At 57.8% G+C, this 68,411-nt stretch overlaps 3 protein-coding genes across 5 annotated transcripts; 1 reads left to right on the top strand and 2 right to left on the bottom strand.

The window, feature by feature from the left end:
* Positions 1-7,182: 7,182 nt before the first annotated feature.
* LOC119851557 (cytochrome P450 11B, mitochondrial-like) lies at positions 7,183-16,983 on the bottom strand. 2 transcript variants are annotated; one of them, XM_043509870.1, is made up of 9 exons: positions 16,700-16,983; positions 15,012-15,149; positions 14,249-14,448; positions 12,640-12,843; positions 11,635-11,789; positions 10,214-10,380; positions 9,606-9,684; positions 8,450-8,641; positions 7,183-7,855 (listed from the first exon to the last, which is right to left on the bottom strand). In XM_043509870.1, exons 1-9 carry the CDS (start codon positions 16,951-16,953, stop codon positions 7,742-7,744), a joined length of 1,503 nt encoding a protein of 500 aa, XP_043365805.1. In that variant the 5' UTR covers positions 16,954-16,983; the 3' UTR covers positions 7,183-7,741. The 2 variants fall into 2 exon arrangements, with proteins under 2 accessions (XP_043365805.1, XP_038247513.1); XM_038391585.2 differs by having other exon boundaries at positions 14,994-15,149.
* Positions 16,984-17,016: 33 nt separating this feature from the next.
* LOC119852203 (basic proline-rich protein-like) lies at positions 17,017-27,377 on the top strand. The gene is made up of 3 exons (XM_038393284.1): positions 17,017-18,522; positions 25,370-25,433; positions 27,172-27,377. The coding sequence occupies exons 1-3, from the start codon at positions 17,017-17,019 to the stop codon at positions 27,375-27,377; spliced, it is 1,776 nt and encodes a 591-aa protein (XP_038249212.1).
* Positions 27,378-50,899: 23,522 nt separating this feature from the next.
* On the bottom strand, positions 50,900-54,063 carry SCRT1 (scratch family transcriptional repressor 1). 2 transcript variants are annotated; one of them, XM_038391213.2, is made up of 2 exons: positions 53,022-54,063; positions 50,900-51,688 (listed from the first exon to the last, which is right to left on the bottom strand). In XM_038391213.2, exons 1-2 carry the CDS (start codon positions 53,134-53,136, stop codon positions 50,964-50,966), a joined length of 840 nt encoding a protein of 279 aa, XP_038247141.1. In that variant the 5' UTR covers positions 53,137-54,063; the 3' UTR covers positions 50,900-50,963. The 2 variants fall into 2 exon arrangements, with proteins under 2 accessions (XP_038247141.1, XP_038247140.1); XM_038391212.2 differs by having other exon boundaries at positions 50,900-51,691.
* Between the last annotated feature and the right edge of the window lie 14,348 nt (positions 54,064-68,411).

Genomic DNA, 68,411 nt, shown 5'->3' on the forward strand with positions numbered 1-68,411 from the left:
TTCAAAATAAATACATACTAGCCAATTATATGCAGAGAGCAAGTTACCACTAAAATACCTTTTTTAAAATCAGCATTTCCCAGCACTATCCTGCACGTCTGTCCCACTAAGGCCTGGTTTATATTACAAATGCTGTGCCGGGATTGCTCTGCTGAAGATCAGGTGCCAGCTCATGCCAAGGTCCCATGTGTCAACTCAACACTGACAAATACATCTCTGGAACCAGGCTGGCCCACCTGCCTGTTAGAACTGTTCAAGCAGGTGTCAGGAGTCCACAAATGTGCTTTGTGTTTAGCCTTTATGGATTGATATGGCCGTGAAAAAAGCTAATGCAGTCATGGGATGCATTAGGCGGGGTATTTCCAGTAGAGATAAGCTGGTGTTAGTACCCTTATACAAGGCACTGGTTAGACCTCATCTGGAATACTGTGTGCAGTTCTAGTTTCCCATGTTTAAGAAGGATGAATTCAAACTGGAACAGGTACAGAGAAGGGCTTCTAGGATGATCCGAGGAATGGAAAATCTGTTTTATGAAAGGAGACTCAATGAGCTTGGCTTGTTTAGCCTAAGCAAAAGGAGGCTGAGAGGAGATATGACTGCTCTCTATAAATATATCAGAGGGATAAATACCATGGAGGGAGAAGAATTATTTAAGCTCAGTTCAATGTGAACACAAGAACAAATGGATATAAACTGGCCATCAGGAAGTTTAGATTTGAAATTAGATGAAGGTTTCAAACCATCAGAGCAGTGAAGTTCTGGAACAGCCTTCCCAGGGGAAGCAGTGGGGGCAAAAGACATATCTGGCTTCAAGACAAAGCTTGATAAGTTTATGGAGGGGATGGTAGGATGGGCGAGCCTAATTTTGGCAATTAATTGATCTTCGACTACTAGCGGTAGATATGCCCAATGGCCTGTGATGGGCTGTTAGATGGGGTGGGATCTGAGTTACTACAGAGAATTCTTTCCTGGGTGTCTGGCTGGTGAGTCTTGCCCACATGCTTAAGGTTTAGCTGATCGCCATATTTGGGATCAGGAAGGAATTTTCCCCCAGGGCAGATTGGCAGAGGCCCTGGGGGTTTTTCGCCTTCCTCTGCAGCGTGGGGCATGGGTCACTTGCTGGAGGAGTCTCTGAACCTTGAAGTCTATAAAACACGATTTGAGGACTTCAGTAGTTCAGACATAAGTTAGGGGTTTGTTACAGGCGTGGGTGGGTGAGATTCTGTGGCCTGAGTTGTGCAGGGGGTCAGACTAGACGATCATAATGGTCCCTTCTGACTTTAAAGTCTATGAGTTGCTGCCGGCATTAATCTCACTTCTAACCTCTGTATCCCCTATTGCAAGGGAATAATTGAGCGTGTGAGCCTCTGTGACCATGCAACTCACCAGGCAGGAGAGAGACATTAAGCAGTGTGAAGTGCTGGCTCCAGAGGAAGTCATTACGTCCTGCCCCACAGGGCTGGCCCATGGACACCAGACGGACTAGTGTGAAACATTAGAGAGGACAAAAGCCTTTGCTGCTCTGCTCTTCCTCCACCCCCATGAAGCTGAGTCATGCAAGTGGATTCCTCCCATCAGCTGACTTCACAGCTCAGAGCACATGGTGGGTGGGGAATAAATACCCCTGACAGGGAGAAACAGGATCTCATTGCTGCTTGGAATCAGGCAGGGTGGGGGGCAGGTTTCTAGGCATAAGCAAGAGATCCCCAGTGCTCAGCCTGGGTTAGACCTAAAGGACATATGGAGCTTGCATGTGAAGCTTGCAAGCTTCTATTCCCTTTCGAAACCTACAATTGTAGCTCATTTGTGTATGTATATTTGCCTGCCTTAACCTTGTCAATAACTCTCATGTTTCCCTTGCCTTCATAAATCTGTGTGTAGTTTATTATAGGACTGGCTACAAGCATTGGCTTTGGTGTGAGAACTAAAGCGCAGGTGACCTGGGGTGAGTGACGGGTCCTTTGGGACAGGGAGTAACCTGACTATTGCCGTATCCTTGGGGTAAGGGCCCAGCTATCACACAGGCAGCTCCCCTGGGTGGCAGAACAGATGGGGGCACCCAAGGGGCCTGTCTGTGACTCCCAGTTAGGCTGTTGTAGGGTCTGAGGAGCTCACACCTGGTAACTGGTTGGTGAAATCGAATAGAGGGCTCACAGCCAATGGGGGATTGGTGCCGGGTTCCCAGCACTCTACCCTGAAGCTGGCACGCACGCTCTGGGGTCACGGCAGGCAGCCCCTGCTCGCCCGACGTTAGCTCTGCAGACAGATGCACTCTTCTGTTGGCATAGTTGTGTCTATACTGGGGGCTTTCCCAGCATGGCTATGGCAGCCAGGGAGCGTGGTTATTCCCACCCCCGCCGCTGACATGCCATGCTGACAAAACATTGTAATGTAGACCCAGCCCAAACGCAGGGGAAGAACTATGCACTCTCACCTATCACTAGGTGGTAACTGGTAGCCACAGGGAGGTAGCCATTCACTTATGCTGAAAGAGAAGCAAGAGCTGTAGGCAGGGGCCAGAGGGCTGGTGATGGTGAGTCCTCCGGGAGGATGTTTTGTTCTGTTTCTTGCATTTGCTCAGGAAGTCAACGTAGCTGGTAAGTTTTGCTTCCTTTTTCTTCACTTTGAGGAATTTCCATTCAGACAGCAAAATCCAGGATCTCCCCTGGTTCTAGCATTATACTTGTAGCTGTGTTGGGCCCAGGATATTAATATGCTAATATCCTGGGACTGACAAAGCTACAACACCACTGCAAAAAGCAAGAGTGCTAGTCATAAAGTGGGGCCGGGAGAGAGTGGGAGCCCTGCTTGTCCAGCAGAAAACTGAACCAGCTGGGGAAAGTAGCATGTGAACACCACACGGTCATTGGGAAGCACTATTTTCTAAGTCTCGCCTCAAGCAAGGGCAGGATTTTGCTAGATTCCTAAGCATGAGCCCTATTAACATAGTCCCTCCGCTAGGCTAGTTTTAATTTATTTTTAATTTCAGGCTTGAATAAATGTTATATCGATACTGTATCTGCTTTGTCAGCTCAAGAAGCATTATTCATAACATGGTAAAGGAAACCAGTACATTGCAATCCTGTCCTTCAGCGCCCAGCAGGAGAAAAAGACCAAGAATTTAGGCTGCCCTGCAGCCTGGTGAACCTCCCTCTACCATGAGTCCCATTCAGCAAACCAGCTCAGCCAGCCAGGCCCAGGGCTGTGATCATTGTTAAAAAAAAGAAAAAGCCACAGGGAAGGGGAACCACAAGTGTCTGGAGAGTCACAAGCGGAGCCCTGATAAGGAAATTCAGAGCAACCCTGAAATATACACACTAATCTGAAAGAGGTTCCAGAAAGCAGAGATCTGACCACATCCAGCTGCACAAAGTATTGTATTATTTGGATCTGATTACAAGACTTCAGTGTTGGAAGCGGGGAAAGAGAACTCCTGGGTACATTCACTTTATTTTCGATGGCGTCCAAGAAAGGCTGCTTAGAGTTGCATGGCCTAACGATGAAAGGAAACTCCATTTGTGCAGTTGTATGTATCAGCTACAGTCTCAGAGCACATCCTACTGAATTCACGTTTTCCTATTGTTGTTTCACATGTGCAAACTCTACCATAGACAGACCAAACCAATCAAGAGAGACTTTCAGATGATGAGCTCTTATCATAATGTACTAATTTCGTCATGTCTTTTGGATATTGGAGGCTCAACTGTGGTCATTTCTCCAAATGTTAATCTTTAATCAGCAGAATATTGGCCACTTATCTTCAGACTTTATTACTTTGCATGCAAAATAGCAGTTTAAGGGCCTTTATTGTTTTACTCTGCAGTTCCAACAGGTTGTATAATAAAAATAGTTGCATTCCAGGTGATAACTTCAACTGTTCTCTATTATGTTCCCTGTGCACTTGTAGACAGATGCTCACTCATTAGTTGGCCATGTCCAGACATGTCTCCCCTTGTCTGTTAGAAGATCTATGCACTACAGTCCTGCACTATTGCTAACTGAACTAGTTTGCATTGCATTGGGGTCACTATCAGCTGTGATCACAACAGCCATACTAGTTCATATTCCGCCCCACACAGACAGAGTCAATACCAACCCTGCCTAAGGCTGCAACTCAACCGATATAAAGGGATAATGGAGGACAAGATATCAAGTCAGTTATCCATGTACATTAAGTCACTTGCTTATGTAAACATCATTGCATTCACGCAGTTCAAATATTTACCTAAAATACTGGTGGCACAACCTGGATAACAGGTCATATTATGAATTATTTATAGATTTATGTAAAGATACTGCCCTGAGTTATTTTGCCAAGTAGCATTTGCTAAGGACCAGTGATACCTACTAACCCTGCTATTCAAAACACCAAACCACACTTGTTTGTGCAGGCCAGGAGCTCTCGGTTTGACTTTGGGGGTTGTCTACACAGGGAGTTATTCAGGAACTGCTCTTCTCAAACAATGCCCTGTAGACAACTCTTAGGCAGCTTTCCCAGGCCCTGTAATACACTACACCTCACTAAAAGAAAAGGAGGACTTGTGGCACCTTAGAGACTAACCAATTTATTTGAGCATAAGCTTCTGTGAGCTACAGCTCACACACCTCACTAAGTCTTCCTATTCTTAAGGGCCTCCTTACCCGGGGAATAGGGAACTGGAAGCATTCCATGTTCTAGTGGTGCATAGACAAGGGCCAGTGTACCTATTTTGTTATAGCACTTATTTATTCAGTTATTATAAAGTTATTATTCAGTCTTAAGCAAAATCGCTAAGAAACAGCAACCTCCTGAATTCCAGGGCAGTATAGTTTCTACATCAAATCACCTATCAACACATGTAAGAGGTACAATGAAATCTAACCCCTAGGGTAGAGTATTCAGATAAGGGGAAATACATTTGGCAGAGTAAGGCCTGGTCTACACTAGCAATTTACAGCAGTATTGCTATGCCTATTGGGTAGGAAAAATCCACACTCCAGAGAGATGTAGCTATACTGACCCAACCCCTGGTGTAGACAGTGCTAGGTGGATGGAAAAATTCTTCCATCAACCTAGCTACCAGCAATCAGGGAGGTGGATTAACTCCGCCGATGGGAGAATCCTTCCATGAGCCTAGGCAGTGTCTACGCTGAATTCCTACAGAGGTGCAGCTCCAGCATTACTCTACGCTAACCACCTACATTTTACCAGAGAACCCTTTGTGGTCAACTACTTTAGAAAAAGATTGTTCAGAGAAGCAACTTGAAATCTGCCTTTACCATGCCTTATGTATTTGTACTTTTTTTTTTAACTGTTAACTCCTACAGCCAGCCAGCCATTGGTGCATTACGATTAATACTAGGTGGAAGAACGAAGAATATTTTCTAGTTAGAACTTGTGTTAACCCCCAACCAGGAAGGACGTGTATTGCAAGTGATCCTGTTTTAGTCTAATGACTCCGTCTCCCACTCCATTTCAGTTTACTGACATGGCACGGCTGAATCTCATTTTAACAAACACCAGTTCTTAAAAAACAGTTCTCTGGGGCCTGACGTCACTAGAGGTCATCTATGTGTGGCTCAGTGAAAAGCCAGCACCATAGATCTTTGCAGTTAGAAAAGAAACCCAAACCCAGAATAATTATTTCTATACATCCGTTAAGCCATGGTTGCCAAATTCACACACCTCGGCCTTCGTCAAAATGGATGAACAGTTTAACAAAGGGAGAAAATACTTATTTATATTACAGCCTCATGATAGCAGACAACAGTCTGGGGCAGGCAGAAGAGGAGAAGAGACGCTGCAGCCCACCAGGGCGAGGGCTGCCACCTGCTCTACAGCAGAGGTCCCTAACCTGTGGGCAAGCCCCCGGGGGTTGCAGAGAAATGTTTGGGGGTGGGGGGTGCAGCGGGGCCTGGCCAGCCCCCATGGGGGGTGGGGAGAGAGCACCACCCAGCCCCGCTCCAGCGCCAACCCCAGCCGTGGCTCCTGGCTGTGGCTCCATTCCTGGCCCCAGCTGCTGCCCCAGCCTCGGTCCCCTCCCCCCTGTCCATACCCCCACCCCCAGGAGCGGTGACGCAGGGGCAGTCGGGGTGAGGGGCCCCCTGCTCTACAGCCCAGAGTGTTCGCACTGAGATGGGGAAGCAGAAACGGAGGCTGGGCCCTGCTCAGAGGCAGCTGCTGTGCTCCTGCGTGGGGACCGCCAGCCCCCGGCGATCGAAAACCATGAGTCTGACCCACAAAAGTCATGAGATTGGCCCAAAAAATCATGATTTAAAAAAAATAATCCCGTGATGTTTTGGGTCTGTCTTTTGCCTTTTTAACGCCCCTCCGCTGGGCAGCAGGTGAGAATTCTGGGTTGAAATGTCAAACTTCACTGCACACACTGCTCCAACCGTCTCTCCCTGCTGGAGACTTCCTCACCCCTGAGCTGGGGGCAGCCAGCCCCTTCCTAGCACTGTCTTCTCTTCCCTGCCTCCTGCTGCCCTGGGGCTCTTCTGTGGGTGGGTCTCAGCAACCCCACATCCACCCCCGCCAGGCCCCTCTCTCTGCTAGAGGGTCACGCCACAGCAGGTCTCATGGCAGGTCAGGTCTGTGTCCTCAACCCCGCTGTTCTCGCCTGGAGCTCTGCCAACTTGCCTAGCCCTGAAAGTCCTGGGTGCGAATGAGCTTTTCATGGCATCATGACAGCACCTCCTGCAGGCAGCAAAATCCTGGGACTCAAGATCAGTTATTGAGAGCCGCTGATGCTGTAACATGGTCTTCCCCTGGCTGCTCGGAGGGGACACCCCTTCCCCCCACATGCAGGCTGGGGGAGCTGCTATCTGATCCCCTCCATTTCCCACCCCATCACTGTCCTCCCACCCCACCCCACCTCCCCTGCACCTCCCCCTGCCCCCACCTCCCCTGCAGCCCCCAGCATCCCTCCCACCCCACCCCACCTCCTCTGCCCCCCACCTCCCCTGCATCCTCCAGCCTCCCACTTGCATCCAACATCCCTTGCACCCCATAAATCTGCATCTTCCTCCCCTCACTTTCCCCATCCCCCTTTCCCAGGGTCTCTGCTGCTCCTCACAGTCCCTGCCACATTGCCTATGGCACAGCTTCACCTCATACAGAAGCATGGAAGATGGCAGCCCTCTTTATTAAGGGCAGCCTCCCTCCCACATCCTGCTGGACTAGAGGGAGATGGTGGCCATCTCGCTGGCTTCAGACCCATTGATATGAAGTGGGAGATGGCCCCTTATTTGAATAAGAGAAATTTGGGAGCTGGCACCTCTGCCCCCTCCTCTCCCAACACAGCCTGCCTCCTTCTCCTGCCCCGTCACCTGGCTTTATGGTTCCATGCTGCTGGTGGGGTCTCCTGCCAGCGCTGTGTCTCTCCCAGGGAAGGAGACCCCTTTCCCCTGTCAGCAGATGGGCAAAGGAGGACTAGATGCCCTTAGGACAGAGATGGCTGAACTGTGGCCCCTGGCCACCCTCCTCCCACATTATGTAGCCCATAGAGACTACAAATCCCAGCGTGTGGCCGGGATCCAGGGGCAGGCCTACAGGCTCTCTGGTCTGCACCTACTTCTCTGTTACAAGGTGGGGTGGCTGTTCTCTGTACCAGGCTGCCCCGGCACGTTCGGGAGGTGGGGGGCTGCCAGCTAGATGCCCTGCCTGGGAGAGGGGTCCCGCTTTCCCCCACTGCTGGATTCCTCCTTCCCTCCCCCACGCCCAGGGTGCGGAAGGAGCAGGCGGGGAGCCGGGGCGAGGGGCTCAGTCGATGGGCCGAAACGTGAGCAGAGGCGGCTTCTCCGGCATGAGGATGAAGCCGAAGACGGTTTGAATATCTGCCTTGGACACGGTGTCGATCCGGAAGTTCCTCAGGACCTGAAAGGAGATGGGCAGCTGGTGACACGCCGGAGCAGCTTGGGCTGGGATCCTGAGCCTGAGCCACAGCAGGGGCAGGCTGGGCTGGTATGTGTGGGGATGGGAGCCCCAGACGCTGCAGGCCGTGGGGCTGGGATGGGGTCGTGCAGGGGCATTTACTGGCTTGTTTCTCCTGACGGTGTCTGAAAAGGCTACATGGCCTGCTCAGTCCAGGGCAGATGGAACAAGAAGAAGCCAAGCTCCTAAATAACCTGACTTCTGAGGGATGAGGAGCAGCACAGTGGGGAGCCCTGGAATAGGTAAGGGGGCTGCGAGTCAGGACTGAGGTACATAGCGCGGAGCTGAGGGGAGCCCGGGGCTGGGAAACCAGGGGACAGCAGGCTGGGGTTGAGGGACGGTGGCCAAACTGTGTGGGAAGGTCACAGGGTCTTACAAATACTTTCTCGTTTTCCTGAAGTACCAACAAACAAGTTGAGTTGTGTGAAGTTTGGCCAACGTACAGTGAGAGGCCCCTGACCTCGGGCCAGCCCCAGGCCGCCTGGCTCTGTGGCTCTCAGCCCTGGCACCTCTCCCCATAGCTGCTCCCCAACTCACGTGCATGAGGAACAGCATCATTTCGGTCTCTGCCAAGCGGCGGCCGATGCATTGCCGGGCCCCGAAGCCAAAGGCCAGGGCCTTGAAGCTGTTATCCTCCTTGCTCAGCCAGCGCAGGGGGTCGTAGCGTTCTGGGTTGCTGAACACCTCGGGGCTCCGGCCCATGGCATATAGCCCCACCTGGCACAGGGTCTGCGGGGCAGCAGAGGGGAGAGGTACGGACCTGGGTGGCCACTAGGCTCCACCAATCAGATGTAAGCTCACTTGCATAAGGAGAGCTGATTGGTTTATACCTCCATCATTTCAACAGCTGCTGCTTTGTCAAACAGCAGTCACGGGGTGACGTCTCCCCGCAGCCCGCGCTGGCGCAGACCATGGGTCCTTGAGGTCATGAGGCCTTTGGGGTTGGAGTTCTTTAATTTCCCTGCAACGTATCAGTAAAACCCAAAAATGAGGGCAGCGGGGAGAGTGGGAGGGTAACTCGCCATGTGGCTGTTGTGGGTGCTTCCCCTCCCTGCCCGTCACTCCCCCACTGGGCAGGGAAGGTGGATGGTGCTGTACTGATGGGTGGGGACCAGGAGGGGAACAGAAAGCTGCACCCCAAGAGTACTGGCTTCCCTGGCAGAGAGAGCCCCCCGCTGACCCTGCCACCCCTTCAGCTTGGCCCCGTCCACTTCCCCTGTGAAATATTACTCAAGTCCCGAAAAAGTCAAAATTTAGGTTAAAAAAATTGGCAAAACATGAATTGTGGTTTTATCAAAATCGAGGATTTTTTGTGGCAAATCAGGAAATGCTGATGCTGAAGGGCTCCGTCCCTGCCGTACCCCATCACGCGGCAGTTCTGGTGCCCTGCTTCCTGTAGCGGCTGGTACCTGCGGCATCAGGGGGCAGAGTGAGAAGCCCATCATGTGCTGGGGCAGTTGTGCAGTGCTGTGGATGGGGCATGGGGTGTGATGCTCCCTTCTAGGCCCCCAACGCTCTTCTAAGCAAGGAGTAGGAGTTCCCGCTTTGTGATCTGCATGGGCGTCCGAGCAGCCAGCCTGACCCCCGGGCCAGTGAGCGTCCCCACTTCCTGAGAGGGGGGACAGCAGTGATGGGAAGAGGGCACCTCCCGGCTGCAGAGAATGGGGGTGGGGGCAGAGGAGCAGGGACTCACCCCAGCTGGCACGCAGTAGTTCTGGAGCACCACGTCTTTGGTTGGGTAGCGCTGCACCGTTATGCCCACAGGGTAGAGCCTGCCAACAGAGCCGCACCGTCAGCTGCCTGTCCCCTGCGCCCCCCTCGTCGCCATCTAGACAGCTGGCCTGACACTGCTCAGGGCAAATGACCCCTCGGGGGAGCCCCGTGTCACTTCCGCTGCCCTTCATTCACCCACTACTGCTGCTGCTGAGCTTTGAACCCCACGGACCCAGCGTTCCCTGCTTCCAGCTGCCCTCCACAGCCTGGATCATCCCCCAGCCATCTGTGCCCCGCAGTGTCTGCCCCTGACCTGCCCATGCCTTCTCACCGCCTCATGCCTGGCCAGACCCCACTGCTGCAGGGACCACTTGGCCGGGCTGGTCCCCCAAGTCCTGCGCCCGGAGAGCCATGTCCCCAGCACTCCCTGGACGGAGGCACAGGTGGGCGTTTCAGCCCCAGCCCCAGTGCCTGGCATGATGGAGAAGTTGCCCTTGGAGTCTTGGGCAGCAGAGGCCACCCTCCTTTCCCCCGCCCCTCCAGGGGCAGCTCCCCATGGGCCCCGGAGGCTGCGCCCTTGGCCCTCACCTCAGGGTCTCCTTGAGGGCGCTTTTGAGCAGGGGCATGGAGTTCAGCACCTTGGAGAGCTCCCTTGGGCCCTTAGACTCGGCCTCCATGATCTCCTGGCGAATGGCCGTCTGGACGCTGGGGTTGCGGGCCAGCTCAAAGAGGGTGAAGAGCAGCGGCATGGCGGTCTGGGCCAGAGGGGACAGTCAGAGCCGGCCCACCCCCGTGCCTCACCTGGAGGCGCAGCGAGCTGGGCACAACCACAGGGGCGTCTCACTGGCCGGTGCCAGGGGCCCATGCGGGAGGGGCCCAGTTGCCTTGGCCAACCCACTGTTATCAGCTACTGAAACATCCCCAGCCTTGTTGGTCTCAGTAGTGTTCTCTGAGATGCAGCCTCAACCTTCCTCGGCTCTGTCCCCCTGCCCCATTCTCTGCACTCCAGGCCTGTTCCCCCCGAATCAGCCTGCTCCCTCCATGGGCTTCAACCCCCTTGGTCACAACAGACCCATTCATGTAGGTGCTTCCCTCTGGCCCCTCCAGCTCTTCCCTGAGCATTCTCCAGCCTGGCTACCTCCTTGGAGGATGCAGGTGCCCTGAGTTGGAGGGGACCTCGCAGAGCCCCACCAAGGGGAGCTCTCTGCCTACACAACTCCCCAACATACTGTGCCACTTTGCTGAATCAGGGTCTGTTTGCTTCCCCCTTGGTCCCTCAGCTGTTCCTGCTCCCTCGCACTGGGAGTCTGGTTCACTCCCCACCCATGAATATTAGCTGCGGGTCTCTGGCCTGAGCCTAGTATTGTTCTCCAAGCCGGTCTCTGGTTTATCCAGGGCCCCCAGGAGCATTTCTCGGTCCTGCGGATTTAGTCACTGCGGGGCTGCTTAGCAGGCTGCTCGGGAGGTCTCGAGCAGGCCCAACCCAGGGCTGAGTCCTGCCATGCCCATCTCAATGCGGCCCTGGCAGCGCCCTCACCAAGCTAACTGGGAAGGACATCAGTGCCATTCTCTCCCACGAGGAGAGCTCCCATACCTGAGTGGGGGTGAAGCCAACAGGGCCCCATGGGGATTGAACTGGGAGCTACAGGGAGCACTAGAGACCCAGAGGAATCAATAAGGAACAAGTTCCTGTCCACAGGTAGGTCAGGAACCCCATAGAGTCCTGTGGCAGGGAGAGAATTCCCCATTCAGTTCCACAGGGACCTTTCCCATCAGGATCCCAGGCTGGCCCCTGGCTTTCCCAAGCGGGTGCCCCATAGCTCAGGGGCAGCTGGCTGCAGCTGTGAGCAGAGACACCCCAGGAGCTCTGAGCCACGGCCCAGGCCAGCAAAGGCCCAGCGCTCTGGGAGGATGGGCAGGGCTGCCCACGATCCCGAGCCACGTCGCTGCCAGGGAGCTGGCCTGGGGCTGCAGCCAGCCTGCCAGAGGGGAGGGTGCCAGGTACTCACCGTGTCCACGCCACCTGCTGTGAACTCAGTGATGTTGGCCTTGATGGAGTCCAGCGGCAGCTCCGCCTGCATGAGCAGCTCTGCCATGATCCCCGAGTACTTCCGGGGCTGCCCCAGGCAGAACTCCTGGTAGATGTTCTGGATACACTTATCAGCTGGGGGAGGAGCACGGGACAGTGAGTGACTCCCCCCAGCCGGGGACGCGCAGCCAAGGTCACAATCCCCCCTCAGCCCCAGGGCAGGAAACAAACCAGAGCCCCAGGTGCCAGGGGAGCAGAACATGCAGGGACCATCCTCTGGAGCCTCAGAAACCCTGAGGAAAATGAGGCCTTCTCCACTTTAGAGAAGAGAAACTGAGAGGGCAAGTGTCCAGAATCCCACAACTGCAAAGCTCCAGAGAGAACCCAGGAGTCCTGGCTCCCAGCACCCCTCCAACCATCTCCCAGAGCCAGGAATGGAACCCAGGAGTCCTGGCTCCCAGCGCCCGCCCCCAACCATCTCCCAGAGCCAGGAATGGAACCCAGAAGCCCTGGCTCAAACTCTGAGGGGAGCAAGGGGCCATAGGGAGTTTGCTAGAGGCAGTGACATGCAAGCCCCACGGTGCTCCTGCAGCTGCGGGACAGCCTGACTCAGAGGCCTGCTTGGAGACCGTCTTGCAGTTGTTTTGCTGCTGGGAGCTGGTTATGTCTCAGGTGGGCAGACCCCAGGCAGACCCGCAAGGAAGATCCTGCATGCTGCAGGGAGCGCTGCGGGGGATTCTTTCATCACCCCAACATTGTGCACAGTGCCCCAGCCTGGCCCTGTGGGGGGACAGGGCTTTGTGGCCTGGGGTGTGAGCTCATTGCTAAGAGGCGACACTGTACCGCGTGTGGCTCTCGGGGAGGGGCTGGGCGTCCCTAGGAGAGCAGCCCCTGCTGCGGGGCCCTGAGGCCTCTTGCAGGAGACCCCGCAGGGCAGGGATGCCCCACTCCTTCGTACAGCGATGCCCCCCTCCCCCCAGCTCACCATGCTTGAAGATGGTGTCCCAGGCCTCGATGTGGTCCCTCCACAGCTTGGTGTTGACCCAGCGCATGAGGCCCGGAGGGATGAAGAGCAGCGGCAAGGTGGTCCGCAGCATGGTCTCCACAGCGCTGATGAACCTCTGCGACTCCGCATTGGGGCTTTCCTCCAGGAGCCCCAGCCGCTCCCCGTACAGGGCGTAGCTGCTTGCTGGCCAGAGGGGAGGGGAACCATGAATGGATCTAATTGCAGCTCCCCTCGATCAGCATCTCCATGTACAGATCGGGAGCTGGGGGCAACCTGCCCCCATGCACACAGCACGGCAGAGCCAGGAATCGAACCCAGGTGTCCTGGATTGGTGGTTAAGCACTAGGCCATCCCCTCCTTCCCCTGATTGTCCCTTGGCACCCCTCCTGTCACGGAGTCCCCGGGCGATGCTCTGGAACTGCTCCCTACGAAGCCAGGCAGGACTCTGGGGAAGTCTCCTCTCTGGGAGCAGCCTGTCTGCAGGACACACAGCTCACCCGGCTTCCCCCTTCCTGGGTCTGACTTCGGAGCATCCAGCATCCTCTGCCCCTCCGTGCGCTTCCCACAGCCAGACCATCCAGGCAGGGTCCTGGGGAAGCCAGAGGGTCCTGCCCCCCCAACTCCGCAGTCAGACGTGACTCTCAGCCAGCCAGTAAAACAGAAGGTTTATTAGATGACAGGAACATGGTCTAAACCAGAGTTTGTAGGTGCAGAGAACAGGACCCCTCAGCTGGGTCCATTTTGGGAGGCAGTGAGCCAGACAACCCCATCTGCACTTCACTCCGTGTCCCCAGCCAGCCCCAAACTGAAACTCTCTCCAGCCCCCCCTCCTCTGGGCTTTGTCCCTTTCCCGGGCCAGGAGGGCACCTGATTCCTTTGTTCTCCAACCCTTTAGCTCTCACCTTGCAGGGGGGAAGGGCCCAGGCCATCAGTGGCCAGGAAACAGGGTGTCGGCCATTCTCTGTGTCCAGACCTCTGCACACACCTGCCCTCTAGGGCTCTGCAATGATCATACACCCTTATCCCCCCACCTGGATACTTAAGAACTCCCTAGGGGAAACTGAGGCACCCCCACAATATTCAGAGGAAACATTAAGAACACTCCTGCTTTGTCACACCTCCACACCAAAACCATGTCTGAGAGCTGCGACCACAAGGCTCCGGGGGGGCTAATCTGCCCTGGTTCACAAGGGGGCCATGGACAGTTGTGTCCGTCTGGCTGGGATATGGGAGGCAGGCAGGAGGCCAGCCTGCACAGATCTGCAGGGCCATGGCTGGGGCAGAGGAGAGCTCACGCCGACCTTTGCCTGGTGCGGGGGCAGTTTGCTTGGGGTCCCTGGGCCTGGCTTATCTAAATGGAGTAGGACGTGGGTACGCAGAGCTCCTGGATGTGGTGCACTGGACGCAGCTTCACCCTCACCAGCGAGCCTGGACCCCGGGACAAGCCAGGCAGAGCCCGGCAGGGGGCACCAGTGGCAACCCCACAGGGGCAGGGCTTTGCATTTCCCACATTGGCCACAGGGCCTTCCTCTGATGCCATGACGACCAGGGCCATGGTGCGAGGACCTGGAGCCCCTCTCGCACCTACCCTCCAGGGTGAAGCGGAACAGGTCACTGTAGAGGTCGATGGTGAGCGAGCGGCGCGTGTTCTTGCTGATGCGCCGGTGCATGAGGGTGACAAAGTCCTGGGCCACAGCGTTGAGGAAGGGCAGGAATTTCCGGGTGCCCGCAGGGCTGATCACCTCCTTGTTCAGGATCAGGCGGTCCGAGCGCCACTCCTCCCCATTTCTGGGGGCAGGAGAGCTGGTGAGTGACACTGCCCTCTGCTGGGGGCATCAGAACTGCCCGGGGTGTGTGTCATCAGCCCTGCACTGCCCTCAGCCTCAGGAGATTCCCCTTCAGCTCCAGGGGCAGAAAGGGCTGGGTGTGAGTGCTGAGTGCCTGGCCCCCACCATCTGCAGCAAAGGGGCACCCCCCATGGGAGCACAGTTAGACATGCCACCTGGCTCCAGGGAGCAGAGCGTCCCTGTGTGGCTGTGGCCAGTCACTCGCTCAGTTCTCACCTTAGCAGATCCTAGCTACCAGGCGATGCCCAGGGGGATGAAAGCTCCCCTGGGCCCAGCCTCCCCCTCCCCTCCCGCTGTCCCCAGCCTCCCCCAGGCCTCTCACTCCCTCTCCTCTCCCCCTGCCCCAGGCCTTGCCCCTGCCCTCCTCCCTGTCCTGCATTTCATGCCCTGCCCACCCCCCCCTCCCCATCTCCCTTCCCTCTGCCTTGCCTCCCATTCCCCCCCCACCCCACCCCACCTCCCGCCCAGCCAAGCAGCAACCCTTACAGCAGGAAGATGCCGCACTTGTGGTTGCGGAGCTGGCGGTGGGCGATCCAGGACTCGATGCCCATGCGCCGTGGGAAGATGCCCTCCGACTGGAAGAGCTGGGCCGCATCTCGGGGCAGCAGCACGTTGACGCAGTTGTAGGTGCCCACGGTCTCCCTGTGCGAAAGAGCCCAGCCTCAGCCCTGGCAGCAGGTGCTCCAAGGTCGGACCAGCCTGGGCCCCAGCTGCCCCACCCCCGTGAGCAGGGCCCTGGGGAGAAGAGAGGGTCATGCAGCCTCTCCTGGGGACCGAGGGGCGTGGAGCTGGGCACAGAGTCCTGGGCAGCTCTCCCCAGAGCCAGCCAGGGAGAATTCAGGGCAGCAGGCCTTCAGGATTGAAAATCCAGCCATTGGGGATTCCCACCCCTCTCCCAGCTGCTGGTCCTGTCCCCGCCCCCGTGGGCACCGGGGGGGGTTCACTCCCCAAGAGCTGGCACCTGCAGCTAACTCCGTTGCCAGGCCCAGAACCAGTCGCAGTCCGAGGCCCAGTGTGGGTTCCCCTGTGCTCCGGATCCATCGCTCCAGACGCAGCCCTGCTCCAGCAAGTCCCTCTCCCTCTAGGAGACCATTACGCTCCCCCATGGCCAGGCACTGGGTGGGCACCAGGCTGTGCTGGGATATGGTCTGGGTGGGGGGCCTCCCAAAGGGTAACCAAGCGGAGCAAGTTACTATTCCCCAAGGCTCCCTGGTGCCAGCAGCTGCTGAGCTGGGCTTGGTCCTGCTGCTTCTCCTGGTAATGTAGCCTCTACATGCAGAGCCCGCGGGCAAGTGCCATAGAGACAATCCTCTGCCAGCCCCTAGCACTTCCCATCCCATCACCCACCCACTCCTTGCCTCTTCCCAAGCTACGGGCATATCGCACAGGGCAAAGGATTCTCGGCTCTGCTGGGTGCTCTGGTGTGGAAGCTGGGGCCAGTGCTCTCAGCCTCCTGACGGCCACCAGTTCTGGCCCTGAAGCATGAGAGCTGGTTGTCCCCACTCTCGCCAGAGACAGATGGTTGTGGATTTGTCCTTTACAAAATATCCAGCCTGGGTGTCTGACTCTGATCTCCTGCTGCAGGGAGTTCCAGGCGTTGGCCCTGCTGGGCATGTCATGCCAGTGGCTCCGAACAGAACAGGGGCTGGCCCCTCTGGAGGGAAGTGCTGGGAGCCCCCATCCCTGGGGACACCTCAGCCCGAGGGGGGTGGGGAACCCAGGAAAGCCGGCTGTAGGCAAATGCAGCCCCGAACCTGGGGCACAGGTCGGCGGATGGAGCTTCGCCATCTCCAATGCCACGGAGCAGTCAGGCGCCTCCCACCCCAGAGCGAGCCGGGCTCACACAGCGCGGCTCTGTCCCCTCTAGCGGGACCGGTCCAGCAGCTGCCGGGTCGGATCCTTTGGCTCTGGGAGCAGCTCGGCCCGGGCAGGGCACCCTAGAAACCCCAGCAATGGCCTGATCCAGCGGGGCCGGCAGCTCCCCACGATGGGGGCTCACCCCCACACTCGCCTGACCAGCCAGCCTGGGGGCCCTGCCTGGGCGGGCCCAGTTCCCCCTTCAAGAAGGGAGGCGGCTGCTTGGGGCGGGATAAACCCGCGATCCCTGAACAGCCGCCCGGGTGAGCCCAGCCCCCGGGGCACGGCGAAGCCGGAGAACCCAGGAGTCCGGCGGCCCGCCGGGCGGGCCGCACCTGTAGATGGGCCCGTAGCGCTGGAAGTTGCGCTGCATGACCAGGTGGAAGCGCTGGAAGCTGTTACTCCGCCAGAAGCGGAACAGGTTGAGCCAGGCGTTCCGGCCGCTGCGGGGGATGGCTTCGTAGGGCAGCGGCCGGGCGGCGGCCGGGGCCGGGACCGGGGCCGTGGAGCTGCGGGCGGCCCCCGACGGGAGGCAGCGGGAGAGGGGGCGCTGGGCGGGCCGCTTCCAGAGCTGGCTCGGGGGGCCCATGGCCGAGCGCACGGAGGGGTCCGCGGGGCTCGCTGCGCAGCCGGCGCCGGGCTCGCCCCTTAAATGCCCTGCGACGGGCCCGCCCCGCCCCGCAAGGACACGGCGACGCCGAGCGCCAGGAACAGGCTGTGCCCGGCCCGGCCCGGTCCGGCCCCCCCGGTCCCTCCTCGCCCGGCATCCCCCGGACCCTGCCCGTCCCCCGCGTCCCTCCTCACCCGGCATCCCCCGGACCCTGCCCGTCCCCCGCGTCCCTCCTCACCCGGCATCCCCCGGACCCTGCCCGTCCCCCCCATCCCTCCTCGCCCGGCATCCCCCGGACCCTGCCCGTCCCCCCCCGTCCCTCCTCGCCCGGCATCCCCCGGACCCTGCCCGTCCCCCCCCGTCCCTCCTCGCCCGGCATCCCCCGGACCCTGCCCGTCCCCCGCGTCCCTCCTCACCCGGCATCCCCCGGACCCTGCCCGTCCCCCCCCGTCCCTCCTCGCCCGGCATCCCCCGGACCCTGCCCGTCCCCCGCGTCCCTCCTCACCCGGCATCCCCCGGACCCTGCCCGTCCCCCCCATCCCTCCTCACACGGCATCCCCCAGACCCTGCCCGTCCCCCCCGTCCCTCCTCGCCCGGCATCCCCCGGACCCTGCCCGTCCCCCCCCGTCCCTCCTCGCCCGGCATCCCCCGTCCCTCCTCGCCCGGCATCCCCCGGACCCTGCCCGCCCCCCCCATCCCTCCTCGCCCGGCATCCCCCGGACCCTGCCCATCCCCCCCCCCGTCCCTCCTCGCCCGGCATCCCCCGGTCCCTCCTCGCCCGGCATCCCCCGTCCCTCCTCGCCCGGCATCCCCCGGACCCTGCCCCGCCCCCCCCATCCCTCCTCGCCCGGCATCCCCCGGACCCTGCCCGTCCCCCCCCGTCCCTCCTCGCCCGGCATCCCCCGTCCCTCCTCGCCCAGCATCCCCCGGACCCTGCAAGGTTCCCCCCATCCTCCTCGCCGGCATCCCCCGGACCTGCCCGTCCCCCCCGTCTCCTCCTCGCCGCATCCCCGTACTCCTCGCCTCGGCATCCCCCGGACCCTGCCCGTCCCCCCCGTCCTCCTCGCCGGCATCCCCGGTCCCTCCTCGCCCGGCATCCCCCGGACCCTGCCCGCCCCCCCCATCCCTCCTCGCCCGGCATCCCCCGGACCCTGCCCATCCCCCCCCCGTCCCTCCTCGCCCGGCATCCCCCGGTCCCTCCTCGCCCGGCATCCCCCGGACCCTGCCCGCCCCCCCATCCCTCCTCGCCCGGCATCCCCCGGTCCCTCCTCGCCCGGCATCCCCCGGACCCTGCCCGTCCCCCCCCCGTCCCTCCTCGCCCGGCATCCCCCGTCCCTCCTCGCCCAGCATCCCCCGGACCCTGCCCGTCCCCCCCGTCCCTCCTCACCCGGCATCCCCCGGACCCTGCCCGTCCCCCCCCGTCCCTCCTCGCCCGGCATCCCCCGGACCCTGCCCGTCCCCCCCCGTCCCTCCTCGCCCGGCATCCCCCGTCCCTCCTCGCCCAGCATCCCCCGGACCCTGCCCGTCCCCCCCGTCCCTCCTCACCCGGCATCCCCCGGACCCTGCCCGTCCCCCCCATCCCTCCTCACACGGCATCCCCCGGACCCTACCCGTCCCCCCCCGTCCCTCCTCGCCCGGCATCCCCCGGTCCCTCCTCGCCCGGCATCCCCCGGACCCTGCCCGCCCCCCCCATCCCTCCTCGCCCGGCATCCCCCGGACCCTGCCCGTCCCCCCCCCGTCCCTCCTCGCCCGGCATCCCCCGTCCCTCCTCGCCCAGCATCCCCCGGACCCTGCCCGTCCCCCCCATCCCTCCTCGCACGGCATCCCCCGGACCCTGCCCGTCCCCTCCGTCCCTCCTCGCCCGGCATCCCCTGGACCCTGCCCGTCCCCCCCATCCCTCCTCGCACGGCATCCCCCGGACCCTGCCCGTCCCCCCCGTCCCTCCTCGCCCGGCATCCCCTGGACCCTGCCCGTCCCCCCCATCCCTCCTCGCACGGCATCCCCCGGACTCTGCCCGTCCCCCCCGTCCCTCCTCGCCCGGCATCCCCCGTCCCTCCTCTCCCAGCATCCCCCAGACCCTGCCCGTCCCCCCCATCCCTCCTCACCCGGCATCCCCCAGACCCTGCCCGTCCCCCCCATCCCTCCTCGCCCGCCATCCCCCGGACCCTGCCCGTCCCCCCCGTCCCTCCTTGCCCGGCATCCCCCGTCCCTCCTCGCCCGGCATCCCCCGGACCCTGCCCGTCCCCCCCATCCCTCCTCACCCGGCATCCCCCAGACCCTGCCCATCCCCCCATCCCTCCTCGCCCGGCATCCCCCTGACCCTGCTCGTCCCCCGCGTCCCTCCTCACCCGGCATCCCCCGGACCCTGCCCATCCCCCCCGTCCCTCCTCGCCCGGCATCCCCCGGACCCTGCCCGTCCCCCCGTCCCTCCTCGCCCTGCATCCCCCGTCCCTCCTTGCCCGGCACCTCCCGGACCCTGCCCGTCCCCCCCGGTCCCTCCTCGCCCGGCATCCCCCGGACCCTGCCCGTCCCCCCCCGTCCCTCCTTGCCCAGCATCCCCCGGCCCTGCCTCTCCCCCACACCACATCCTCTGTGACCCCAGGGGACATCTAGCCAGGGTTAGGTTACACAGGGTGAAAACAGCTGTGCCTTATTTCTGCTCACACTCCACCCCAGCTGGAGCACCCCCCCTTCTCTGGCCCGGCATGCCCCTTGTTCTATGTGTGGGCCTGGGGGTGACAGGGAGAATCCCAGACTGGCCCCCTGGAGCCTCCTCTGCTGTCCCCCCCCATGGATTTGGCCACCCATCTCCTCAGGGTCCAGCTTTTGGTTCAGTGCCTCAGGGACCGGTCAGGCTGGGATGTGTCCCCCTGTGGGCCTCAGGGCCTGGCTCATAGTGGGCCACGAAATGGTCTTTCCTAGAGTTCAGTTATCAGGGGAAGATTAGAAACTTGAGCCAGAGACTTCCCTCCTTCGCCCTGATCTGCTCTCCTCTGCTCCCAGCCCCTGCTGCAGGCTTTTCCCTGCTGCTGCAATGTGTGGGGGCCGCATTCACACTGTGTTCCCAAGAGCAATACTAGAGTAGCAGGGGGACTCTGCTGGGAGTGAGGAGGCCAGGGGCGGGTTAGCAGGGACTGCAGGTCAGGTTAAGTGGCACCGGCAGAGTGCGTGTGTGGGGGGAGGGACAGAGGTGTCAAGCTGCCTACAAAAAGAAAAGGAGGACTTGTGGCACCTTAGAGACTAACATTTATTAGAGCATAAGCTTTTGTGAGCTGTAGCTCATGAAAGCTTATGCTCAAATAAATTTGTTAGTCTCTAAGGTGCCACAAGTCCTCCTTTTCTTTTTGAGAATACAGACTAACACGGCTGCTACTCTAAAAGCTGCCTACAGTGACTCAAAAGCATTGGTACCAGCCTCAGGGCAGGCTGTTAGGAGCCAGGGAGCAAACCCCCCATTGGCTGTGAGTTCTGCATTCGATTTCACCAACCAGCTATCGGGTGAGCTCCTCAGGCCCTACAACAGCCTAACCGGGAGTCACAGACAGGCTCCTTGGGAGCCCCCATCTGACCTGCCACCCAAGGGAGCTGCCTGTGTGATAGCTGGGCCTTTACCCCAAGGATACAGCAATAGTCAGGTTACTCCCTGTCCCAAAAGACCCGTCACTTACCCCAGGTCAATTGCATCTTAGCTCTCACAGGAAAGCCCATGCTTGTAGCCAGTCCTATAATAAACTGTCTAAAGCTTTATTAACCAGGAAAAGGAAACAAGAGAGTTATTGACAAAGTTAAAGCAGGGAACCACAGATACAAACAGGAGTTACATTCTTAAGTTTCAAAATGTAATAGAAGCTTCTATAAGAAGAAAGAGGTCTTCACGTCCTTTAGGGCTGACCCAGGCTGAGCACTGGGGATCTCTTGCTTCTGTCTAGAAAACCTTGCTCCACAAAGTCCAAGCAGAGTAGAGAGAACTATTTCCTTCTGCCTGGGGGTTTATCCCCCTGCCTCCATGTGCTCTGAGCCACAAACTCAGTTGATGGGAAGAAACCAGGTGCATGACTCAGCTTCATGGGGGGCACAGCAGGTGTCGATGGGCCTTTCCTGTGCGGCAGGACGTACGTAACACCTTCCACTGGAGCCAGCACTTCACACTGGTTAATAGAAAAGGAGTACTTGTGGCACCTTAGAGACTAACAAATTTATTTGAGCATAAGCTTTCGTGAGCTACAGCTCACTTCATCGGATGCATTCAGTGGAAAATACCATGGGGAGATTTATATACACACAGAACATGAAACAATGGGTGTTACCATATGAAGTGAGCTGTAGCTCACGAAAGCTTATGCTCAAATAAATTTGTTAGTCTCTAAGGTGCCACAAGTCCTCCTTTTCTTTAAACCAAAGGAAATATTTCTTCACACAACACACAGTCAGTGTGTGGAACTCATTAACAGCGGATGTTGTGAGGCCAAAAATATAACAGGGTTCAAAAAAGAATTAGATAACTTCCTGGAGGATAGGTCCATTGGTGGCCAGGATGGGCAGGGATGCAACCTCATGCTCTGGGTGTCCCTAAACCTCTGACAGTCAGAAGCTGGGAATGGGCAACAGGATGGATCACTTGATGATTCCCTGCTCTGTTCATTCCCTCTACGACACCTGGTATTGGCTACTGTTGGAAGACAGGATACTGGGCTAGATGGGCTTGGTGAGGTAGGGGTGTGGGGAGGAGGGAGCTGAGGGCTGGGATAGCCAGGGCTGCAGGTCAGGGTTGAGGGGCCCCAGCAGAGCTCTGTGTGTGTGTCTGGGGGGGAAGGGGGGGCTGGGATAGCCGGGGCTGCAGGTCAGGGTTGAGGGGCCCCAGCAGAGCTCTGTGTGTGTGTCTGGGGGGGAAGGGGGGGCTGGGATAGCCAGGGCTGCAGGTCAGGGTTGAGGGGCCCCAGCAGAGCTCTGTGTGTGTGTCTTGGGGGAGGGAAGGGGGGGCTGGGATAGCCGGGGCTGCAGTTCGGGGTTGAGGGGCCCCAGCAGAGCTCTGTGTGTGTGTCTGGGGGGGAAGGGGGGGCTGGGATAGCCGGGGCTGCAGGTCAGGGTTGAGGGGCCCCAGCAGAGCTCTGTGTGTGTGTCTGCGGGGGAAGGGGGGGCTGGGATAGCCGGGGCTGCAGGTCAGGGTTGAGGGGCCCCAGCAGAGCTCTGTGTGTGTGTCTGGGGGGGAAGGGGGGGGCTGGGATAGCCGGGGCTGCAGTTCGGGGTTGAGGGGCCCCAGCAGAGCTCTGTGTGTGTGTCTGCGGGGGAAGGGGGGGCTGGGATAGCCAGGGCTGCAGGTCAGGGTTGAGGGGCCCCAGCAGAGCTCTGTGTGTGTGTCTTGGGGGAGGGAAGGGGGGGCTGGGATAGCCGGGGCTGCAGTTCAGGATTGAGGGGCCCCAGCAGAGCTCTGTGTGTGTGTCTGGGGGGGAAGGGTGGGCTGGGATAGCCGGGGCTGCAGTTCGGGGTTGAGGGGCCCCAGCAGAGCTCTGTGTGTGTGTCTGGGGGGGGAAGAGGGGGCTGGGATAGCCAGGGCTGCAGGTCAGGGTTGAGGGGCCCCAGCAGAGCTCTGTGTGTGTGTCTGGGGGGGAAGGGGGGGCTGGGATAGCCGGGGCTGCAGTTCGGGGTTGAGGGGCCCCAGCAGAGCTCTGTGTGTGTGTCTGGGGGGGAAGGGGGGGCTGGGATAGCCGGGGCTGCAGTTCGGGGTTCAGGGGCCCCAGCAGAGCTCTGTGTGTGTGTCTTGGGGGAGGGAAGGGGGGGCTGGGATAGCCGGGGCTGCAGTTCGGGGTTGAGGGGCCCCAGCAGAGCTCTGTGTGTGTGTCTGGGGGGGAAGGGGGGGCTGGGATAGCCGGGGCTGCGGGTCGGGGTTGAGGGGCCCCAGCAGAGCTCTGTGTGTGTGTCTGGGGGGGAAGGGGGGGCTGGGATAGCCGGGGCTGCAGGTCAGGGTTGAGGAGCCCCAGCAGAGCTCTGTGTGTGTGTCTTGGGGGAGGGAAGGGGGGGGCTGGGATAGCCGGGGCTGCAGTTCGGGATTGAGGGGCCCCAGCAGAGCTCTGTGTGTGTGTCTGGGGGGGAAGGGGGGGCTGGGATAGCCGGGGCTGCAGTTCGGGGTTGAGGGGCCCCAGCAGAGCTCTGTGTGTGTGTCTGGGGGGGAAGAGGGGGCTGGGATAGCCGGGGCTGCAGTTCGGGGTTGAGGGGCCCCAGCAGAGCTCTGTGTGTGTGTCTGGGGGGGAAGGGGGGGCTGGGATAGCCGGGGCTGCAGTTCGGGGTTGAGGGGCCCCAGCAGAGCTCTGTGTGTGTGTCTGGGGGGGAAGGGGGGGCTGGGATAGCCGGGGCTGCGGGTCGGGGTTGAGGGGCCCCAGCAGAGCTCTGTGTGTGTGTCTGGGGGGGAAAGGGGGGGCTGGGATAGCCAGGGCTGCAGGTCAGGGTTGAGGAGCCCCAGCAGAGCTCTGTGTGTGTGTCTGGGGGGGAAGGGGGGCCTGGGATAGCCGGGGCTGCAAGTCGGGGTTGAGGGGCCCCAGCAGAGCTCTGTGTGTGTGTCTGGGGGGGAAGGGGGGGCTGGGATAGCCGGGGCTGCGGGTCGGGGTTGAGGGGCCCCAGCAGAGCTCTGTGTGTGTGTCTGGGGGGGAAGGGGGGGCTGGGATAGCCGGGGCTGCGGGTCAGGGTTGAGGGGCCCCAGCAGAGCTCTGTGTGTGTGTCTGGGGGGGAAGGGGGGGCTGGGATAGCCGGGGCTGCGGGTCGGGGTTGAGGGGCCCCAGCAGAGCTCTGTGTGTGTGTCTGGGGGGGAAGGGGGGGCTGGGATAGCCGGGGCTGCGGGTCGGGGTTGAGGGGCCCCAGCAGAGCTCTGTGTGTGTGTCTGGGGGGGAAGGGGGGGCTGGGATAGCCGGGGCTGCAGGTCGGGGTTGAGGGGCCCCAGCAGAGCTCTGTGTGTGTGTCTGGGGGGGAAGGGGGGGCTGGGATAGCCGGGGCTGCGGGTCGGGGTTGAGGGGCCCCAGCAGAGCTCTGTGTGTGTGTCTGGGGGGGAAGGGGGGGCTGGGATAGCCGGGGCTGCGGGTCGGGGTTGAGGGGCCCCAGCAGAGCTCTGTGTGTGTGTCTGGGGGGAAAGGGGGGGCTGGGATAGCCGGGGCTGCAGGTCGGGGTTGAGGGGCCCCAGCAGAGCTCTGTGTGTGTGTCTTGGGGGAGGGAAGGGGGGGCTGGGATAGCCGGGGCTGCAGTTCGGGATTGAGGGGCCCCAGCAGAGCTCTGTGTGTGTGTCTGGGGGGGAAGGGGGGGCTGGGATAGCCGGGGCTGCAGGTCGGGGTTGAGGGGCCCCAGCAGAGCTCTGTGTGTGTGTCTGGGGGGGAAGGGGGGGCTGGGATAGCCGGGGCTGCGGGTCGGGGATGAGGGGCCCCAGCAGAGCTCTGTGTGTGTGTCTGGGGGGGAGGGGGGGCTGGGATAGCCGGGGCTGCGGGTCGGGGTTGAGGGGCCCCAGCAGAGCTGTGTGTGTGTGTCTGGGGGGGAAGGGGGGGCTGGGATAGCCGGGGCTGCGGGTCGGGGTTGAGGGGCCCCAGCAGAGCTCTGTGTGTGTGTCTGGGGGGGAAGGGGGGGCTGGGATAGCCGGGGCTGCGGGTCGGGGTTGAGGGGCCCCAGCAGAGCTCTGTGTGTGTGTCTGGGGGGGAAGGGGGGGCTGGGATAGCCGGGGCTGCGGGTCGGGGTTGAGGGGCCCCAGCAGAGCTGTGTGTGTGTGTCTGGGGGGGAAGGGGGGGCTGGGATAGCCGGGGCTGCAGTTCGGGATTGAGGGGCCCCAGCAGAGCTCTGTGTGTGTGTCTGGGGGGGAGGGGGGGGCTGGGATAGCCGGGGCTGCGGGTCGGGGTTGAGGGGCCCCAGCAGAGCTGTGTGTGTGTGTCTGGGGGGGAAGGGGGGGCTGGGATAGCCGGGGCTGCGGGTCGGGGTTGAGGGGCCCCAGCAGAGCTGTGTGTGAAGCTTGCACAGCCCCTCCTGCGCTTTGCCTAGCTCTAAGCCCTGCTATTAATCCCTCATTTTCTTGAGTGCTAAAAATACCCTGCAGGCCGGGCAGAGCAGGGAAAGCGCAAGGTCTTGGGAACGGCTCCCTCTGATCTATTCATAGCGCAGACCAACCCCCCCCCCCCCCCGTTCCTCTCCACAGCAGGGTCAGGAGAAAGGGCAGCTGCCAGGTGGTCTCCCTGCCAGCCAGGCTGGTGACGCCCAGAGGGCCCAGTGCTGCCCTGGTGGGGAATCAGGCCACAGGGAGAATGTGAGCGGAGCAGTTCATTGCGCATTAGCCTCCTGGTGGGAGGGGTCCCCCCTTTGGCCTGGGGGGTGCTCCCAGGCAGGGTCTGCAGGAGCCATCGTATCACAGGTTCTCTGTTGTCTCATACAGAGGGATCTGCCTGCTCCCCCCAACACGGCCGTGGCCTGGCAGCCTCTGACAGCAGGAGAAGCTGGTACAGGAGCCGTGGGGCCTGACCTGGCCTGAGCAAGAAGCAGCCCCGGGCACCAGCACAGCAGAACCCTTGTCCTTCAGGGGTTCCCGACTGAGAGACGAATTCATTGCATGTGGACGCTGCACCCCTGGATGGGAGCATCCACTGAGGCACAGCGGGGGGGATCAAACCAGGAACTCCAGCAGCGCCGCCAGCCCCACCTACAGGACTGGCCCCCCCAGGGAAAGCCAGTAGCTGCCTGCTCCGGTGCCGGGGGCACTACGATGCACAGCATGGGGCCGTGCCCCACCCCCAACAGGCATCCTGGGTGCTGAGACTCTGGGGCAAGGTTAACACTGGCCTGGCCTGGGCTGCCCCCAGCCTGGCTCCCTAGCCTGGGTTCCAGCTCCGCTGGATCCAGTGTGTGTAGAGTGGGAGCGCAGCTCTGTCCCCCCAAAACACCCATCCCTCCGTCCTTCCAAGGCACCCTGTCATGGAGCATGGGGGAGTCCAGGGCCTGCACCCCTCTTCCTGGGACTCACTGTGACTCTCAGCCAGCCAGTAAAACGGAAGGTTTATTGGACAATAGGAACACAGTCTAAACAGAGCTTGTGGGTACAACCAGGACCCCTCAGTCAAGTCCTTCTTGGGGGCAGGGAGCTTAGACCCCAGCCCTGGGGTTCCCTGCGTTCCACCATCCAGCACTAAACTGAAACTAAAACCCCCCCAGCAGGCTCCCTCCTGCAGCCTTTTGTCCACGTTCCCAGGGCAGAGGTGTTACCTCCCCCCCCCCCGGGTCAGGTTACAGGCTCTCAGGTCTCCCATTCGCAGGGAGTGAAACTCCCCTGCCACATTCCCAGGTCAAAACTCCCCCCTCCCTGCTGCGTCACACACCCATCCCTCCGTCCTCCCAATGCACCCTTCCCTCTGTCCCCCAATGCACCCGTCCCTCTGTCTCCCCAATGCACCCGTCCCTCTGTCCCCCAATGCCCCCATCCCTCCATCTCCCCAAGGCACCCATCCCTCCATCCCCCAAAATGCAGCAGTCTCTCTATCCAGGACTCAGAGTAGCAGCCGTGTTAGTCTGTATTCGCAAAAAGAAAAGGAGTACTTGTGGCACCTTAGAGACTAACAAATTTATTTGAGCATAAGCTTTCGTGAGCTACAGCTCACTTCATCGGATGCATTTTCCCCACTGTTGGCCGTTTGCAGGCAAGTCCCGGTGAATGGCCCTGCTCCCGGCTGCTCGCAGGCCAAGGGAACTCCCCAGCTTCACTGTCCCCCCAGAGACTGTAAAGGGCGGGGGTGGTACCCCAAGTGCTTGCTCCAGACTCAGTCGATGAGCTGGTAAGAGCGCGTGTCACTGCAGGTCACAGAGCTGGTGTGCGTAGCCATGAATTGGATCATCCCGGTACAGGAGCAATCCTCCCCTGGCATTGCATGGGACCATGGCTTTTTCACCCTGGCATATGGGGGGATGAGCCTGGGGCGGTCCTGTGCCCGCCAGTCCCCAGCTCCCACCTGGCCTTTGAGGCTGTTGGCTGCTGGTGTCAATTACAATGGCCTCCAGGCAGCTTGAACGAAGCCAGGGGACCAGCCTGGCACAAGCCCGCCCGGGGGCTCCCTGGCCCTGAGCTGCGCTGTGTGCTCCTGGTATTGCCAAGGTCCTGCTGCGACAGAGGTGGGAGCCAGGTTCTCAGCAGGGATTTCCCAGTGGCTTTGGCCACAGGGTCTCACCCTCGCCTGTCCCTCTGAGCAGGGCCAGCTCTACAAGTTTTGCCGTCCCAAGCAGTGAAAAGAACTGCTGCCATGGACGGCGACAGGAAGAAGCTGCCGTCGATTTGCCGCCACAGCCGGAGGAACTGCCGCCCCTTTCTCACTGCCACCCCACGCACCCGCTTGGAACGCTGGGGCCTGGAGCCGGCCCTGCCACGGAGCGGGAGTCGAGGACTCCTGACAGCATGAGAAAGGTGTTTTAGGGGAGATTGCGGTGGGAGGCCAGGAGCCAGACCTCTGCATCGTGCAGGGCCCAGCCAGGGTGCCTCCAGTCCCCCCTTGCCTGTCTGCTGTGGCCTCAGCAGCGGCTCTTCCCCAACAGCAGGAGGCGGCGGGGTACTCTCCTTCCCCAGCTCGGGGATGCTCAGCGTGGTGGAGGGGAGGCAGAGGGTAATCGGACTGACGGGCACCTTGCAATCTGCCAGACCAGGACACAAATATTTAACCCCCAGAAAGCTGGAGATCCCCGCTCCCTGGCTTATGGGCCTGTCATAAATATAAAGGGAAGGGTAAACACCTTTACATCCCACTTGGCCAGAGGAAAAACCCTTTCACCTGTAAAGGGTTAAGAAGCTAGGATAACCTCGCTGGCACCTGACCACAATGACCAATGAGGAGACAAGATACTTTCAAAGCTGGAGGGGGGAGAAACAAAGGGTCTGGGTCTGTCTGGGTGACGCTTTTGCCGGGGACAGAACAGAAATGGAGTCTTAGAACTTAGTAAGTAATGTAGCTAGAGATGCGTTAGATTCTGTTTTGTTTAAATGGCTGATAAAATAAGTTGTGCTGAATGGAATGGATATTCCTGTTTTTGTGTCTTTTTGTAACTTAAGGTTTTGCCAAGAGGGATTCTCTATGTTTTGAATCTGATCACCCTGTAAGGTATTAACCATCCTGATTTTACAGAGGTGATTCTTTTACTTTTTCTTCAATTAAAATTCTTCTTTTAAGAACCTGATTGATTTTTCATTGTTCTTAAGATCCAAGGGTTTGGGTCTGTGTTCACCTATGCTAATTGGTGAGGATTTTTATCAAGCCCGCCCCAGGAAAGGGGGTGTAGGGTTTGGGAGGATTTTGGGAGGAAAGAGGTTTCCAAGCAGGCTCTTTCCCTGTTATATATTTGTTAGACGCTTGGTGGCGGCAGAAATAAAGTCCAGGGGCGAAAGGTAAAATAGTTTGTACCTTGGGGAAGTTTTAACCTAAGCTGGTAAAAATAAGCTTAGGGGGTTTTCATGCAGGTCCCCACATCTGTACCCTAGAGTTCAGAGTGGGGAAGGAACCTTGACAGGGCCATTGAGTCCTAGACTTAGGGGGGAAAGAGGCCTTTAAATAGCCCCTGGCTTGGGCTGGCTTCAGCCCCATACTAGGCCAATATAATACACAGCCCACTGCTGGGGCAGATGCGCGTTGTGCCGTGTATCTCCCAAAGGCCACAGAGAGCTCCCTGGTGAGGGCAGAGGGTGCGAACGGGTCCTGGGTCCAAGCACAGCGGGATGCTGGCTGTGGGAGCCGCCATGGGGGCCGGCAGCATCAATCAGGTCCTGGCGTCATGGAGCACTCAGATGTTTCAAGGCCCTGTCAGAGACGCAGCCAAGGAAAACAGGTTGTGGCTGCGAGGGACAATGCCCTGAGATAAGGGCTGTAAAAATACCAGGCCGTGGGGGGGACAGTGGCAGGCTGCCAGGCCTGGCTGGTGCCTGGGGTGGGATGGATCCGTTCAGCCAGACCTTGGGCACCCATGTCACCTCCACAGGCAGGCCAAGAAACAAACCCTGCTGTGATGGAAATACCATGTGGCCTGCATGGCTGCTTCCACTAGCCACGGTGCCAGGTTGGCCAGCACCCTCTGCCAGCCAGATGCCATATGGGCACGGAATCCAATATGGAAGCCGGGATGGGGAGGAGCATGGGCAGGGGGCAGGTGCACAGTGCAATGGACTTAGTTCTCCCGTGGGGAGAGAACATAAGACAGAATCTGTAAAAACAGTTCAATTCAGAGTTTAATATCTGGCAGACTGCTTACATCAGAACAAAAGAACGGCCCTACTAGGACAGACCAAAGATCCATCTAGCCCAGTATCCTGACTTCCGACAGTGGCCAGTGCCAGGTGCCCTAGAGGGGACCCTCCCTGGCTCCCACCAACCCACCAATCCCTCCGTCCCCCCAGTGCACCCATCACTCCATTCCCCCAACACATCTGTCCCTGTGTCTCCCCAACACCTCCATCCCTCCCTCCATCCCCCCAACTCACTCATCCCTCCATCCCCCCAACTCACTCGTCCATCCATCCCCCCAGTGCACCCCTCCCTCTGACCCCCCCAACAAACCCAGCCCTCTGTCACTCCAACACACCCATCCCTTGGTCCCCCAGTGCACCTATCTGTGAGGTTATGGAGAGGGAAAACATGACAATGCTGCACCCACAAAGCAGCACATAGCTGGTGAGTCACCATTACAGGTGCAGCCTGGGGTGTGCGGCATAGCATGGGGGTGTTTTCCACAGCCTGTGGGTGTGTGGTACCTCTTGGGGGGTACCTGGGAAAGCCTGTGGGTGCTTGGTACAGCCTGTGTGTGTGTGGTACAGCCTGTAGGTGCATGGTACAGCCTGAGTGTGTCTGGTACCTCCTGGGGGGTGTTATACAGCCTGTGAGTGTGTGGTACCTCCAGGAGGTGTTTGGCACAGTCTGAGATGCTGGTACCGCCTGAAGGTGCTGGTACAGGCTGGGAGTGTGTGGTACAGGCTGGGGTGCCTTGTACAGTCTGAGGATGTCTAGTACAGCCTAGGAGGGTGGGGGTGGCGCAGCCTGTGGTTGTCTGGTACAGCCTGAGAGTGTGTAGTACAGCCTGGTGGTGCCTGTTTGTGGGGGCCACTGTTATATATTTGTACAAAGGTTGTCGTGTGAGGTGTCTATGAAAAGACTATGGTTTGCAGGTTATGATTATGCTGTCTCTATGTGTGTATCATTTTTGTAGTTGAAGTTATGAATGTTGGCTATGTACTTGTGTCTCAATGTTTTTGATTTGTTGGGCAGGGCTACACTTGCAGATGTAGAGTGCTTTGAGTTAAACCAGCCTTGGGAGAGCGAAGTAGGGAAAGCGCTGCAGTCTGTCCACACTGGCAGCTTCAAGGGTACTGGCGGGGTTGCATTTGCAGCACTTCCAGCACATTGGGAGTGGTGCATTATGGGCAGCTATCCCAGCATGCAAGTGGCTGCAATGTGCTTTTCAAACGATGGGGTGGGGTGAAACAGGGAGTGTGTTGTGTGTATGTAGGGGGAGAGAGAGTGGGTTTTGGGGGGAGCTGAGAGCATGTCAGCATGCTGTCTTGTAAGTTCAGACAGCAGCAGACCCCCCCCTCGCCCCTCCCCACCCCTCTCCCTCACACAGCATTCCACAGTAAGGGTTGCTTTGTCTCGGAGCAGATATGCAGCCAGCTGTCAGAAAACGGAGCTTTCAAAGGGCATATCCACATTCCTACAGTGATTCAAAAACAATGAAAAGAGTGGCCACTTGAGTTGAGGGGATTATGGGAAGTTTCTGGAGGCTGATCAGAGCGCAGTAATGCAACACCTCGTTCACACTGATGCCCCAGCGTTTCAGCTCAGGTGCACCAAGTGTTAATCTTCTCGCTGAGGTGGAGAGGCAGGAGCACCCTAGCCGTGGAGTCAGAGCGCTCTACGTGCCTTGCCAGTGTGGATGGGTAGTGAGCTAGGGCACCTGGGGCTGCTTTAATGTGCTCTAACTCACAAATGTAGCCAAGCCCTAAGTAGCATTAGTGAAGCATTTGGCCAGCTTCTTGAGAAAGGATTTTGCAGATTAAGTGCCCAATCAAGAAACACTTAACTGACAATGGACCGTGGGAGACTCCAATCCACATATGAGAAGTCTTCCTGGGATGTTCAAGGCAGCATGTGGGCAATGGCTGCCACTTGCAAACTGAGTCATGCATGGACATGTGACTTGCGCAGGTGGCTACAAATTCCATCTTGTTGCTGTGATTTTGCACAGGAGAACAAAGGGATTTCCGTCCACAAGAGAGAGAATATAAAAGGCCCTGGGAACCCCTCCATTTTGTCTTAAATCCTGCTTCTTACCTCTGGAGGGACCTTGCTACAAACTGAAGCTCTGAACAAAGGACTGAATGACCCATCCAAGCGGTGGATGTACTCCAGAGACTTGATTTGAACCTGCAGCTTATTCCATCACTGCTACAAGCCTGAGCCAAGAACTTTGACATTACTGTATGTAATTGATTCCATTTAACCAATTTTAACTCTTATCTTTCTTTCTTTTTTATGAATAAACCTTTGATTTTAGATTCTAAAGGATTGGCAACAGCGCGATTTGTGGGTAAGATCTAACTGGTATATTGACCTGGGTCTGGGGCTTGGTCCTTGGGGATCGGGAGAAACTTTTTTCTTTTACTGGGGTATTGGTTTTCATAACTATTCGCCCCCATAAGGACTGGTGCTGGTGGTGATACTGGGAAACTAGAGTGTCTGAGGGAATTGCTTGTGTCACTTGTGGTTAGCCTGTGGGGTAAAACCGAAGTCCTCTCTGTTTGGCTCGTTTGGTGTGCCTTCATAATAAAGGACATGCAGTTTTGGGCTGTGACTGCTCTGCTCTAAGCAATTTGTCCTGAATTGATACTCTCAGTTGTGTCCTGCCAGAGGCTGCTTCGTTACACTGGGACAGCCTGGGGGTGTCTGGGACAGCCTGGGGGTACGTATTACGGTCTGCAGGTGCATAGTACAGCCTGAGGTTGTGTAATACGGCCTGGGGGTGCCTGGTATGGCCTGGGGGTGCCTGAGACGGCCTGCAGTGTCTAGGGGGATCTGTGCGCTCAGGCCAAGTGACGCAGGCAGGCGCCAAGCCTGGTGGGGGTGGCATTTCAGGTGACCAGGCATCACGCAGAATCAAAGCGGGACCCCCAGGTGGTGACTGATGGCCAGACCCCATGACTGCTTCCCCCTCCACTGTCACCTCTCTGCCAGCCCCCAGCAGCAGGCTGGTGGCACTACTGGCTCTGGATAAGAATGCAATGTTCACTGGGCATCAGCAGCATTTCTCCAGCCTCAGCGCCCAAGGCATCTCGTCGCCACCCACAGTCAGGACACAGCTGCCCCCTCTCCCCCCCGCCCAGATCTGGCCCCTGGAGACCTGTGACCATGTCCTCTCATTCTCCTTTGTACCTGTCATTCCCCTGGCCCTCAGCTCCAGCCTGAAATCTGGTCACCACCAGATTGTGGTGAGTTATAAGCAACACATGTGATGTAATTCTTCTGCTTTGTTCTGCGCTGATACAGCCTCAGCTGGAGGATTGTGTCCAGTTCTGGGCGCCATGTTTCAGGAAAGATGTGGACAAATTGAAGAAAATCCAGAGAAGAGCAACAAAAATGATGAAAGGTCTAGAAAACATGAGCTATGAAGGATGATTGAAAACACTGGGTTTGTTTAGTCTGGAGAAGAGAAGACTGAGAGCGGACATGATAAGAGAAGATGGTATGATGGGATAACATGATTTTGGCAATTAATTGATCTTTAAATATTCATGGTAAATAGGCCCAATGGCCTGTAATAGGCTGTTAGATGGGGTGGGATCTGAGTTACTACAGAGAATTCTTTCCTTGGTGTCTGGCTGGTGAGTCTTGCTCAGGGTTCAGCTGATCACCATATTTGGAGTCTGGAAGGAATTTTCCTCCAGGGCAGATTGGAAGAGGCCCTGGGGTTTTTTCACTTTCCTCTGCAGCGTGGGGCACGGGTCACTTGCTGGAGGATTCTCTGCTCTTTGAAGTCTTTAAACCACGATTTGAGGACTTCAGTAGCTCAGACATAGGTGAGGTTTTTTGCAGAAGTGGGTGGGTGAGATTCTCTGGCCTGTGTTGTGCAGCAGGTCAGACTAGACGATCATAATGGTTCCTTCTGACCTTAATATCTATGAATCTAAGAGTTTTCTTGTACAGAAAAGGTTGTTACAAGGAGGAGGGAGATAAATTGTTCTCGTTAACCTTGGAGGCTAGGACAAGAAGCAATGGGCTTAAATTGCAGCAAGGGAGGTTTAGGTTGGACATTAGGAAAAACTTCCTATCAGGGAGTTAAACCCTGGAATAAATTGCCTAGGGAGGTTGTGGAATCTCCATCATGGGGGATTTTTAAGAGCAGGTTAGACAAACCTCTGTCAGGGATGGCTAGATAATAAGAACGGCCAGACTGGGTCAGACCAAAGGTCCATCTAGCCCAGTGTCCTGTCTTCCAACAGCGGCCAGTGCCAGGTGCCCCGGAGGGAATGAACAGAACAGGGACTCATCAAGCGATCCATCCCATCGCCCATTCCCAGCTTCTGGCAAACAGAGGCTAGGGTCACCATCCCCGCCCATCCTGGCTAATAGCCATTGATGGCCCTATCCTCTATGAACTTATCAAGTTGTGTTTTTTTTTTTTTTGTGAGACTTGCTCCTGCTCTGCAAGACGAGCTCATGGCATTGCTGGGGGCTCCCCAAGGCACTTCCAGCTTTTGCCCTGCTCCCCCAGCCTCTACTAGATCTGTCCTTGCTGCTGTGTGTGGGAGCATGAGCTCAGGTGTGTGTCCATGAGTCTGGTAGTGTGTGGTGGGTGTGCTGACAAGGCTAGGTGTGCCCACAGACTTGTGTCTGTTATGTGTGCGCATGCATGGTGTCTGCACACTATGTCTGTGTGTATGACCTCTGTGTGTGTGTGCGTGTGTGTGTGTGCACATGCTCTGTGTGTGTGCACTGTGTGTGTGCATGCATCGTCTATATGTGAAGTGTGCTCTGTGTGTGTGTGTGTGTGTGTGATTGTGTGATTGTGTGTGCGTATATACACACACACACACACACACACGTCTTGTCTGGGTCAGACCGTTGCTGTATTGACACCTCCCGCCCCCCCCAGGGCCGAGCAGCCCCCGCGCGGCAGCGGGAGCCCCCAAACCCCGCAGTCACCCGGGGCGCTGCCGCGGACACTGGCCCCACCTGGCGGCCGGCTCTGAAATTGCAGCTCGACACTAACGACCTTGACAAGCCCCAGGACGGCCGGCGAGGGGCAGGGGAAGGGGCCGGGCGAGCCGGGGCTCGAGGGGGTTGGACCGGCCGGAGCGTGCGGGGGAGCTCGCCCCACACAGCTCCAAATGCCCCTCAGTCCCCAGCTGCAGCCCCCTGCTAGCCCAGTCCTGGGCCCCCCCCACAGCTCTGCCAGTGCCCCTCACTCCTGCCCCACAGCCCCCTGCTAGCCCAGTCCTGGGCTCCCCCCACAGCTCTGCCGGTGCCCCTCACTCCCGCCCCACAGTCCCCTGCTAGCCTAGCCCTGGGCTCCCCCCACAGCTCTGCCGGTGCCCCTCACTCCCGCCCCACAGCCCCCTGCTAGCCTAGCCCTGGGCTCCCCGCACAGCTCTGCCGGTGCCCCTCACTCCCACCCCACAGCCCCCTGCTAGCCTAGCACTGGGCTCCCCCCACAGCTCTGCCGGTGCCTCTCACTCCTGCCCCACAGCCCCCTGCTAGCCTAGTCCCGGGCTCCCCCCACAGCTCTGCTTGTGCCCGTCACTCCCGCCCCACAGCCCCTGCTAGCCTAGCCCCCGGCTCCCACTACCACCAGCTCTGCCGGTGCCCCTCAGCCCTGACCCACAGCCCCCTGCTCGCCTAGCCCTGGTTTCCCCTCACCCCCAGCTCTGCCAGTGCTCCTCAGCCCTGACCCACAGCTCCCTGCTCCCCCCACCCCCAGCTCTGCAGTGCCCTTGGTTCCCCGACACACTGCACAGGCTACGCAAGCTATTCAGAGCTTTCTCCACCTGCCCTGAGCTCATCTCTAGCCCTCAGCTCTGCGAGCTTGGCCCTCTCTGCCCTAGAAACACATCTGAGCCCAAGTCACTGCTGGGGGAGACAGGCCTATGGGACTTTGTGCTTTAGCTGGGTTATGGAACGTGATCCAGGTGCTGTCTACACTACAAGCTGCAACTGTGTTGTGACCAGCGCCCCTGACGCAGCTGTATCTGCAGAGCAGATGCGGCCATTGTCCAGTTTGTAATGAGGAGGGACTTCAAGCCCTTGTGGGGTCCTGTTGGCCTCCCTCCCCCTTGCTTGGGCATGCACACACACACACGTACATGCCCACATGGCCATGTTCACACGCATGTGTGCAGACACACATAAATGCTCACACCAGCTGCCAATATTCACGTGGTAAATAAGCACCCTGACTTTCACAATAAGCCAAAAATCAAGCGAATCCCATTTCAAAACAAGGCCAAAACAAGCCAATCCCTAAGAACCCCAATACTCTATGTGACTAGATCCCCCCGACCTGCAATCTGGGACTGGGGTGGGCCCGCTGTGCACCCCTGGCTCTCCTGCCCCTTGCCCCTGCATGCCGGAGCCAATCAAAAATAAAGAAGCAACAAGCTACAACAAGCAGCAAGCTACAAGCCAAGCAAGCTACAAGTCAAAAAGCAACTCACAAGCCAATTAAGGCAAAAACAAGCCCAATTCCTGCGTTTTTTCCACGGGTTTGGCATGTCTAGCTCACACACATGTAAACACACACACGCACACTCTCTCTCTCTCCCACCTGGCCCTCCCCCCCTGCCCTGGGCCTGCATGGAATGAAATGTAAAGAACAATCCAACAAGGAGGCGCCTTTCACGCCAGGTCGCTGGTTCTGCTCCGGCCCAGTGATGGCAGCTGCTGGAAATCGTCGCTGTTTGAGTTGTTCATTGGCCCCTGTGTGGGGAGGTTCTCTGGCCAGGTCCCAGGGGACAGATGTCATTGTGTGTCCCCCCCATCCCCGGCCATTCAGGAGCCCCCTGGCTGCCGGGGGCAGTTGGGGGACAAGGGCTGAATAGGTCTGAGCAGCAGAACTCCCCACTAGACACTCTCCCACCCCTGCAGGCAGAGTGTGTGTGTGTGTGTGTGAGAGTACATGTGTGTGTCCTGCACACACCCCTATGGACACAGTCTGCGGGGTGGCCAGCCAGCACCATGCAGGTTAAAACACCTGATGGGAGGCACCCGCGTGTGTCCCTGCAGAGCCCGGCTGGCCCGAGAGGCAGCCAGGAGATTACGGGTAATGGGGCCTAAGCTGGTTAATAGGTGTCTGTGGCTAATGCAAAGTGAGAAGGGTTAATCCTGTTTCCTGATTAGCGCAGACAGCCTCAGCTGGAAGCCCAGCCCTGCACTTAGGCACCAGCTCAGACACAGACATGGGGCAGTGGGGACACGGGGGGGGGCTGGACAAGGAGGGTGTCTCCAGTCCCAGCCCCTGGAGGTGCCCCTGACCCATCTCCCCCACGGCCCATGCTGGGTGAGTTTAAAGGCTCCGGCTGGAGGGAAGGCCCCAGAGGAGCCTGGGTAACTGAACTGATTTGTCATGCAACAGGCTGGTAAGGCACGGGGAGCAGCCAGGCAGCATTAGGAGGGGGCAAAGTCAGGGCTTAATTTGTGCTGAAAGCAGGGGCCAGGCTCACACAGTTTTTTAAAAAAAGAAAAGGAGGACTTGTGGCACCTTAGAGACTAACAAATTTATTAGAGCCTAAGCTTTCGTGAGCTACAGCTCACTTCATGAAATGCATCCGATGAAGTGAGCTGTAGCTCATGAAAGCTTATGCTCTAATAAATTTGTTAGTCTCTAAGGTGCCACAAGTACTCCTGTTCTTTTTGCGAATACAGACTAACACAGCTGCTACTCTGAAACCTGTCATTATGCAAGGCACAGTTTTTTAACTTTCATAATTGACGTGGCAAAGCCAGAGGTGCCGGGGTTCTGATCTGCCAGGCCCAGAGGTGTTGGGGCTCTGAACTGTCAGACCCAGAAGTGCCAGAGCTCTGAACAGCCAAGCCCCGAGGTGAAGCACTGGGACAAGTCCTGCAGCTGTGAGGGTGAGAATCTCACTGTGGGGCACCTGCCATGCTGGGCAGGGTGAGGGCTGCAGGCTCTGAGATAGGGTTGGGGGGCAGAGGGTGTACCTGGGACATTTTGCCCCCTCAGTCACTGAAATCTGTCCATGAGGAAGGGCACATTGTAATTCTCCCAGAGAACAATCGGCCAGATGCCAGGGTGACAGGAGGGATATCTGCAAAGTCCCATGAGCTATTTCATTACCGCAGGTTGTCAGGGTCTCATAGTGAGCTGGCACCCTGTACCACAGTGTCTCCCAGCACTGAGCTGGGGTATTGGGGTCAGCAGGGACAGAGAGTGGGAGACCAGCCATGAGTGGGCCCCATGGGGACGAGAAGCTGACATCCCAAGAGGCAGTTGCAGGGCAGCTGAGCCTGACGGGCCCCGAATCTCAGCAATCTCCCAAAGGCAGGGCACCGAGACAAGGCTGGGAAGAGCTCATCCCTCCCACCCCTTCGGCTGTGGGAGGGAGGCCTGCAGCATCACTAGTTGGGGGGCAGTGAGTGAGCACGAGGTCTGGCTGGGAGCACAAGTGAGACGAGTCTGACGGTCTCAGCTGGCTCCCATGCAGAGCCATATCCCTGGCACAGAGTCACTGCACAGCTCTGAACGCTGGGTCTGGGGACAGGCACCGCAGAGACTAGTAGCGGCAGTGAGGAGCCAGCCTCGAAGGACTCATGGCTTGCCGATCAATCAGGGAGCTGACCCATGGGTCTGAGAGGTCACAGAGCCCAGCTGGGACATGGTAGCTTCCTGGCCTCCTCCAGATGCTGGCTACCCCTTCCTGCCTCCCAGAGGGGTCCCACGGGGCCCTTCCCCCACAGGGGCAGCCTGTCGGTGCGATGGTCCTGCCCCAGCAGCCTGCTGTATCCCGTCGGGCTCTGGCCCCTCCACAATCAATCCAGTCTCTGTCTCTTGGAAGCTCACTGAGGGCCCGGCCCCGCCTGGCCTGACACTGCGGGCATGAGCATGGTGCTCTCTAGCGGTGGCAGCCAAAAGCCCAGTCTGACCCCGGATACCAGCACAAGCCCCTCTTGCTCCGACGTGCTCCTGGAGCCGCATGTCCTGGGCTCTGTCCCCACTGTGGAGTCTGCACCCCCCCAGTCCCACAGCCTGCAGCCCAGGCTGCTGTACCCTGCCCCCCTCGGCCATGCCCCCATCCCTGGGGCAGCCTCGCCACCCACGCACCCTCTCAGCAGCTTTGGAACCCCAGCTGGAGCATGAACCCCCGTTTTCTCCTCAGGTCTGCAAGGCAGGGCCGAGTGCCAGGGACACCTGAGCAATGACACGTCCAGCTGTCGGTGCACATGACCTGCCTGGCCTGGTAGAGCCTCTGTACTGAGCTCTCAGGATCTCACAGAGCAGTCTGGTGATGCCAAGGCTGGGGAGGGGGGGCAGTTTGCTCCCACAGACGCAGGCAATGAGGCTGGTTTTAAAAAGGGCTGGATAAAGAGCAATAATAATGGTTGAGCAACTAGAGCAGAGGCCTGGGGCCCAGGACACCTGGGTTCTATTCCCAGCTCTACCAGTGACTTGCTGGGTGACATGGGCAAGTTGCTGCCCCTCTCTGTGCCTCATTTTCCACAAGGGTGCAATTGTTAGTGTTTCTATAATGCTCCACCAGTCAGGCACAAAGCCAAGGCTCCTGCCCCAAAGAGGGCCCATCCCCCGCGTGCACAGGGCATTGACTCCTGCCATGTGATATGGGTGCAACCCAGCTACACCTCATGGGACTGGTGCTTGGAACTACAGAGCCATTTCTTCCCACCACGAGGCTGCACTGGCCCCTTATCACAGCTGGGGGGCGGGGGAATGTGTTCAGAGCGGGGCATGGCGCCATGCTTCTGGCAGTTCTGCACTTTGTCACTGAGGCTGGAGTCTCTGCTCTCCAGCCAGGGGAAGGGCATTTGCAGAACCCTTTGGGGCCCACTCCTGAAATAGGCTGCAGGAGTGAGAGGCTGGAGAAACTGGGATTATGTCCAGCACTGGGGGGAGCCTGCCTGTGTCACCTCCCGCTGGGAGAGATGCTGACCCTCTCTAATGCTCCTTCCGTGTCTCCTAAGGACCCTCCTTAGCCCCCTGCAGCTTTCTGGGGGGGGGGGGTCCTTAGCCTCCTCTTTTCCCTCTGCACCTTAGCTTTGGGCAATCTCACTCATAAACACAAATCTATGACACACAGATCTACTGCTCTGCTTCTGACCTGCATCCTTCTGTCCAAACTAAAATCTTGGCCTGTCTCTAGCATCTCCTCAGGGATGTCTGGCCATCAGCTGAGACTCAGCATGGCTAAAACAGAGCTCCTAATCCCCGTCCCCCCACCCGCTCTCCTCCTTCCGATCACTGTGGACAATCCCACCATCCTGCCTGTCGCTCAGGCCTGTACCCTCGGTGTCATCTTCACCTCAGACCTCTCTCTAGATCCTCACAGCCAGGCTATGTCTAGGGCTTGGCGATTCTTTCTGCAGAACATCTCTGAGCTCCGCCCTTTCCTCTCCATCCACGCAGCTAAAACTCACCCTGGCTGCCCTCCTCTTGTGCCTTTAACACTGCAACCGGCCTCTCTCTGGCCTTGACAACTGCAGAGCGGCCCTGCTTTGCACTCAGAAATCTGGTGCAAGGATCATTTTCCTAGCCTGTCGCTTTGACCATGACGCCCCTTCTCTCTGCATCTCTCCCCGGCTGGCGCCCTCTTCTCTAGTGCATCAAACATAAACTGCTTGTCTTCACGGCCTACCCCCACCCATCCCATCATCTCACTCACTAGCATGCTGTCCAGTCTCTTTAGCAATGATCCCAGCCTCCATCATCCACACGTTAAAATATCCCCTGCTGCCTGCCAGACTGACCAGTGAGGCCTCATTGTGTCCTTGTTCTCCCCGTTGATCTGGCTGTATCTACCTGTAGTCTCGTCTCAGTCGTAGATTGTACGTTCTTTGGGGCAGGGCCTGTGTTTTTGTTTTACGGTTTGTATAGGGCCTAGCACAGTGGGGGCCAGGCCCAACCATAGAACTCCTAGGCCCAAACACAAATGCTGATAGGTGCCGCGTGAAAGAATCTGAACTCTACAGAGGTGAGTGAGGACAGCCTGGTCTCTTGCTTGTGATGTCCTGACCTACCCTCCTCCCCATTTGCAAGGCATCACACCTTCAGGGTGGGTGTGGAAAAAGGGCGACTGGAAGTGGGGGGAGGGCCTCTCCTGAGAGCACAGGAAGGAAGCCAGGAAGGTGGGAGAATTTGATGCCTTCCCAAGCAGGGGGTGAGGTCACAGATTCCAAGCCAGGGTACGGTTCCTCTGGATGTGGAAGTCAGCTGGGGAAGGTGGTGGGCTCAGGGGACAGTGTCACGGACGGTATTGGAACCTTTCTTTCCAGACACTGACATGTCATGATTGTGTTTCAGAGTGGGAGCCCTGAGCAATCTCACAGCACTCCACATTAACCACGACCTTGTCATGAACTTTTCATTTGGAAAGTCCCTTTGTTTTTTAAGGACATTTTGGCAACTCTGGTGTGAAAAACTCACCGCAGCTGGAGCTGCCACAGGCTGGGCAGAGAGAGTTGGGGTTGCACGTCTGGAGGAGGGTTAAACCTCCACGGTAGTTGCCCAGGTCTCCTGCAGAGTTTAGAAACGCTACAGGAGCCCATGCAGTGTATAAACCCTGCAGGAAGCTCCCTGGATCTCCTGAAGGCTGCAGCAATCCCAAAGAAGTTTCGAAGCTCTGCAGGAGCCCCAGCACTACCTCCTACTGTCCAGGGATCCCAGCCCGAGCGCTGAGGCGTTCGGAAACAGAGTAGGACCCCTCGTGACCATGGTCACTGTGAAGGACCCCGCCTGCTCTGTGGTAAATAACCTTTCAGTCACCCCGCAGCACTGTTCGTTATTGCTCTCTGCAACATATGCAGAATTCCAGGCCCAAGCTACTTTTGAGATATCCAGCGGCGAAGCCAGACGATCTCTCTAATTGTGAGCACCAGCCATTTTGCCAGTCCCGGATCTCATAAATGTCTTGTTCAATCCACCTCCAATTTGGGGGGGAAATCTCTGGAAGGAGACTCAATATACAAATTGAAGGCGAAACAGAGCTTCTTGGAACAGAGCAGAGGAGGTCAAAGTTGGCTTTCTACTGATGCATCCGATGAAGTGAGCTGTAGCTCACGAAAGCTTATGCTCAAATAAATGTATTAGTCTCTAAGGTGCCACAAGTCCTCCTTTTCTTTTTACTGAAAACTGTCTTGGAAGCCAGTACCACAGCCCCCTACTCACTCAAGTGAGGATTTGCCCAAGCTGTGACTGCAAGGGGAGAGCATGCCTCCTCCACCCCCCATCCTGCGCCCCACAGTTGGGACCGTGCCCGAGGGCTGTACTGGGGCCACCCCACTCCCTGTAGCCTAGACAGAGAAGCTGGAATACTTTGTGTTGTGAGGGTGCTGAGAGCATTGAACCAAACTATAAACCCTGGATATGATAGAAACCACTTGCAGCCAGGGGGGTGCAGCAGCCCTCCAGCACTCCTAGTTCCAGCACCTCTGGCCTGAGAAGTCCCCTGGGCAGAGTGGGAAAGGAAAGTGCCCCCACCCCTGCAGCCCTGGGTTTTCAGCTGGGCTGTGATTGGGAGGAAAGCTCCTTCTGCACAGCCAGGCCTGATTTCCCATCCAGCGCATCTGCAGCATCTTGAGCCAGCGGGTTTGAAATGAGCTTGCTCCCAACCCAGCCCAGCCACTGCAAGGAAGCCTGACTTCAGCGATGTCATTGCAGCTGTGGCGCCTCCACCGCAAAGCCCCCAGTTGCCTCTTTCGGAGGGAGGGAGTGAAGCTGGCCTGGGGCTGTGCCCTCCACACAGGCTCCTAAGGGGCCCGACCGCACTGGGCTCGTGGCTGCTTTAATGAGTTCAAGAGCTAGCTTCCAGCAACAGGTGAAGAGGCAAGGCGTGCGTGTGTGCGCCTGATTTCTGCATGCGGCGCATTACAGGCCTATCTGAGGCAGTTGGACTGAGCGTGTGCAGGCACGGGAGGCGCTGCAAAGAACAGGATGTGCCTGATTTTCCCTTTGGGGTTTGTTAAATCGATTGCAGAAGAAAGTGCTGAAATAGCGGTACAGACACTCTCCTGTGTGAGTCACTGAGCCTGGAACAGGGGCCAGAGACTGCTGACTCCAGGCATCTGCCAGACACTGAGCTCCATAGGAGGAAGAGGGGCGCAGGGGGTGGGGGGAGGGGAATGCTAGTTTCACCGGGAACCTCCCCACCCTGCCCGGAGTCTGCTCACCTTGGGCTTGCTGCAGGAGCAGTGAGGCTCCACCAGCAGTTTTGAGAGAGGAGCCAGGCTGTGGAGCAGGAAGAGGGGAATTCCTAGCTGGGGAGCCGTTGGGGACATGGAGGGGTTCAGGTACAGGCTTGGGCATTGGGAGATGTGAAGTCTATTCCTTGCTCTGCCAGTGACTTGCTGTGTGGCCTTTGGCAAGTGCCTTCCCCATGCCTTAGTTTCCTCATCCCTATAATAGGGACATGCTAACTTAGTAGGGCTGCATTAATAGGAGCGTTGCCAGCAGATGGAGGGAAGTGATTATTCCCCTCTATTCGGCACTGGTGAGGCCACACCTGGAGTATTGTGTCCAGTTTTGGGCCCCCCCACTAGAGAAGGGATATGGACAAATCAGAGATAGTCCAGCAGAGGGCAACGAAAATGATCAGGGGGCTGGAGCACATGACTTACGAGGAGAGGCTGAGGGAACTGAGGTTATTAAGTTGGCAGAAGAGAAGAATGAGGGGGGATTTGATAGCAGCCTTCAACTACCAGAAAGGGGATTCCAAAGAGGATGGATCTAGACTGTTCTCAGTGGTGGCAGATGACAGAATAAGGAGTAATGGTCTCAAGTTGCAGTGGGGGAGGTCTAGGTTGGATATTAGGAAACACTATTTCACTAGGAGGGTGGTGAAACACTGGAATCGGTTACCTAGGGAGGTGGTGGAATCTCCATCCTTAGAGGTTTTTAAGGTCAGGCTTGACAAAGCCCTGGCTGGGATGATTTAGTTGGGATTGGTCCTTTTTTGGGGTTGGACTAGGTGACCTCCTGAGGTCTCTTCCAATTTTAATCTTCTATGATTCTATGACTTACCTGGGGAGGTGGAGGAGGGCACTGCAAGGCTTAACAAACTAATGCTTAAATACCTTGGTGTCCAGTGCCTTGAACAGACCTGTACTGCCCCGTGCAAGGTTTGTTTCCCTGCTCCCTTACCTGTGCAGATGCCCTTTCCCAAGCTGTGTGGGGGTGGAAGAGGGGGGCATAGGTGCCCAAACTCTGCCCAGCTCCTAGCTCTCTGGGGAGCTCACCAGAAGGTTGAGGACTGCGTTTGATTTACATCCATAACACCATGTGCTGTGATTCCCTCAGCTCTCGCTAAGCCAGGTCAGGCCAGGTCAGCACCCACCGCTGCAGAGAGTGGGGGGAGCCACTCAGTAGGGAGCACTCTCCCCTCGCAGGCAGTGCTGACCCCAACACCCCACCCTGACGCAGGGGGAGCTGCGCTGCTACAGGGAACATGGGATTGAAACAACCACTCCTGGCCATTTAAAGATCCCATAGCCCCTCCCCCCCACAGAATAGGAGGGGTTAACCTTGGTTTCCTCATCACATTCCAGCTCGGGAAGCTATTCCACCCCTAACATCCCTCTGCATGTTCAACTAGATGCAGGGTTCTTCTTCACCTCACCTCCTCTGCTGAGCTGTCATGAACAGCGGCTGCATCACACCCCAGAGGTGGCTGCATTTCCAGGCTGTTTTGGGTGGCCCCCCAAGGTATTTCCTGTCTCCCTTACAGGCTGGCGCTGAGGCTGAACCAGTGAATGTTTCAGACCCCCCAGTGAAAGAGACTAGAGAAGTGCAGGGGGCTGACTGAATAATTATTAAAAAATGGAGCAGGCTGCAGCCACCCCACCTTGAACTCAAACAGATGGTGCGTGCAGAACACAGGGCAATCTCTAGTGCAGCAGAGCATGCTGGGATCTGTAGTCTCCAGGGGCGTCACTTTCCTATCCGAGATGAGGGAAGCTGTGGGAGGATGCTCATGGGGTATTGGCTCACTGGGCACGGGCTCTCCCCAGAGATGCCGAGGGCCCAGGGCTGCCTCCCTCTCCGCCTCCCTTCTGCCTCCATGCACAGTTTGGCGCAGCTGCCCCAGCTAGGCCAGGGAAGTTCTTCAGGCAGATTTGCTGGAACTCCTGCATGGCCAGGCCCGCACATCTGGGGCAGAGGAGCATGCGTGGCAGCCGGCCTCGGAGGATGCTAATGGAGGCTGGAGGTGGAACGATGCGGACAGAGGCCATATCAATGGACACAGGCCAGCCACAGGTGGTTGCAGAGAAATCGTCAGGCTTCTGGTTACAAGGTCTGGGGAAGAGGGGGCCTAGTAAGACCGTCCCATCTCCCAGCCATGGTGCTGTGTGCGATAGTCCCCCCCGCTCCCACCCCAGGCAATGTTTTGCTACTGAAGTAACCCAGCAATGCTTAATTTGTGCCTTTAGGCCTGGCGGTTCCGAGCCCCGGCCCCTCCGGGCCTGGCAAGGCTGAGCCCCGGCCCCTCTGGATTTCCTGCATCAGTTATGAAAGTAAAAAAAATTGCTTGAGCCCTGGCCCCTCTTTCATTACAAATTAAGCCCTGTCGCTCAACCTTTGACTGGGACCCAGAACAGGCTGGGGGAGGAGGGAAGATGGAGTCCAAGGCCACTCTCCCCATCCTCTGTTTGTTACCCCATCTGCTGCAGCGCTAGGCTGCTGATCCTGCACTCCCCTCGCATAGTGGGAGGAAGGGGTGGCAGCCTCATGACTAGGTGGGGAGGCCCTGGCACTACAGGAAGTGGAGCTGGTGGTTCAGCAGGGGGCGCTCTTCCCTCTCCAGCCACCCCACCCCTGTGTGTCTGCATGGTGCTAGGGGGCGCTGTGCTGAAGGGGGCAATACTATAGGGCAGAGCTGTTACAGTTCTCTTCCAGCCCCCTCCTAAACCCCACCCTGCTTCCCTCCATCCCACCACCCTGCTCCCCCTCCTAACTCCCACCCTGCTCCCCTCCATCCACCCCCCCTTTAATTCCCCTCCTGGAACCACTCCACCCCCCCCCCCCAATTCCCTGCACCCCCCAACCTGTAGCCCCTCCGTTCATCCCCTTCCTGATTCCTCACTCCCATCCCCCTCCCTTTGCCATCCTCATTCCCTGCATCCCCTCCCCCTTGTCTCCCCTCCCCCTCTGGGGGAGGGAGCTGGTCCCTCTTGCTCTCTGGCATCACAGGGCCCTGCCACACGTGTGGCCCAACACAAAGGCAGGTCCCCTCCTGTTGCATCTGCCTATGGCTGGGTCCCCAGCGCGCAGAGCTAAGGGGCCGGCCTGGCTCCCCTCCCTTCCCCCTCCAGCTCCTGCAAGGAACAACCCCGGGGGAGCTCTTCATGCTGCCCCCCGCCCAGCCCGGGCCAGGCCCCGCCAGCATCGCGCTTCCCCTCCCAGCTGTGCTGACACCTCCCCAGCCCCGGCGCTGAGCATGGAGTGTGCTGGCCGGGATCGCTGAGCTGGGCTGGGGCCTGCCAAGCTGGGGGGGAAGGCCGGGCCACGGGGTCAGGGGCAGGAGGTTAGAAGGGAGGTGAGCCTCATTGCACCTCCACCCCAGTCAGCGGGGCAGTCGGGTCCCCGGCCAGCAGGGAAGGGCCTCTCCCCACCCAGGGGCTGCTCTGGACGGGACCGGACCGGGGGCGCTGGAGGCTGTGTCCGGTTCCAACCATCGCTCCCTGCGCAGGAGCGCGGCCCAAGTGGCCGTAGCTCTGACTGAGCCGGCCGGGGACCTTAGCTCGGGCGGCCTCCCAGGGGACAGGGGAGCTGGAGTCTCTGAGCTGGGCCGCAGATTCCGCCCGACTCCTGCCCCCACCCCCCGGCAGCCCCCCTGGAAGCCCAGCGTGGCCTCTCAGCGTGTCCCGCGCAGCCTGCGCCCTGGGTGCATGTTCTCTCGCTGCCTGGGGGCTGGGTGGAATGGCGGTCCGGGGAGGGGTGGGGAAAGGGAAGAATGGGGGCGGGGGGTCCCCAGCTCCTTCACTGCGCTACGCCACTTGCTCGCTATTTGAACTGGTATTTTGAAATAAAATATTCATGAAAACCATGGTAGCCCGCCCAGCCAGGCAGAGCCCGCAAGGGGCACAGACCAGCCCCCTCCCCCACACACATGTTGGAATTAATTTGGTGCTATTTCCATTGCCTTTTACACACACACCTCCCCCTACAGCTCCCCGCATACATACAGACCTCCCCCCAAAGCTCCCTGCACTCCCCCACAACCCTTCCCTCTACAGCTCCCCCATAGACACACACCTCCCCCTACAGCTGCCCCCCATAGAGACAGTCCTCCCCCACAGCTCCCTGCACTCCCCCCACACCCCTTCCCCCTACAGCTCCCCCATAGACACACACCTCCCCCTACAGCTCCCCCCATACACACAGACCTCCCCCTACAGCTCTCTGCACTCCCCCATACCCCTTCCCCCCACAGCTCCCCCATACACAGACCTCCCCCACTCCCCCCACCATCTCCCCACAGACCTTGTCGAACCCCCCCCACAGCTTCCTGCACACCCACACACTCCACCCCAGAGCTCCCCCACCCCATACACACACATACCTCCTCCCACAGCTCCCTGCATACACACAGACCTCCCCCACAGCTGCCTGCACCCCCCCACACCGCTTCCCTCTACAGCTCCCCCATAAACACAGACGTCCCCCTACAGCTCCCCCCACACACAGAGCTTCCCCCACCGACCTTGTCCAACCCCCCCAGCTTCCTGCACACCCCCGCACACCCCTACTCCAGAGCTCCTCCACCCCATACACACACATACCTCCTCCTATAGCTCCACCCCCACACACAGACCTCCCCCACCCCATACACACACAGACCTCCCCCCACAGCTTCCCCCCCACAGATCCCTCCCCTACACGCACAGACCTCCGCCCACCGCCTGCCGCCACATCTCCCCCCCCCACATACCTTCCCCCACAGCTTCCTGCACACACCCACACACGCCCCTCCCCCCAGCTCCCCCGCCCCATACACTCATAGGCCTCCCTCCACCCCCAATGCACACAGCTCCCCGAGATCCCCCGCCCCAGCTCACTCCAGGAAGGTCCGTTGCCCTGAGGAGCGGGGAGTTCGCCAGGAGGCTCCGGGAGCTGTTTCCGCCCGTGCACGCACCGCTTCCCACTCCCCTCTGAGTAGCGGGGTGCCCCGGCCCCTCTCCCCCGGCCCGGCCCGGCCCGGGGCGCGGCGCGGCGCTTTGCAAACCGGTAGTCGCGACTTGCTGAGCCGAGGGGGTGCCGCGGGGGCCAGGGGCAGCACCAGGGGGTCCCGATCCTCCGGAGCCGGATAGCTGCAGGAGCTTGCTCCCGCGCCGGGTCCCTCGGGGCCTTTGTCCGCCGAGCCCGGCCTTTCAAAGCCGGGGCCCAGAGCGAGCCGGGCGCTCCCGGTCCCCAGCCGGGACCAGCCCCGGAGAGCTGCGGCCTTTGTTCGGCGCAGAACAATCCCGGGCCTTTGTGGGCAGGAGCGGGGCGGGGGGAGGGGGCTGCGGGGAGAGGCCCAGGGTCGCGCCGGCCCCTTTGTGCTCCGGCTCCCACGACCGGGGCCGCCCGGTGACCAATCAGCTTCCGCCTGGGTCGGGCTCCAGCGCCGGGCGCTCCAGCCCTGCAGAGCGCCGAGCCGGTCCCGGGCACCCGCAGGGCTGGGGGCGGCGCTGCGGGGGGCGGGGGGTCCAGGCAGCTGCTGCTCTCCCGGGAATTGCCTTTGTGTACCGGGGCTTGCTAAGATGGAGCCTGGGCGCTTGGTCCCCCCGACACGCCGGCCTGGCCCCATAACCGGGCTGGGCGGCGGGACTTGAGCGGAATGCGGGGAGCTGCGGGCTGGGGGCGCCCGGCCAGGGACAAGTCGCAGCCTCACTGGGGGCCCTGAAGGGCCTGGCTCCGGCTTCGCTGTATCCCGCTAGCCGCGGCCTGCGCCGGGAGAGGGGCCGGGGGGTGGCCCCCGGCACAAGCGACTCGCCTTTTTGCAACCCGAGCATGTGAGCGCCTGCCCGGAGCTGCTGGGAGGGCGGGGAAAAGCGCAGGGAGAGGCAGAGCGCAGCGCCTTCCCCCGCATGCAGCCCCCAGGCCAGGGCAGGATCTGGTTCAGGCTGCCGAGCACAGAGGAGGGGCTCACTCAGTGAACCTCAGGCCGAAACTGCTCCAGCAGTCGCTGATATGGGGGGTGGGGGTCTCGTTCCCACCTGGGGGGCTGCTGTAGGACGCTGGGCAAGAAGGATTTAAAAACAAAGCAACAAACAAAAAACCCTCTCTCCATAGTCCATTTTATTTTGTTTTCTTTTTATTGTGAAGTGCGCCAAGAGGCCTGGTGCCATTGTGCTTACTGGGACATCATTCAAATACTGGCTCAAAAAATTTTCCGGGGAAAAGTCTCCAGAAACAGATTTAGATTCTTTACAGCTTGTAAAAATCATGTAAATTTCCAAATGGTATTTACAAGGCATTCTTGCAATATACAGTTCCCTTTTTTATTTTAAGTACAAAAAACAGAGGTCTATCTAATACAAGTTCCTTCTACCTGAATTCTATTAAGTTTTATTTTTATTTTGTGCTGCTTTAAGTTATTCATAAAATGGAAAGACTAAAAGAGGAAGTGCTGTATAGGTAAAAAGATTAGGAGCATCCACATGGCGTTTACAAAATAAGGTGATGGCATGTTTTCCTGCCAAGAGGTGTGTTTAGTTCTTTGTGGGCTATCTGTATGCATGTGTGTGTGTCTGTCTGTCTCTCTGTGTGTGTGTCTGTCTCTCTCTCTCTGTGTGTGTGTCTGTGTGTGTGTGTCTGTGTCTAGAAATTTTGAACAGCTTGTCCAAGTATATCTATTTTTTTCTCCCAGATGCTTGAAATCTTTAAAAAAAAAAAAACTCTTAAAGCCGAGGTGGATGTTCCTTCAAGATTTGCTAGAAAAATGTAACTAAATTGCTTGCAGTTCCCCTGGTTAGCACCACAAGCCTATAATCCTAAAACTACAATGAAGTCAAAGGCAGGCAGTGCATACATTAGAAGAGAAGGAAGAATCATCATATATTCTATTACACTACATTGGCATAGTCCCTGATATTCGTTGCTATTAAGAATATTGGATTAAAATGTACCTGATTTCTCAGTAATACTATTTGTCTTAAAAATAACATGCATTACGTTAATTATTGCTCTATAAGTTCGGTATCGGACTCCTAAGGAGACATATTGCCCTCAAATATACTATCTAAAGTTTGGCAAATAAATAAATAACCAAAGAACTCAACCCAGTGATCAGAATCAAAAGCATCATAAAAGTGGCATAGATTTCAATCCTTTTTTTGCATGCAAAACTTCAAAGTGTTAGAAAGGGCGGCAACGAAAAATCGGTTCGTTCTTTCTTTTTTTCTTCAAAAAAGTGACGAAGACTTTGGCATAGCGAGGAGATATCGGCAACCAGCGGAGAGGAGGTTGGAAGTAAACAACCGTGCGCCTCAGATTCAACGCAAAATAAAGTCACTAAGGGGCTTCCCCCAAATAAATATACAAATAAATAAGGGGGGGGACCCCGAGTGTACATATCGATATATTAAAACAATCTGCGAAATAAATATATAATAAATCAACCCAGCCATTTACGAAAATAGAAATAGACACTTAAAAAAACCCCGTTGAAAATGAATCAAATAAAAACGTACCAAAGAGACTCGCGGTCAGGAATTAGTCGTTATTGTTTTACCTTTAAAGGTGGACACTTTGTGGTCATTGGCTGCGGAATACGAGTTTTACTTTGTGGGGTTTTTCTTCTTCTTCGCTTCAAAAAAGGTTGAACCTTTCGAAAGCAAGAGCCTGGAGGGAGAGGACATTGGATGCCCTTGCGGCTGGACTCCCGGCAAGGAGAGTCCGTTCCAAAGGTCCAGGCGAGGAGCAGCAGGAGATCTGAGTCAGTTTCCCAGGAAGGAGGAGGGGGGGATCTCGGTTGCTGTGCTCTGTACTAGGGGACGGGGGTGGGTGGGGGAGGTTGGAGAGGTCGGGGGAACTCCGAGGAGGGTTTGGAGAGCTGGGGGGGGGACTCTGGAGACGAATTAGAGAGGGGCACCCCGAGAGTGCTTGGAGAGGTGGGGAGGGAGATCCCGCCAGGAATGGGAGGGGTGAGGGGCTCCCGGAGACTGCTCGGAGGGGGAGGGGGACCCCGCCAGAGACCGGAGGGGGAGGGGCCCCAGAGAGTGCTCGGAGAGGTGGTGCGGGGGGACCCCGCCAAGCACGGGAGGGGCTCCCGGAGGGGGGAGGGGGACCCCACCACGGACGGGAGGGGGGAGGGGCTCCCGGAGAGTGCTCGGAGGGGGGAGGGGAACCCCGCCAGGCACGGGAGGAGCACCTGGAGAGGTGGGGAGGGGGGCCGCCGCCAGGAACGGGAGGGGGAAAGTGGAGGGGCTCCCGGAGAGTCCTCGGAGAGGTGGGGAGGGGAAACCCCGCCATGGAGGGGAGGGGAAGAAGGAAGGGGCACCCAGAGAGTGCTCGGAGAGGTGGGGAGGGGGGACCCCGCCTGGGACGGGAGGGGCACCCAGAGAGTGCTCGGAGAGGTGGGGAGGGGGGACCCCGCCTGGGACGGGAGGGGCACCCAGAGAGTGCTTGGAGAGGTGGGGAGGGGGACCCCGCCAGGGACTGGAGGGGGAGAGGGGAGGCGCTCCCGGAGAGTGCTCGGAGGGGGAGGGGGGACCCCGCCCGGGAGGAGGAGGAGGGAGGGGCACCCGCAGAGTGCTCGCAGGGGGAGGGGGACCCCGCCAGGGGACGCCCCCCGGTCAGGTCTCGATGGGGCTGAGCGGCGGGACGGCCCCCTTGAAGCAGGCCGACTCGTAGTGCTTGTTGAGATAGGACTTGAGGGCGAAGGTCTTGCTGCAGCGTTTGCACTTGAAGTGCTTGAAGGCCGAGTGGGTCTGCATGTGGGCCCGCAGGTTGGAGCGGTCGGCGAAGGCCTTGCCGCAGTGGGCGCAGCCGAAGGGCTTCTCGCCCGTGTGCGAGCGCATGTGGCCCTGCAGCAGCCAGGGCCGGCTGAAGGCCTTGCCGCAGATGTCACACTTGTGCTTGAGGTCGTGGGTGAGCAGGTGCATGGCCATGGCCGGCATGGAGACGTAGACCTTGCCGCAGGTCGGGCACTTCTTGGCCATCTTGCTGTCCAGGCTGCGGTGCGTCTGCTTGTGCCGGCTGAGGTTGGAGGAGGTGGCGTAGGTCTTGCCGCACTCGCTGCACCGGTGCCGCTGCAGGCTGCGCGCCCCGCTCACCACCTTGCGCCGCGACCGCCCGTCGGTGATGAAGAAGGCGTCCACCGTGTAGCCCTCGCTCACCGCCGCGTCCCCGTTGATGTACCCGGCCGCGATCTCCGAGTGCGGGCTGTCGGGCTGGTCCGAGTCCGGCGCGCCATAGTCCCCGTGCGCCCCCGGGTAGATCGGGTCAGGCGAGGGCACCTTGATGGCGCTTTCGCTTTCGCCTTCATAGACCGACGGGGTGATGTAGTCACTGATGTACCCTGCTGGGAGCGGGCGGGGGAGGGGGAGACGGGGTGGGGGTGGGGGAGGGGGATGGAGCGGGAGAGACAAGAAGAGGCTTGTTAAATCATTGAGAGGCCTGGGGAGATTAGCTGGAGAGCTCTCTGGTTAATAGATGCAACAAGCTCGTCCTGCGAGGGGCCCCCCTTGGTTTGCCGACGGCGGGGGATGAAGTGCGTGGCGATGAACCAGGAGCCGGCTCTCCACTGTCATGCTAATGGCCGTGGCGTTTGATGAACCTTCCCCGCCAGCCACCCTCTTCATCATTCCCCGAGATTCCCTCTCGCTTCGCCGGCTGCCGGGCGCAGATAGGCAGAGAGAGAGGGAGGCTGGGCTGGGGAGATAGGGCAGCCGAGAGCTGCTTCGGCTCCTGCTAACTGGGGACGGCAACTCGGAGCACTCATTAAGATTCCTCTGAATGCAGAGCGAGGACATGAACGTGATGTGCCCCTCCCCCCGCCCCCCGAAAAGCCCCACAGCGGTGACACCTTCCTCTCAGGGTAACCCTCAAGGTCAGGTTTGTGGCTGAGCCTGAAGAGGGGGGCCCGCGGTGTGAGCTTCCCTTCCTTCCCAAGCCACTTCAGCCAATTTCCTCCCGATTATGCAACACGCTGCAGACATGCTGCAATCAACAAAAGCCAGGAGCCAGCGAAGTGAGCATCCCCCCTGGAAAGCAGGAGCTCTCCGATCAGCACCAGGGCTTGAGGCAGCCTCTCTGGGCCGGGGTCATGTCTAAGGGAACTTTTCACCCAGAGGTTTATTCACCTGGGGCACAATGAATCCACTAGCACCAGCCAGGATGGCCAGCCCACCGCGCGGGGAAGCCTGGAGGTGGCTAACAGTTGTCCTTGAACTTGTCTATCGGCAGACAAAAGGGCCTTCCAAACAAAACCATTTCTGCCACGGTGAATTCCAACCGCCGCCCCCCCCCCCGCCGTCCCCAGCTGTGATTTCTCCCCCCTCCCGCCCCCAGCTGTGATTTCTCCCCCACCCCTGCACCGCCTTGGTACCTTCTTTTTTTCGAGGTCTAATTTTAGTGCCTTGGTAGGAACAGAGCGACTGGGTTGCATTAAAACGTGCAGAGTCAACAACCTCTGAGAGGCAGAGCCCTGTTCAATAGGGCTCGCCGCAGGCTGCATTCCGGGGAAGGAGGCAGGCTGCACACAGGAATGTGGTCCCCGAGTGCGTTCACACGGCAAAGCCTCCCCAACAGAGGCCCCCGTGCAAGCAAACACACCCGCTCTCTAGCCAGCCAGACCACGGCCTGGAACATCTATACCAGCCACATAGATCTAGATCCGATCTGCTCTTTACCCTTGTCATGGAGCCGGGAGCTGAAGTCCGTTCTAGATCTGCCGTACGAGTTCTCTAGATCCGCCGAAGAAAAATCATCGAGTTTGACCTTTTTGACCAGGAAAGATCTTGGCATGGTTTCTAACCGCGACCGAAGAGGGAGAAACGCGGCAGCTGGCCGGTTGTTGCTGGATCAGCTATTAGAGGGGGAAAGAAACGGTCCCCCCCCACCCAAAAAAAATCTTTAAAAAAATTACAATTAGAAAACAGCTCCTGGCGCGCTATGGCTTTGTGGCTTGCTTTATGGTTTTGCTTGCTCAGACGTGCAGTTCCAAGCCCCGACCCGTGCTGCGGAGATGCCCAATCTCCGCCTGGTGCAATCAGTCCCTGTTCCAACCCAAGATCCAGCGGCTTTGGTGCGGCCGAGGAGGCGGCTGGCTGCCCGGGCCCTTCTTGTCGACCTCCAGCGCGGTCCAAAAGCCCCCCCTGAGTTCCAGGGGTCACCAGCACACAGCTGGCTCCTCAGACATCGCCCGCGAGTTCAGCACTGGACAGCTCCCAGCGATCGGGAGCGGCTCCAAGCTTCGGTTCCCGGCGCCGCGTCCTGCGCCGTGCGCTGCAATTCTTATTGTTCGGCTCAGGGCTGGCTGTTGTTTCTCGTCAGCACTGGACAGCTCCCAGGCTCTGCCGCAGCCGCTGTAGAAGGTCCTGAATTTCTGAAGACTCTCGGATCAGCTGTTTGGATTTATAATGCAGCGATCAGGTGGTGGACGGAAATGGAAGCGCTTAATTTAATCCATAAAAAAAAAAAAAAAAAAAAAAAACCTCCCGGGAACAGCAGTGAGACGAGCTGATTTAGTGACGCTGTTGTGAGTCGCCTCCTGCCCGGGCTTTTTGCAAGTTAGATCAAAAAGGGAGAAGGGAAGTAGGGAGACAGTGGGCCCTGTTGAGGCCCAGAGGCTCATCCCTATCTTTGACACCCCCCCCCCAGGCACTCAGGCAAGGTACAGAGGGGCAGCTCCGGAGCCGAGGAGCAGAGCACCGCCCTGGTGCGGCCGGACCAAATGAGAGGCTATTTCTTTGATTTATCGGTGCGGGAATAAGGAGGACCTGTGGTCTCTGTGATGCAATACAAAAGCTACATGTTCACTTTTTAATGAGGAACGTGCCAAGCTGGCTTGTCCTTTTGCTCCATCTGGTTTGGGAAGGCAGTGGGGTATAGTGGTTGGAGAGGATGTGGGAGCAGGACTCCTCGGTTCTACTCCCACCCCTGGGAGGTGAGTGCAGTCTAGTGGTTAGAGCTCTGGGAAGGGAGGGTGCTCCAGAGGTTACAGCCCAAGGTGGGAGGCAGGACACCTGGGTTCTATTCCACCCCTGGGAGATGAGTGCAGTCTAGTGGTTAGAGCAAACGCTGGGCGTCAGGACTCCTGGGTTCTTTCCCAGCTCTGGGAGGGGAGTGGGTTCTAGTGATTAGAGCAGAGGCTGGGCATCAGGACTCCTGGCTTTTACCCCAGCTGTGCGAGGAAGTATCACCCAGTGTTTAGAACAAGGGGGATGTGAACCAAGACTCCTGGCTTCTAGTCCTGGCCCAGCTAGTGACTGGCTGTGTGAGAGTGGGCCCAATGCTTCATTTCTCTGGGCCTCCACTTCTGGAAAGGAGTGGATAAGCGACACCCCCACATTCATGCTGTGAGACCCCATTAATTCACGCTTGCAAAATCCTTTCAGATCTTCCATGGAAGCTGTCCAATCAGTGCAAAGCAAGGGCAGCATTTTGAGTTTATTCCAGCGTTCATTCCTGCAATTGCAATACAACTCCATTAACAGTGGGTTAAATCGTGTGTGTACGGTGGTGTGGGGTCCTTCCTGGGCTTGCAATAGCTCAGTCCTTACTCAGCCAAGACTCCCATTGACTCACAGCCTGGATAAAGGCCTCAGGGGGTGACCCATTGTTGTTATTTACTCTCTGAACCCCGCCAGGGTGCTGGGCGCGCTGATAAGCAGCTGGGAACGCGCAGTCCCTGCACAAAGGACGTTGCAATCTAAAGGTTTGATCGATGGAAATAAATCAGAAGACAACAGACCCTGGGATTTGAAGTCCTCCCTCAAATACCTCCCCACCCACCCCCCCAGGGGTCCAGATCCTGAGCACCTCCCACTCCCATTGGTGCCGAAGCACCTCCCAGGGTCCCTTCTAGGGGCTTCGCCTGGCCTCTGGAATCTCCCCTCCCTCCCCTTGCAAGCGAGAAGCCGCCTCCTGCAGGATATTAAGTCAAACCTCCAGGTTGCATTTGTTTTTCCCGTGGCCCCCGTGAATCTCTGTTTGATCCACGCTGCTTTCCTTCCCTGAGTTCTAATTAGCAGCATTGCTGTGAACCTCAGGGCCCCTGGAGCCGGTCATTTGTTCTGATTTCCCACCCTCCCTCTTTACCCGCAGCAGATTGATGTGACTGCAACCAAGCTAACAATCCGCAGCCTCCCGAAGTTTACAAGTCACCCTCTTACATCACGTCCTCCGGGCCAATGGCGTTCGGCTCATGCTAATGAGGAGCGCTGGGGAGCAGAAGGTCCCCCCTTCCACAACGATTCCTTTAGGAGACATATGTCCCTAATTAACAAACACCCGGGCACGGGCCTGCTCGCTATTGTCTTGCACCGTGTCGGGTTTGTTCACTTCTGCAGAAAGAAACCGAGCCGGGCTCTTCAGTGACCGGGGCTAAAACCCCACAGCACCCCCACACACACCTCCCCTACCCACAAGCAGCCTCTTTGCAAACCCCTTGGACTTCAGCGTGGGGGAGCGGTGTCCTCCCCTTCCTGCCGGGTTGTCTCGGTCCATTCACACGCACACTCTGCAGGGGTGTAATCCAGATGTGTGTATCTGCCTGCCTGCACCTAGGTTTGGATGTGTGGGTTTATGGAGGGGGGGATCTAGAAGAGAACAGCCCATCACACACACACACAACATGTGCTTTGCAGGTGAAAGGGGAGTAAAATCTGACCCCAATCAGCCCCGCACATGAAATAAAAACTCTCGCCTCGCTCTTACTGTTCTACCGCCTGAAAGAAACCATATCATCATTCGTTGCACCGGATTTTATTTCATCGGCGGTTGAAATCGGGCTCACTCTTTACTTCTCTTGCCATGTACAAGCCAGTTTACTAGACACGGGCCCGGAGCCGGTTCCCTGCGCCAAGAGCACAGGCCCGTTACTGGGATGTAACTTGAGCAGAACCCCCCTAAGAGGGGTGTTTCCCCAGCACTTCCCTTTAAGGCAGCTCCATGGAGGGGCTGCGGATCCCAGACCCCTGGAAGCCTGGCGCGTCCTGTGGCTCCTGCCCGATGGGTCTATCGTATCCACACTCCCCTCCTTCGCAGCTTGGCCAACCGCCCGGCTGAGGGACCCTTTGCGCCCCCCCCCCCTTCTTCCATGGGCTGCTGCCTGAAGGGTCTCGCGAGTATGAGCGAGAGGGAAACTGAGTCCCGACTTAAGCGAAGCGCACGGAGGGGGCGCATGGAGATTCACGGCCCGGGAGGACCCCGCGCTGCTGGTCCCGGCTCCCTGCAGCCGCCGCGGGGGGAAAGCGAGCTGCGTCCATCGCGCCCCTGTCCCTGAGCTCCATCACAGCTGGCGCCAGCGCGGCCAGGTCACCCCGGAGAGCTCCCGCTACTGCTCGGTTTGATCTGGTGACCGGACTAAGAACTTGCTCCATGAAAGTCCCCTGGGCGCAGGGAACAGCCCACAGGAAACCGCTGGAGGGTCTCCGGGCTGAGTCCTTTCCAAGGCTCCCCTAATACCCCCACAGCCTCGAGCGGGGCGGCGGCTGGGCCCGGGGAGCTGCATCTGGAGGGGAAGGAAGCCCAAGCTCTGGAAAGTTTCCAGGGGAAAGTAGCTTAAAACGCCAGCGAGCACCTGCTGTTCGGCATATCAGCGCGGAACAGGCCGGCCGGGCGGGGGAGCCGGATTTACACTACAAACGGGCGCCGGGAAACACACAGGCAGGGAACCGAGCCCCAGACGCAGCAATCGGGCTGGCAGTCCCAGCCCGGGACACACGAGCACAGGGGGGCCGCTCTCGGCGGCGCAGCCCCAGACACAACAATCTGGCTCACCCCCAACCCGCCACACACCCAGCGAGACTCTCAGACGCAGCGGTCCCGCATCACCCCCTCACAGCCTGACACCCCCGGGGCTGCCCCCCAGCCAGGTACCCGAGCACCCGCCAGGCGCCGCGCGTCTGCCCGGGCGCAACTCGGTGAAGACCCCGCCAGGGAGGGCGCCTTTGCCCCGAGTTTCGGGGAGGTGCGCCCAAGCGGGGTTCGGCGCGCCCATTAAGCAGGTAACTACAGTAATTGAGCCTTGGATGTTGCCAAGAAGTGCTGATTTCAGCTAAATGGGGAAGAAAGATACAAGCTCCCTTCATTTGCATAATAATAGTCTATGAGGCAAAGCAACACTAAAACCTCTTGTCTGCTGTTAAATCAAAGAGCTTCATTAGCATTTAATTCTCACTCTTACTGTTTAGATTGGAAGCCAAGTGCTCCAGCAGCCCCGGAGAACCTCCCCAGGAATCCATGCCACCGAGAACCGGGGCGGGGGTCGGCCCTGCTTAGCCCAGTGTCAGTCTGTGCATCTGGGCAGCCTGTCTGGTCCACACCCTCCACGCAAAGCAGCCGGCTCCCAGCCCTCCCTCACCGGATCCTCCTCTGCATCCAGCTCCCATTGAAGTCAGTGGCCAGAGTCCCATTGGCTGGAATGGGAGTTGGAGCAGAGCTTTGCAGGGGCAAGGAGGGCCAGGGGACGGGGACAGGGCCTCAGGGGACCTGGCTTCTGTTCCCAGTTTTGCCACTGACCTAGGGCCCATCCCTGCCTCTCTGCACTCCCCTGCTTCCCTCCACAGCCTTTGTCTGTTAAGCCAGGGGAGCTCGGTGGAGCAGGGACTGGCTCTGTGCAGGCCAGTTAAGGCCCTTCTGGCGCTGCTCTAATGTTCCCTGGTGTAAATCCGGAGTGACTCCATTGCAGCCAGCTGGCCCCAGGCTGGTGTAAATGAAAGCAAGCCAGGCCTGGGCCTGCCAGTGGGTCTGGCCTGCCCCTCCCCCTGACACCACAGATCCTCTCCCAGAGGGAGGCCTTAGTTAACTTCCTTTCTGTTCTAAGCACTTGATTTTTGCCTCATCATGCTTTCATCCCGAAGAGCCCTTTCTCCGCCAGGGCACTTGTGCTTGAATATGTTATTAACTTTATTGTCAGGTCTTGCAACCGAGGTTGATCTGCATTACCATCCATGGCCCAAGGGCTTTTGCGACTTCGGCAGAAGGTGCAGCTGGGACCAATTCACCCAAATCCCCCTCCCCTCTCCTCCCCTCCCTACCCAGCAGCTCAATCAGCAGCTCCAGCGAGGAGGGCATCAGAGACAAGGCCTTGTCATTACTGGTGTGTGTGTGTGTGTGTGTGTGTGTCCCTTTCTTCGGGCACTGGGAACCTGCAATGCTTCCAGTGATGTGACAGCCAGAGCCTAGATACCATGGTGATGGACCCTTCGGATGGCCCATGTTACCAGCCAGTGTGCATTCCCATTTTGCTTCCCCTCAGATCTCTAGCAGCAGGTAGAACAGGATCAAGGACCTCCCGGCAACTGCTGCTTTATTTCAGTAACCAGGGCAGTCACTTATTTTTTGTCAAGCTCCAAATTTCTTGGTCAAGGTCCAGACTCCAGTGAAAATAACAATAGTAATGATCATAGTAAGTAAATAAAAAGATTTTTGGGTCCATTTAAAAGTGTCTGGTGGTCCAGATTTGGCCCATGGTCTGCCTGCTGATGACCCCTTTGGTCAGAGCAATTAAGCAAAGGCGTTTAAACAAATTATGGCCAGAGACAGGGGAGCTTACATGCTATAGGGAGAAGGGAATAATAGAAAAGAGACAGGGCAAAACCAAAGGTATTGAGGACAAATTGCAGCACCTTGTGTTTGACCCACCAAGGAGCTGGGGCAGAATTTTGTGCAGAAACCCAAACCCACTGGCTGGTGTGCCAGCCTCTATGTGTTTACAATGCAGCTCCACGTCCTAGTGAGAAGTGTTTTGTCGGGAGTGTGAGAGGTAGGGAGTGAGCTTGCTAAACAAATGAAGAAAGCAGGCTGTGGATTGAAGCAAAAGCTTTTGAAGTCTGGTCTCCTGATAAAAAGGCAGCACAAAATAATCAGTGTGTTAACTAAATGGGCTCCACCGAAGAAAAAGGAAGAGGAATACCCCTTGGGGTATAGTTCTGCCTGCGATATTTTAATCAGGGTGTTTTATTCCACAAGCTTGCCGTGGTAAATGCAGTCAGAAAGCTGGGCTTCCTTGTTTCTCCTAGGCAGGTATTCAGCCCTAGATCCATCGAAGTTTGGGATTCTGCTTCTGTTCCAGCAACAGATCTCTTCAGGGCATGTTCAAGCTCTGGCGGCTTTCTGGAGTCTGCACCCTGCTTCTGGCGGGGGGGAGGGGGCTGTAAAGCGGCTTCCACAGAGGCCCTGGATACCAATGGCACATGGAGCATTTCACCTCTGGAGCACGACTCTGAAGTCAGCTCAGGCTGTCAGGAACACTCAGTTGTCTCCATGAGATAGTCGTTTGGTGGCTTGCCTGACATGAGTTTGTTGGGTCTCTCCCCATTTCTGGGGGGGGGGTGGTCAACAGCTCTAAACTCCCCGCCCCCGCCCCCACCGGCACAAAGGCCCCATCCTGGAAACAGGCACGCGAGTGAGTTGTGCCCTTGCATTCAGCGGTCGTACTCACAAAGGTACCATTACTCATGTGAGTAAGTGTCTGCAGGGTCAGGACCCACATGCTGTGTTCTGCAGAAAGGTTGCTTTGGACCAAGGAGACTGACTGTAGCTGGAGATCCTGTAGGCAGCGGGAGGCAGCCTGGCAGGGTGGGGGTGGCATTGTACCTGCTCTGGATTCATCCAGACATTGCGTCCTCTGCTACCACCCAGTGCCGGTGTTCACAGACCTCAGAGCAGGTCGCGGTCGAACCAGAGGGCCCAGGCTCCGCTCAAAGCGCTGTCCACACATCAGCTAATTAATCATGAAAAGAGTGCCTCTGCAGACACCGAGAATTCTCCGCCTCCCGCAAGCCAGAAGATCCAGCTGTTCCCACCAGTGAAACAAGGCCAGCCCCTCAGCTGGGGGCTAATCGGTGTCGCAGTCTGGACTCCACAGAATGGCACCCACTGGCTTCAATTGTTCACAAATCAGTAGGACAAGGGAGCAAACCCTAAGCGACCAATGCTCCCTGGGGGAGCATGTGCTGCTAACTCATGCAGGGTCTGCTGTCCAGACCGGCAGAGCACCCACAGCTCCTGGAGATTCAGTGGGTGGTGCCTCACCGCGGGGTATGTCTGCACTACAGCTGCCCAGCTACAGAGAAGCAGCCATGGTGCCCTGGGCACCAGGTTTGTATAATTTTTGGTGATGCCCAGAATGGGTCCATAGGACAGACTGGGGCAACCACCCCAGACCCCGCACTTCAGGGTGACGCGAGGGCCTGAGGGGTTCGCGGGTTGCCTGGCACCAACAGCAGCGAGCGATCCGTCCCCAGTCCACACCACCGGCCCCCAGTGTTGCTCGGGGGAGGGACTGGAAGCCAGAAAGAGGCGGGGGCGGGGGCAGGGCCTTGGGGGAAGGGGTGGAATGGGCACCACGGGCCCATATAACGTGCTGCCTATGGCATAGTGGAGACACTTCCTACATTGGCAGAAGGGGGTTTTCCTTCCATGGCGTTAGTCCATCTTTCGGAGAGGCAGGAGCTGGGTTGACGGAGGAATTCGTCAGCTGCCCTAGCTGGGTCTGCCCCGGGCGTTAGGACAGCCAAGCCACAGCACTCCGGGTGCAGACTCTTCCCCGCCCTGAGTGATGTCGCTAGCTCCATCTAATCTTTCAGTCCACAGCCGCGGCGCCTGGCCGGCAATCACTCAGCACGCAGCAATGCGCTGTGTGAATTAGAAACGGGGAACTGAGCAGAGCTGCAGATCCTGTGAGCCCCTTTCTCCCCGAGCTCTCGTGGGAGCCCTGGTCCCAGCACCGGCTGACGGAAAGCAGAGCTGCTTTCACCGGGAACAGCCGTGCAGCTCACAGGGCAACAGGTTCCAGCCACCACTGTGGCCCACGGCTCAGCTGGAGACGGAGTATTGCATGCTGGGCGCTGCCGTCTTTAGGGGACAGATTTTTGGAAGACACCATTGGCAACCAGGCCCTGGGAGCCACACTCTTTTGTGACTCGACCTTGTGGATGGCAGCTCCAGGCTAAAGACAGGGCGGTTCTTAGAGCCGGGTGAACAGGGGGGAGATGGTTCCCAGGTGCATCGGCAGCTAGAAGCCGAGGTCTGATTGTCCAGTCCCTGCCGGCATGAACTTTCCATGGATTTCCAGGAGAGCAGAGTTCTGCTCATACTGACGGATGGAAAACACATTGTAGGGCCGTAGCAGAGATTTACATAATGACTAAATGGAATTCATTTCAGGGGCAGACCCAGCAAACTTCTGCTGTTCCCATCAGTGGACCAGGAGCCCAGCTGGCATAAATCAGTGTCACTCTGTTGGAGACCAGCAGCTCTGCTGGTTACACCTGTTGACCGGCTCTGTCCCAGAGAGAGTTGCCTCTTTGCCGCTGACGGTCGCAGCTGCTTGCTAGCAGGAGCACTGAGCTGTGCTGGTGGGGACCATGGTAGGGATAGGCCTGGGACGCCAATGTGCCTTTGGGCAGAGCCCTGGAATTTACCGTCTCTCCTCCCCATTCATGACAACTATTGCAACAAACTAGTTGTCCGGCTGGGGGTGCTCATCTCAGCTTTGCGGTGAGATCTCTGTGAAAGCCTCAGCATCAGTCAGGGCTCCCTTCAGCAGCACCTAGAGTTTCCCTAAAGAACAGTATTTCAGAGGTAACACAAAAAGAAAAGGAGGACTTGTGGCACCTTAGAGACTAACAAATTTATTTGAGCATAAGCTTTCGTGAGCTACAGCTCACTTCATCGGATGCATGCAGTGGAAAATACAGTGGGGAGATTTATATATACAGAGAACATGAAACAATGGGTGTTACCATATGAAGTGAGCTGTAGCTCAAGAAAGCTTATGCTCAAATAAATTTGTTAGTCTCTAAGGTGCCACAAGTCCTCCTTTTCTTTTTGCAAATACAGACTAACACGGCTGATACTCTGAAACCAGAGGTAACACAGCATGTTCATTGGGTGTGCTGGTGACCAGCAAAGACAGCTACAAGCAAAGCAAGACGCTCACACAATGCATCAACACAATGGAGGGAGAGAAGGGTTGAAATGTTCCCCATCCCCTGGTGACTTTTATGGGGATCCCCTGTGAGAAACATGCAACAATTCCCTGGGGGAGGCACAGTGGGATGCGCTTCAGACCCCAGTCTGGCAGAAAATAGCTAACTGGAGTCAGAGAGAAATGAATGCACTCAGTTGCACCTAAAGGGTGCGGCTGGCTTGGGGCAGAGCTGGGTGTCTGATTTAAGGAGGAGTCCCAGCCCAGGGGATGGAGGTGACTGAGGAACTTCAGGGGAGGTGGAAAGACCAGGGTGACAGTCGACCTTCTTCTGAGAAGGGAGCACTGGCAAAAGGCTAGGAGAGACACTGAGTGGGGGCAGGAGCAGAGCAAGATCCTGTGATGAGCCTTGACCACAAGGCCAGGTCCCAGGGCAGTACCCTGGCGTTGGGGGTTCTGGGAGAGAGGGGGACATGGAGAGCCTGAGGCAAATCAGACAGGAGCTGGGTCTCCAGGGAGAAAGCTCTGGGAGGCATCGCTCTGTCCAAGAGCTGCAAAGAACTCTGTGGAGGCCAGGAAGGGGATGGAGGAAAGGTCCTGGAGACAGGCTGAGGGGTGAAGTGGTCCAGGGAGGCAGCGAGGAGGCTGAGGGAGCAGACCTTAGCTGCCAAACCCAAAGCAGAACAAAGGCCTGGGTTCTCCTACAGGCCACTGAGAAAGGTGGGGTGAAAGCCCCCTGAGATGAGCAGTGTGAGGGCCATTGAACCTGGGGTCGGGCTGCAGACATGGCATAAGGTCTTTGGACTATTGTTCCATGGAACGCTCAGGCGGGGTGAGACTGAACATGACCTGGCCGGTGGGTTGAGTCCTGAAGAAGAAGCAGACCATGGCCAGTGGGGCAGCCTGCTACCCCTGCCCTGCTAAGAGGAGGGGCATCAGTCTTCTGCACAGGCACCCATTGCTGTGTGTCCGTGGCTGGGTGAATGGGGTGGGGTACCAGGGAAACAGAAATTAAAACTGGCCTTATAATAGCAAATATTGCAAAGGCTCTAACTCCTCCTACTTCAGGGCATAGACCAGACCCTTGTCTGTCTGTCTCACTGTTCTCTTCCAGTGCTGGAGGTCTGCCAGGAGTCTCTGGTGTTGGCTTTGTGCTAAGTGGTGTCCCAGCAGATCTCCCGTGGAGAGTGCCTGCTCAAGGAACACACGCATTGCCAGTTGGGATCAGAACCCAGGTCCAGCTAGACCAGTATCCTGCACCAGCAGTGGCCAGCCCATCCTCTCCCTTTGCAATATTTGCAGCACTAAACAAGGGTCTGGAGTGAGAGATGGGAAAGGGACGGTGCAAAACCGGGCAACTCCCAGGGCCTGGGAACAATAAGGGGTTGAGGCGTTGGATATCTGTGCCTTTCATTGCATAGCAAGGGGTTAATCAAGTGCAGCTGCAGGATGTCCTAGGAATAAGCTGGGGGTAACTCCCCCAGCATATGCTGGGCCTGGTATTTTCTGGGCAGTTAGAACCAGATGTGGCCATCGGCTGAGCCATGTTCTAAGCAGTGGGGATCTTGGCAGCAGGGGATCTGCTCTCTGTCCCCTGTGGAAGGTGCTGGCTTGACAGCCCTGCAGACTAAAGGCCTCTGTTTATTCACAGGTCAATGGCAGGGGGAGTTTTGGAGAATTTAGCTGCTAAATTTTAACTCATCTCTACTAAGTCTGTTCAAATTGATTTTTCAAAAGCTTATAACGTGGCCAAATTTGCACAGATTTTCTTGGGGGTGGCAAAAAGCACCCCCTGATAGCAAGGCCAAATTCCACAACCCTGGGCCAAAGCCTGCAGATGCAAGAGCTTCTCAGTGAAACGGTTCGAAAATAATTTTAAGCCTGGGCAGAACAATGCATGGTTTTCCTTCAAGAAGTCATGTGAGTGACTCAGTAGGGGGCTCTGCCCCCTGAGTCAGTGCTGGCCCCACTGTGGCTGGGGGGATCTGTGCTGCCAGTGGCACCATCCCGCTGAGCAGATGAGAAATTGAAGTGTTGACCACTGGTAACCGCTAAAGATTCTTTGGGTGCTTTCTCCACCAAGACAAGGCTTGCCAACTCCACTGTCAGAGCCACATTCCAGTTTGAATGGTTTCTTTCTGTCTTCCTGCCTCCTTCCCTGCAGCTGTGATTAGATCAGCCATCTCTGCTTCCCCTTAAAAACACCCCACCCCAGAAGTGGCTGCGTTTCAGCTGCTGGGGATGTGATCCCTGTGTCTAACGTCTGCAAGGCACTTTGGGACTCTACTGGCTGACAGGCACTGTAGCCCTGAATCCTTCATGGGATGCACAGGCTGCCCTGCCAAGCTCTGGAGCGGCTACGTGTCGTTGGCAGAAGGATCGAGGGAGGCAGTACACCATGGAGTGGCTCATGACATTGTGAGAACTCTAGGGCGCTGATTCAGCCTTTGATTCCTTCCCTTCCTGCGCATGGTTTGGGTGAATACTTGGTGCTCACGGAAACACGGCTTTGATTCGCCGCCTCCAGGGCTCTGTAGAGAGGGCCTGGCCCTTGAGACGTGTAGGGTGTGCATGCACCTCTATAGAGAGCAGATCAGGGCCAACCCGGCTCCGAGAGACTGCAGGCATTGCCCTGTGCAGTGTGCGGTTGTTGGGGCGGGTGGCAGATGTCGATCAAGTCCTGGTGGGCAAGTGGCCATACCACCAAAGCCGCCACCGTGCAGTGGGCTCCTATCAACACCTTTGCTGGAGAAAGGCAAAGGACCAAACGGGCTGTGGAGACTGAATCAGACTCTCGTGGCCCCTTCATTTCTGTCTGCAGTGAGCACAGGCTGTCCCGCTCCTGTCACAGCTCCTGCATGCTGACCCGACTGCACCTGTCCCAGCCTCACAGAACAGGCCGACAGAGCAGGCACCAGCCCAGGGCTGGAGGGGCTGAGCGGTTCCCTGCAGCCCAGTGTGTCAGAACGGAGAGCAGGGGGACCGTCTCTGCGGTGCTCAGTGCTTCACCTGCAGGGGTGCAGGCAGCGGGAGTGATGAACTAACATGGCGGGAATGCAGGGGGGTGGGGTGGGGACAAGAGCCAGTGGTGAGGAAGACTGGGATGGGTACAGGCGTGGGGAGCAGTGCCTGTAACCACTAGGGAACACTTCCATTGCTCCCCAGAGCTTGGAATGGAGCCAGGAGCTCTGAGTCTCACCCTTCCTCTGCTATCAGCCAATAGTTGTGAAACCCACTGGCAAAATGTGGCTCATCTCTCCTGTAGTGCTGATCCACATAAAGGATGACAACCTACTGTCACGGAGTCCCTGGGCGATGCTCTGGAGCTGCTCCCCATGAAGCCAGTCAGGACTCTGGGGAGTCTCCTCTCTGGGAGCAGCCGGTCTGCAGGACCCACAGCTCACCCGGCTTCCCCCTTCCTGGGTCTGACCTCGGAGCATTCAGCATCCTCTGCCCCTCCGTGAGCTTCCCACAGCGAGTCCGCCTAGCTGGGTCCTGGGGAAGCCAGAGGGTCCTGCCCCCCAACTCCGCAGTCAGACGTGACTCTCAGCCAGCCAGTAAAACAGAAGGTTTATTAGACAACAGGAACATGGTCTAAACCAGAGCTTGTAGGTGCAGAGAACAGGACCCCTCAGCTGGGTCCATTTTGGGGGCAGTGAACCAGACAACCCCGTCTGCACTTCACTCCATGTCTCCAGCCAGCCCCAAACTGAAACTCTCTCCAGCCACCCCCCTCTGGTCTTTGTCCCTTTCCTGGGCCATGAGTGCACTTGATTCCTTTGTTCTCCAACCCTTTAGCTCTCACCTTGCAGGGGAAGGGCCCAGGCCATCAGTTGCCAGGAAACAGGGTGTCGGCCATTCTCTGTGTCCAGACCTCTGCACACGCCTGCTCTCTAGAGCTCAGCAACGATCATACACCCCCATTCCACCACCTAGATACTTAAGAATTGCCATGGGGAAACTGAGGCACCCCCACAATATTCAGAGGAAACATTAAGAACAGTCCCACTTTGTCACACCTACTACTGCTGTCAATTACTCCATTAGCAGATCTGTGCAGTGGATCTAAAGGGTCCAGCCCTGCTGATCATCCATGTGGGTGTCAATAAGATGCCACATGATGTAATTCGTAGGGGTTTTGTTTGTTTGTCTTGGGCGGGGGGTTTTCGAGCACTCAAAAATTAGGAAATCCTGGTTGCTTGTGAATCTGTATGATGTGAACTGTGCCTCGCAGACTAGATTGTCCACAGGACCCTGCCTCATTCAGCACACAGGAGGGCAGGAGAGAGGAAGGATGGTACTAATCTAGGTCTTGGGGGACCTGGGTGCAGAACCCTGCTCTGCTGTACACTTGTGTGGTCTGGGACTCTGAGTCTCTCTGTGCCTCCGTTCCCCAGGTGTAACATGGCCCTGCTATTAAATTATATTTACATATTTACAAATAATACATTAAAGGTTGGGAGGTGCTCAGATATTACAGAGATGGGGCTAGTTAAGTGCACAAGAGAGAAAGGTAAGCTGGTCCTGCTGTGTGTTGACTCAGGGTTGTGCGGTGAAGGAGGCTGATGTCTGGGGGGCCCCTGCCTCATTCATTGCAGACTTTGGAGGAGCATATTGAATGAGGCAGGGAGGGAAAGGGGAGTCCCAAACCGGAGGCAGTTAAATGCGGCCACGGAGAATTGATTTTTTTTGTGCCACAGAGCTGGTGTATAGTGTATGTAGTTGGGGTTGGTCCTGCTTTGAGCAGGAGGTTGGACTAGATACCTCCTGAGGTCCCTTCCAACCCTGAGATTCTATGATTCTATGATACCAGCGTTCCCAGGTGTGGCACTGGCAACCTGACTGCTGGCACGTCCTCACTCTGGAGTGCTTGGCTTTGTTCCTTTGCGGTACCTTTTGGCTGTAAGTCTGTATGCACCTGGATCTCTCGTCAATTGCTCGAAGCAGGAATCGGGGGCCAAAGGAAGCCTGTAACAAGCAGGAGATTAATCTGGGATCAACGGGGGCATGGAAACTTTGGCCGTGTGATAAAATTCATACCGAAGGGCAGCCCACTCCTGCTGGAAACAACAGCAGCCCTGTCTCCCCTGTGACAAAGGCCCTCCTCTGCCTTGGTGGGTCCTGCGCTTATTGGCGGATTTTCTCGCCTTAGAGGTTCACAACAGCCCTCAGTTTGGCCACTTTTGCGGCTCAAATCTGCCGTTCACTCAGTTTAGCCTCTTCACTGGCCAGCATGGGGAAAGGAAGAAGAACAATCCCCGCAGTCTCTGCTGATCCACCTAGTGGATTGGGGAACAGGCCAAAGACCTTCCCCTCTGGTGGAACCCACAGTCCAGGTCAACTCCTCCGGTATCAAGTAGGGAGTTGGGGGGTTGGAGGGATGGGGGAACCCGGGCCCGCGTTCTATTCTGGGTTCCAGCCCAGGGCCCTGTGGATTGCAGTTGTCTACAGTGGCTCCTGTAACAGCTGTGCGACAAAAAGAAAAGGAGGACATGTGGCACCTTAGAGACTAACAAATTTATTTGAGCATAAGCTTTCGTGAGCTACAGCTCACTTCATCTGATGCATTTTGTAGCTCACAAAAGCTTATGCTCAAATAAATTTGTTAGTCTCCAAGGTGCCACAAGTCCTCCTTTTCTTTTTGCGGATATAGACTAACACGGCTGCTACTCTGAAAGCTGTGCAACAGCTACAACTCCCTGGGCTACTTCCCCATGGCCTCCTCCCAACACCTTCTTTATTCTCACCGCCAGACTGCCCTCCTGATGTCTGATGATGCTTGTACTTCTCAGTCTCCCAGCAGTCCGCCTTCTCACTCTCAGCTTCTTGCACCTCTTGCTCCCAGCTCCTCACACATAACACAAACTGAAGTGAGCTCCTTTTTAAACCCAGGTGCCCTGATTAGCCTGCCTTAATTGATTCTAGCAGCTTCTTGATTGGCTGCAGGTGTTCTAATCAGCCTGTCTGCCTTAATTGTTTCCAGAAAGTTTCTGATTGTTCTGGAACCTTCCCTGTTACCTTACCTGGGGAAAAGGGACCTACTTAACCTGGGGCTAATATATCTGCCTTCTATCACTCTCCTGTAGCCTGGAGGAGGGAGGGCAGGGCCTGAAGCGTTTACACAATCAGGTCCATGTCTTCC

This window comes from Dermochelys coriacea, chromosome 2 (genome assembly GCF_009764565.3).
Source record: "Dermochelys coriacea isolate rDerCor1 chromosome 2, rDerCor1.pri.v4, whole genome shotgun sequence".
NCBI lineage: Eukaryota > Metazoa > Chordata > Testudines > Dermochelyidae > Dermochelys > Dermochelys coriacea.

Coding starts and splice junctions, on each gene's coding strand:
- LOC119851557 (XM_038391585.2), bottom strand. CDS start 16,953: ATGGGCCCCCCGAGCCAGCTCTGGAAGCGGCCCGCCCAGCGCCCCCTC. Junction 12,844..14,248: donor GTTCCGCTTCACCCTGGAGG/GTAGGTGCGAGA, acceptor CCCTCTGGCCAG/CAAGCAGCTACGCCCTGTAC. Junction 11,790..12,639: donor GGACACCATCTTCAAGCATG/GTGAGCTGGGGG, acceptor CTCCTCCCCCAG/CTGATAAGTGTATCCAGAAC.
- LOC119852203 (XM_038393284.1), top strand. CDS start 17,017: ATGCCCTGCGACGGGCCCGCCCCGCCCCGCAAGGACACGGCGACGCCG. Junction 18,523..25,369: donor CCCCCGTCCCTCCTCACCCG/GCATCCCCCGGA, acceptor TGTCTCATACAG/AGGGATCTGCCTGCTCCCCC. Junction 25,434..27,171: donor TCTGACAGCAGGAGAAGCTG/GTACAGGAGCCG, acceptor CCCTCTGAGCAG/GGCCAGCTCTACAAGTTTTG.
- SCRT1 (XM_038391212.2), bottom strand. CDS start 53,136: ATGCCAAGATCTTTCCTGGTCAAAAAGGTCAAACTCGATGATTTTTCT. Junction 51,692..53,021: donor CTCCCGGCTCCATGACAAGG/GTAAAGAGCAGA, acceptor GCCCGCTCCCAG/CAGGGTACATCAGTGACTAC.